This window comes from Brassica napus, chromosome C3 (genome assembly GCF_020379485.1).
Source record: "Brassica napus cultivar Da-Ae chromosome C3, Da-Ae, whole genome shotgun sequence".
NCBI classification, from domain to species: Eukaryota; Viridiplantae; Streptophyta; class Magnoliopsida; order Brassicales; family Brassicaceae; genus Brassica; species Brassica napus.
Genome location: NC_063446.1, coordinates 5636198 through 5690542, shown reverse-complemented (window position 1 = coordinate 5690542; position 54345 = coordinate 5636198). Strand labels below are relative to the sequence as shown.

The 54345-nt window shown below is 34.2% G+C and overlaps 7 protein-coding genes, 1 non-coding gene and 3 pseudogenes across 10 annotated transcripts; 8 read left to right on the top strand and 3 right to left on the bottom strand.

Annotated features, from left to right (window-relative positions):
* The first annotated feature begins 3457 nt into the window (after positions 1-3457).
* Positions 3458-9806, top strand: LOC106386927 (glucomannan 4-beta-mannosyltransferase 2). Its single transcript, XM_048752160.1, has 9 exons — positions 3458-3987; positions 4292-4390; positions 4573-4825; positions 6109-6219; positions 7302-7438; positions 8497-8610; positions 8687-8886; positions 8995-9195; positions 9281-9806. Exons 1-9 carry the CDS (start codon positions 3658-3660, stop codon positions 9438-9440), a joined length of 1605 nt encoding a protein of 534 aa, XP_048608117.1. The 5' UTR covers positions 3458-3657; the 3' UTR covers positions 9441-9806.
* Positions 9807-10407: 601 nt separating this feature from the next.
* Positions 10408-12511, top strand: LOC106386929 (FBD-associated F-box protein At5g22730). Its single transcript, XM_013826751.3, has 3 exons — positions 10408-11757; positions 11829-11981; positions 12050-12511. Exons 1-3 carry the CDS (start codon positions 10753-10755, stop codon positions 12341-12343), a joined length of 1452 nt encoding a protein of 483 aa, XP_013682205.2. The 5' UTR covers positions 10408-10752; the 3' UTR covers positions 12344-12511.
* A 715-nt stretch (positions 12512-13226) lies between these two features.
* On the top strand, positions 13227-15505 carry LOC106383516 (annotated as a pseudogene).
* Positions 15506-17141: 1636 nt separating this feature from the next.
* LOC106383517 (putative F-box/FBD/LRR-repeat protein At5g22670) lies at positions 17142-18802 on the top strand. The gene has a single exon (XM_048752159.1). The coding sequence runs from the start codon at positions 17142-17144 to the stop codon at positions 18153-18155; it is 1014 nt and encodes a 337-aa protein (XP_048608116.1). The 3' UTR covers positions 18156-18802.
* Positions 18803-26552: 7750 nt separating this feature from the next.
* On the top strand, positions 26553-26659 carry LOC125584756. Its single transcript, XR_007321665.1, has one exon. It is a non-coding gene; the product is annotated as a small nucleolar RNA R71 (small nucleolar RNA).
* Positions 26660-30902: 4243 nt separating this feature from the next.
* LOC106383519 (putative F-box/FBD/LRR-repeat protein At5g22670) lies at positions 30903-33070 on the top strand. Its single transcript, XM_048752158.1, has 3 exons — positions 30903-32436; positions 32523-32663; positions 32759-33070. The coding sequence occupies exons 1-3, from the start codon at positions 31456-31458 to the stop codon at positions 33068-33070; spliced, it is 1434 nt and encodes a 477-aa protein (XP_048608115.1). The 5' UTR covers positions 30903-31455.
* Positions 33071-33872: 802 nt separating this feature from the next.
* Positions 33873-35292, top strand: LOC106383520 (annotated as a pseudogene).
* Positions 35293-35758: 466 nt separating this feature from the next.
* Positions 35759-37362, bottom strand: LOC106386931 (histone deacetylase HDT2-like). Its single transcript, XM_013826752.3, has 5 exons — positions 37221-37362; positions 36943-37013; positions 36432-36857; positions 36098-36336; positions 35759-36000 (listed from the first exon to the last, which is right to left on the bottom strand). Exons 1-5 carry the CDS (start codon positions 37231-37233, stop codon positions 35922-35924), a joined length of 828 nt encoding a protein of 275 aa, XP_013682206.2. The 5' UTR covers positions 37234-37362; the 3' UTR covers positions 35759-35921.
* A 4856-nt stretch (positions 37363-42218) lies between these two features.
* LOC125584159 lies at positions 42219-43652 on the bottom strand (annotated as a pseudogene).
* Positions 43653-49593: 5941 nt separating this feature from the next.
* LOC106386074 (UPF0481 protein At3g47200-like) lies at positions 49594-51273 on the top strand. The gene has a single exon (XM_013825968.3). The coding sequence runs from the start codon at positions 49667-49669 to the stop codon at positions 51104-51106; it is 1440 nt and encodes a 479-aa protein (XP_013681422.2). The 5' UTR covers positions 49594-49666; the 3' UTR covers positions 51107-51273.
* Positions 51274-52299: 1026 nt separating this feature from the next.
* Positions 52300-54066, bottom strand: LOC125584158. 3 transcript variants are annotated; one of them, XR_007321157.1, is made up of 4 exons: positions 53813-54066; positions 53578-53682; positions 53171-53344; positions 52300-53072 (listed from the first exon to the last, which is right to left on the bottom strand). XR_007321157.1 is itself a non-coding variant. In XM_048752157.1 (3 exons), the coding sequence occupies exons 1-3, from the start codon at positions 53925-53927 to the stop codon at positions 53184-53186; spliced, it is 381 nt and encodes a 126-aa protein (XP_048608114.1). In that variant the 5' UTR covers positions 53928-54063; the 3' UTR covers positions 53002-53183. The 3 variants fall into 3 exon arrangements, 1 of the variants encoding a protein (XP_048608114.1); XR_007321158.1 differs by having other exon boundaries at positions 52305-52984; XM_048752157.1 differs by having other exon boundaries at positions 53002-53344; positions 53813-54063.
* Positions 54067-54345: the final 279 nt, after the last annotated feature.

The window sequence follows — 54345 nt, the reverse complement described above, 5'->3', positions numbered from 1 at the left end:
CCAGCAGCCGTAATCAATTATATATAGATAGATAACAAAAAAAATCCACGTCATCGTAAACTACTTTACCACTTAAATTATTTGTCGGTCTCTTTAGGCTCTATTATTTATGACTCTAAACTTTGATTTGGGTTTATACAATAATATTATTCTTACTATAGTCAGCTAGCAAATGAAAAATAGATTTGATTCATCCGCCAATTTATTTTTCTAAGTTAATATATGACCAATAATTGTATCCCAATTTTAATTTATAAATAAATAGAATGACGAGAGGTTTGAGATCAAACATTAAAATCGATGTGCCGTTAACCAGTACTACAAAGCTCTGCACACATGAAATTAGCCATGTGTTTACCCGTAACTGAAGAATCGAACCTTACCAAATAAAAAACTAAATCGAAACTAAATCAAATTTCATAAATCAGGTATATTTCTATATATAATGTATTCTATATTTTTCTGAAACTAAAATATCAAAAACAAACGAAAACCGAACCAAAATTAATAAGTATCTCAATTTGAAATATAATTTACAAATCTAAAATATTAAATAAACTTAGTTTTACAGTAACAAATATCATAAACTTATTATTTATAAACTGAACTATCCAAAATGAATTATATGAATACCATTTCCCTAAATTATTTAAAATTATATAAACTACCTGATAATTTATTCAAAAAACTTAAATCACCTGTTTTTTTCCTGGCAAAAAACAATTTATAAATAAAATTTACTCAAATTAACCAAAATAATCTGAAACGCTCGTAACCGAAAGAGACCCAATTTTGTTTTTGATATTAGATGGTTCCCCATTTTGTTGTCCAAACTGAACCAAAAAAACAAAATATCTGAACGAGAATTGAAACAAATTTTATAAATAACCGAACATATCTTATATCTATAGAATTAAAAAATAAAATAAAATAAACCAAAACAATTCCAAAAAAAATAATTATAAAAAAGTTTGAATTTAAAAAAATTATAATTCGAAAACATAAAAAAAATATGTTTTTTATTTAAATAATTATTTGTTATATATATATCAAGAACAAAGATATAAGAGTCTTCTGCCACTTATTGAAAATATATTTTCAAAAATGTCCGTTTAGTGATGGTAAAGATCAATAATGGTACCATGAATGTGGTAAACATGAAATTTCACCTATTATCTATTTAAAGTTAATATTTTCTTTTATTATGTCAAATTGAACTAAGAATAATAAGAAGATATATATATATATATATATATATATATATTATCATATTATTCTGAATTGTTTTTTGCTAATTTTGTATTCTCTGAAAAAATAGAATAATGAAGGATATTGTCATTTTAATTCCAAACCAAAAATGTTTATTAAAAATAAGGGCACTCGCACCGGTTGAAATTCATCAGTCTCTAACAAATTTAAAAATATTAAAAGCTGAAAAAAAAAAGAGAAAGGATAAAAAAAAAGAGCAAGAGTGGTACATGTGGGAAGAGCTTTCATATATTTCTAAAGAATCGGTGAATACATGTGGTATCATTTTACATGTTTTTTTATTTTAATTTTTAAAATTATTAATAGCTAAATTTTGTACAAAAATAATAATAAAAATATTAGTGAGGTACTCTATTTGCTATTTTACCACTAATGATGCCTTAACAATGTGATCTCAGAATTCTATTCATTATTGTTTTTTATAATATAGTTTTCAATCCACCATGATTTTTAAATGCTTCATAAAATTAATATAAATTTATATAAAACAGTTTTTATTATTAACTTCCCGCCCGTAGAGCGGACCGATCCTAGTTATATATATAGGAATTTCTGTTATTCTCAAGAGTCCACATTTACAAATTTGGCAGTGACTATAAAAATACGTATAATTAACATACAGCATCTCCAAAACAAGACCAATAAAAACAATGAATAATCTTTACAAAATATTTTGACTTGTTTGAAGTTTGAATAACCAAATTAATTTTGCATATCAGAACTCGAGCCACACTATACACAAGATAATTTTCGTCATCCACGTTGCGACTGATGTGCTAAACCACATGGAGTTTGCCGACTAAATCAAACATGGCATCATCAAAATTCATCTACATCAAACCGGGATGCAGTACTGGTTAGTAGTAACGATTGATAGAACATACAATACCTTAAAGGTCATCTACAACACAATTAATAGGACGTATGGAAGATATATGGCTATCTCACGGCTCCCGCCAAACCTTACATATAACTATAATCATACTTCTATTTTGTGTACAAGCTAAGAGGTCGCACCATTGAGCATTACGTCTCACTAACCACGCATCAAACGAGTAGAATATGGTTTCAAATTAATTACCTAACAACAATGTACTATGTTTGGATCATTTTGTTAACATCTATTAATAAATGGCATTTCTATAAAGAATATTTTTCGTGTAATGTTATACTCAACAACAATGTACAATGTTTATATGATGATGATTTATTTGAAAAAGGAAATAATAAGATGATATGTAATATATTTTATATTTGTTTAATAAACCGTATTTACTTAAGATTTCGCGTTCATATTATTTTGCAGCTATCTGACCAACATATCATCATCAAACAAATTTACTTTTGAGATTCTCCTATTTTTAACGCATTGCATTTTCTTAGTATCTCCATATTTATTGCACTGGCCGTTTAAAGTTAGAAAACTATGTTAGTGGCATTTTTTCTTTGAAATAGTGGTATATGTTTAGAAGTTTAGTTTTTCTTGTTTTTTCTTTCTAAACCTGTTAAATAAATTTGTAAATGTGAATCAATACAAAAATGGTAATGTTAACTCTCTGTAGTTGCACGTTACTTCTTTACATTTATGGTTTATTTCTCAACTGTATCCATTAAAAATACTGCTTAACTGAGAAAAAAATAAATTTTGTAGATAGTAAGTTGAATAAGCCCCAACAAAAAGAAACGGAGTTAAAAGTAAATCCCTTAATTAAAAGTCCTTAAAAGTTGACTAAACCCAAAATAAATCGTAAAAAAGAAGAAAAAGCTGCAAAACCCAAAATCCCACAAATGGTAAAAAGTTAAAACTTCATCAAACCATTAATCATTGTTAAGAATATCGTTAGGAAAGAAAATAAATTCATTAGAAATCAATCTATCTCCACTTTCTCCGCCCATTGGCAGGCACATATTCTGAAAACACCCAAAAACTGAAAACCAATTCCTCTGTTGGTTCTTCACCAGAGAACTTCTTTAACTGAGAAGGCCATAAACCAATGTCACTTGTGTTTTTTTTTTTTTTTTTTTTGGTCAAAGTCACTTGTGTTTATTTATTTTTAACTTAACATTTACTATTGTCCGTAGAAAATCCCTAAGGAATCAAATCTAAAAAGGAAAAAAATATCCTACAAAAGGAAGAAATTAAATAAAATAATGTGAAAATTCACCATTTATATTCCTGGTTTATCCCTTCTCTTTCTCTCCTCCCTTAACCATCAGTTTCCTTCTGCTCTCTCTTCCCTAAGTTTCCTCTCTCTCTAGATTTATAGAGAGAGAAAAGCCTCTATCCTTCATCTCCCTATCTCCTTCACTTCATAAACCCCATTACCATAACATTCTAGAGAGAGAAAATCCGCCATTGTTTCACTCTAAGAGAGAGAGAGAAGGAAAATGGATGGTGTTTCACCGAAGTTTGTGTTACCGGAGACATTCGACGGCGTGAGGATGGAGATCACAGGCCAGCTAGGCATGATCTGGGAGCTTGTCAAAGCACCAGTCATTGTCCCTCTTCTTCAGCTAGCGGTTTACATCTGCTTGCTCATGTCTGTCATGCTGTTATGCGAGAGGGTTTACATGGGAATAGTCATCGTCCTCGTCAAGCTCTTCTGGAAAAAACCAGACAAACGCTACAAGTTCGTGCCCATTCAAGATGATGAAGAGCTTGGTAGCTCTAATTTCCCAGTGGTCCTCGTCCAAATCCCCATGTTCAACGAACGAGAGGTCTCTTTCGTCTCTCTCTGTTCATTGCTCTGTTTTTTGGAGAATTTTTTTTCCTTACATTCTTTACCCCAAGTTTTAAGATTTCAAGAAAAGTAGCCTCAAGTTTTACAAAATTACTTTTCCCCACGTATTCAGCATATTCCTCCGCCGTTACAAATCCCAAAACGGCGAGAGTTATTTAAATGCTCTATGAATTTTTTGGGGGTTTTTCTGTTTAAATCCATAGTTTAGGGCTTAATCGTAGTAAATAGCTAAATTATAGGGACTAAAAGCGAAAAAGTTCCCCGTGATTTTTGCCTTTCAGGTATACAAGCTATCAATAGGAGCGGCGAGTGGACTATCGTGGCCGTCCGATCGTCTCGTGATTCAAGTCTTGGACGACTCAACAGATCCTACTGTTAAGGTAATTACTTAGTCCACTTTCAGAAAATATAGATTTTAATTATTTTACCCTTTTTAGAAGATTTACTTTCTTAAAATAAAAAGATGTAACAGTAGGAATAACATTTTGTAACAAAACTGGAATATTAATAGTTTTTTTTCTTGATTAAATGTGTGATTTAATGATTTACTTAAAATGCGCAGCAAATGGTGGAGATGGAATGCCAAAGATGGGCAAGTAAAGGAATCAATATAAGGTATCAAATCAGAGAGAACAGAGTTGGTTACAAGGCTGGTGCGTTGAAGGAAGGTCTCAAACGCAGTTATGTCAAACATTGCGAGTATGTTGTCATCTTCGACGCTGATTTTCAGCCCGAACCGGATTTTCTTCGCCGTAGCATTCCATTCCTCGTCCACAATCCCAACATTGCACTCGTCCAGGCTCGGTGGAGATTTGGTAAGACTTATTCAGTTAAACATATTCTATAATATTAAGTTTGATGATTCAGATTGATTGTTACGTATCTTAAGTTTGCTTCGTTAATATATAAGACTGGTAGTTAGTTTATAATAGAAAAATGAATAGAATTGACGTTTGATAATGTTGTGAAGATGTCAGGGTCAACATACTTACTGAACCGGTGTCTTTGTTTATGTATTATGAAACATTTAATGTTGTTTTGATCATTAAATGAAAGCTCGTGGTTTTGGTTTTGTAGCTGCGTTAGTGGTGTCGGTGGTATGTCCTTCATTAGTTTTAAAAATGTTTTTTCTCCTTTTTTTTTCCTTTTTCTTGCATACATTTTTTTTTGTTTATCACTTTTTTGGCTTTTCGAAATGGTATTTTCGTCATTTTCGTACTTTTCTTAGACATTTTATTATTATTGTTTTTTTTTTTGTATTAGACTGATTGACGAAGTAGGGCTAGTTATGTCTGCGTCGGCGGAGTAGCTGCATAGTGTATGGGTTTTTTAGTGGGTTCATTAAAGCCAATCACAACTAGACATCTAAAAACCGTTGCCCCTTGAATAAGTTAAGAGTTATGTACACCGTGTTGCATGGATTAGAGTTATGCACACCGTGTTGCATGGATTATAGATTAGTTGCGCGATTCAGGGTCAACGTATATTAGCAAAAATGCTTAAAATAGACTTTCTTGTACAAAATGTTGCGAACATCATGTCATCTTATCTACTCCGAAACTCCGGATCCGTCGGTGAAAGCGAATCTGTCCGACTCAGTTTAATGAGCCGGGTCGGGTTTTTGGACAAGTAGGAGGCCAATCTTAACTGTTCAGTCTTTAGTAATTGTCGGGACTCTGATGCCTTCCACGTGCTCCTTGCCTTTCTTTAAATGTCATGTGTGGAACCCATTCTTGTCAGCAACACTAGTAAAGTGTTAGTATACAAGAGTAACAAGAGTAACGATTTTACTGTGGACCTGCCTTTTCTTGCCGACACTTGTTTGTGTATTTTATAGAATAGTTTCTGTTTTGTCTTTTATCAAGCATAAGTCCAACTTAGTGAATTTAATAATGAGAAAGCTATGTGAATATGATTGATTATTAACGCTTAAAAACAAAAGAGAAGGACGTTACTTCCTGATAGCGCCACATTTAGACAATTCTCTTATTGAATAATTAATAGTAAATAATAGAGTTTTTGTTTATCCAATTACTATTATTTTTAAACGGGATGATTTTTAAGAGTAATGAATTGATCTTGTTATATATTTCTGCAGTAAATTCCGATGAATGCTTGTTGACGAGGATGCAAGAAATGTCGTTGGACTATCATTTCACTGTTGAGCAAGAAGTCGGTTCAGCAACACATGCTTTCTTCGGTTTCAACGGTAAGAGTAATACTAATATATACCGGGGAAATACCATAGGATAATAATAAAAAAGTTTCTATCACAAATATAGATTTTAAAAATCAAAATGACCAAAATGTTTCATTAAAAAGTTAAATATACATTTATACCCTTAGGTTTAACTAATCCAAACTTTAGGGTTTAGAGTTAAATGGTAGGGATTTGGGTTTGAGGTTTAAAATTTTATAAAATAGAAAATAAATATTAAAAATTTGAAAATAAAAATTTTAAAAATAGTTTCAAAAAGTATTTTCGAATTACAAAAAGAAAATTTGAAAAAAAATAAAATAAAAAATAAAAAAAAATTATAAAAAAGTTCGGATTTGAAAACATATAATCTAAAACTATAAAAAAAATAATTTTTTTTTGAATTTTTTTTTTTTATATATATCTAGTGTATTAGTGTCCTTTTACCTATTAAATGAAATATTTTGATCATTTTTCTCTTTGTGGTTTATTTTTATGACTAAAACTTAAAAATAGTCTATTCATGAGAATTGCCCTATATACTGATGACTGCTGAAAAATTCATTTTAATTTTATATACTGGAAAATTAAATACTATTGTTGATTATTGGTATTGTGATGGAGTTGGTATATTGTCCGACCAATTGAAGCACAGTTTGTGGACCCAAATTTTTTTTTAAAATGATTGTATGATAGTGTACAATTATTACTAAAAAACTGATGAAAAATCTATTATGTCGAATAAAATAATTAATAATGGATTGAGATTGACAGGAGTGGGACTTTGAAACGTGACGCAAGTGGGTGTAATTATACACTTAATACTTCATAGTTATTAATAGTCTTAGTTATCCCTTGTCTGATAAGTAAGATTTGCAAGCTGGAAAAATAATAATTTAATTGCTTGCTTCTTAGATCATGTGTTTAGTTAATTAAGTTGCGTAAGGAGACACATTCATTACATTATGATGACTTGTACTTGAAGCAAATGAAAACGGATATTAAATTTTCTGGACACTACATAGATTTGTGCTTTTCCGTTTGTCTTAATTGTTTTTGTCATAATAATTTATTTTATCAAAAATGTTTTATAGGGACCGCTGGAATATGGAGGATAGCGGCCATAAATGAAGCAGGCGGATGGAAAGATAGGACCACCGTGGAAGATATGGACCTCGCCGTCCGAGCAAGTCTCCGTGGCTGGAAATTTCTCTACCTCGGTGACCTTCAGGTTTTAATTTACTTAAAATTCTGATTTTCCATTAATTAAAATAGAATAATTTAAATCAAAGTACAAAAAGTTGTTGGTGCACTAGATACTTCTCTCATTAAAGACACATACACATGACATCTGATTCACAAGTTATGTTATAATCATATACCCTTTTACGAACTAAATTCTCCTTCCCTTCCTAAAAAACCCTCCCTTCCTGAAAAATATAGTACTCCCTCCGTTTCATATTGTAAGTAGTTTTAGAGAAATATTTTTGTTTCAAAATGTAAGTAGTTTTCGTATTTCTAGGTAACTTTTACATTTATTGAATACAGTGTGACCAATCAAATTAAATAGACTTATTTTTTATTGGTTAAATTATATCTAATCTATTTATTATAAAATACTTTTTAAAAACATAATAATTTTCTTAATCTTCGCGCTTTTAGCCAAAACTACTTATATTATGAAACAGAGGGAGTATGTTCTAGAGAAAACAATTGTTTCAAAAAGATACATATTTTATATTTTCAATGCAATTTTTGTCAACTAATAATGAGAAATTATGAAGTTCAAGAACATTAATTGCATTTCTTAAAAGCTTACTCCATCTGTTTTTAAATATAAGATTTTTTTAGGTAAAACACACTTATTAAGAAAGTTACTTTTTATCTAAAAAGTATCATTAAAATTTTAAATTAAAAACTATTCAACCAATTACAAAATAGAACTATTAAATTTGATTGGTTACACAGTTTTTGATAAACTTAAAACTATATAGAAATATGAGAACATCCTACATATTGAAACATAAAAACTATTTTAAACATCCTATATTTAGGAACAAAGGGAATATTGGTTTAAAAATATAGGAAATATAAAATTACAAAAAACTATGCACTTATAGCTAAATTTTAATATGTTTTATTAAAAGTGTGAAAATTCTAAACATGGATCTTTTAGGAACGGATGAAGTATATTTTAAAGCAAAAAAAAAGAACTAAATATATTTTACTATTACTTGTGAAAATTTGCTATATATAAAAAAAATAATATGAATTATTTTTAAATTTTAGGTGAAAAGTGAGCTACCAAGTACTTTTAGAGCCTTCCGTTTCCAGCAACATAGATGGTCTTGTGGACCTGCAAATCTCTTTAGGAAAATGGTCATGGAGATTGTCAGAAACAAGGTAATAATAAAATTGCTTACTCTTTTTTACATCTGGTAACTCATTCTTTAATCTGACTGTTACTGATCTTCTGCAGAAAGTGAGATTCTGGAAGAAAGTGTATGTGATTTACAGCTTCTTCTTTGTGAGGAAAGTCATTGCACATTGGGTCACATTTTGTTTTTACTGCGTTGTTCTTCCTCTCACCATTCTTGTCCCTGAAGTTAAAGTTCCCATCTGGGGTTCAGTTTATATACCTTCCATCATCACTATTCTAAACTCTGTCGGCACTCCCAGGTAAATTTTAGTTTCTTGTATCTCAAGTCACTATCTAGGGCCCTGCGATTAGGTTACTTGTGCCTCAAGTTACTCGTCCTTGTACTGAATCTTTTCTTTATCCAAAAGGTCGATTCATCTGCTGTTCTATTGGATCCTATTCGAGAATGTGATGTCGCTGCACCGGACAAAAGCCACTCTCATTGGTCTGTTTGAGGCAGGTAGAGCTAACGAATGGGTCGTGACAGCTAAACTTGGAAGCGGTCAAAGCGCTAAAGGGAATACAAAAGGGCTTAAAAAGTTCCCAAGAATCTTCAAATTGCCTGATCGGTATGTGTACTTCTATACTGACAAAGTCTAAGTACAAACTCTATCTAGACACTTGATGATGATTTTGAGTTATTTTGTGTCTCAGATTGAATACGTTGGAGCTTGGATTCGCGGCGTTCTTGTTCGTGTGTGGATGCTATGACTTTGTGCACGGGAAGAACAATTACTTCATCTACTTGTTTCTTCAGACAATGTCCTTCTTCATCAGTGGGCTTGGCTGGATTGGGACTTATGTTCCGAGTTAGTAGTTGCGTTTCAGGGGAGAGGGAAAAAAAAGTTATTAAATTTCAGCAAAAATAAATACAACTTTCATGGGAAATCACAAGGAAAATGGTTTGAGAAGAAGATAGAGACGTCCGTAGCAAGTAGGAAGAAAAGGAAGCTACTTCTATCAAAAAGAAGGAAAAGAGGAGACAGGCTCGAAGGGTTCTTTTTATTTATCATTTTACTGCTTTTTTGAAAAAAAAATATTTAGCGATGGGATTTGTTATTCAGTAATTGTGAGATTTCAATTTTTTTCCTTTTGATTTTTTTTTTTTGTTTTTCTATAAAGTGAGATTTTGTATTATTTTTTTAAGAAGATTATGTGTGAGTTCAAAAATGTTCAATTAGCGCAAGGGTAAAATCCTAAGAGTCATCGATTATCACGACCGTCGTTTGCGTTTAGTCCTTAGGAGTATCTTGTTTGCATCATGGCCGAATCAAAAGCTATTGTGATTTCAATCTGTGATACCTTTTAGTAAGGTACATTTTCAAAAGGAGCAACTCATAACTAAACTAAACAAAAATCCTTTTTTGGTGAATAAGAGACCAACGCAACCCAACACATAGGTTAATGATCTTGGTAGCGCTATCTGCCTCGTATTATTCTAACAAGCTACAAAACCTCTAAAGCTCTAGTGAATGATGATGATGACTCCTTGGTGCTTCTCCTTATAGAGCTTCTAAGATTTTTTGAATTCCATTTCGAGCCGTGGGACCGTTTCATATAGCCGATGCTTTGTTCCTACATAGGTCATTGGAGGGAGAGGCCATTGTCTAGACGACGGTTTTGGTTCCCGCCAACGTAGAAAAATGTTGTTAATCCTGTACAATTATGCACTTGTGAAAACAGGTATAGGTATGAAGATCTCTAAAAACAGTTATTCGAAATAACAGTTTAAAAGTTTTGTAAGTAAAAAACTAGTGATTATACTATGCAGTTTCAAAATTATCTAGTAAATATTAATATCGAGAGTCTTTTACATATATTTGTACATTTTTTCACAAATTATCTTAATTTTTTTATCAATAATTGAAATAAGAAAAAAAGAAGAAAAATTTAAATTGTTTTAACAACTCAATAAAAAAACATGTTTGGGCCAGGCCAGGCCCATCTAAAACCTGAGGACTTGAACTACATCTTCTTCGTCTCTTCCGAAAAAAAAAAAAAAAAAACCCTAAAACGAATCAGGTTCAGGTCATTTCCCAATCGGGTGGTGATTGCGTCAGCACCACAATAGCTAAGGTTGAAGCCGTGAATCGAATCTTCCGGTTCAGTTTCGCAATCGAATCTCAATGGAAGATTTATTTTCGGAAGAGGAACTATTCTGCGACCACATATGGCCTGAAGATTACTTTTTCACAAAACGTTACTCAAGACGTAGAGAAGATACGATTAGCAAGTTACCCGATTCTCTGCTTTCTCAGATACTCTCCCATCTCCCGACAACGAAGGAAGCTGTCCGAACCAGCGTTCTCTCCAAACGGTGGAAAAGTCTCTACCTTTTGATCCCCTCCTTGGTTCTGAACGCTAACGAGTTCCCGAATCACAACTCCTTCGTTAGTTTTATCGATAAGTTTCTAGCTTTCTCTAAAGAACAAAACTCGATCTTGCACAAGCTCAAGCTAAGTGTTAAGAAGAACGTGAACGATCCTCCGTGCGTCACGCGGTGGTTAGACTCTGTGTCTTCGTCCAAACTTAATAACCTCGATGTCGAGTGTCTTGTGAACCGTAAGTTTCTAGAAGCGATTCCGCAGAATCTTTACGTATGCGACACACTAGTATACCTAAGACTCCACCGAGTCTCTTTATGTGAGTTTGTTGACTCTGTGTCTTTACCTTGTCTCAAGACCTTGGTGTTAGAACACAATGTATACGCCAATGATGTGACACTAGAGTCGTTTATCTCGTCTTCCCCTGTTCTTGAGGATCTGAGCATTGTTAGAATGGTACCGGACAACATAAAGTTTTTACGAGTGTGCTCGAAGACGTTGACTAGTCTTCACATAGACTATTTGTTTGGTGAAGACGATGACTTTGACGATGAGGGGTTCACGAGAGAAGGCACAGGGGTTTTCATTGATGCTCCTAGACTAAACTACTTGAAATTTGAAGATGATCTCTCTGATAGTAAAGTCATCACCAATTCAAGGTCCTTAGCCAAGGTCAACATTGTTTTCGTCTTCAGTGAGAATGATACTGCTGATGTAATCGACTTACCAAAGCGAGATATGATCCGTAACTTCTTTACTAGCATCTCAGGTGTTACTGATATGAAGCTCTCTTCTCACATTGTGGAGGTAATGTACATATCACATTGCATCTAGTGTTCCTTCTTGCTCACTCTTTTTTTCCTTTTTTTGGTGAGCAGTTTCTACATTACAACAATGAGTTCGACCCAATGGTACTCCCCCAGTTTTGCAACCTTTCTCGTTTAAAACTGAAGGTTTCTAAGTCATGTCTGAAAATGCTGCCAACCCTTCTTGAGAGATGTCCGAATCTAAACTCACTCGGCTTGGTGCTGGTAATGAGTTTTCACAACTCTAAATACATTTGTTTTCTTTTTTATTCATTCATCTGTGTTTAATATAGGATTTTTATAAATCGAATGGGAAAGCACGGAAGATAAGAGCTTCATCGGTACCTCGGTGTTTGCAGTCGTCACTAGAGAATGTGGAGATAAAACGTTTCAATGGAGAGGCTGCTAGAATGGAAGTAGCAAGGTACTTTGTGGAGAACTCACTGGTGCTTAAAAAGCTTGTTCTGGATATTGGATGCTCCACCATGGAAAAAGGGTTTTACATCACAGAACAGGGGTTTTCCATGTTCAGGGATCTCCTTGCGTTGCCCAGGCCATCTAGCGCGTGTCAAATCATACTTAAATGATTAAGACTCTAGAGTTAGCATTCTCAAGCTGGTTTGTTAGAACTGCATTTGGATTCTTGGTTTTGTATATCTTTTGTTGTTGAAGTTTCTATTATGATGGCTTTGTGGGCTTTTTGGTCACTAGTTATGGATGATGCTTGAGAATTCTATAACTACACAGCTTTTGTTTGTCTTCTCTTAAGCCATCTCTGCACCATCAGCAAGTTTTTAATATCCTTTTTTTCCATATTAAAAATCAAATTAAAGTACTGTAATTTTTTGATATTATTTAAAGAATTAAATTATGGCATTTTTGCCATCTTTTATATATTAATTGAAAAACATTATAACATTTATTTAGCCACGTGTCACCATGAGAATGAAATTCAGAATTCTTAAGAAAATAAGTCGGTTCATCTTAACATATACTACATTTTTAATAAACTAAGTATTAAATTGATAAATAGTGTAAAAAAAATATTATTGCACTTTCCTTAAACAAAAGCTACGGAATTATCTAATATGATTAACGTATATATCACAATTAATGATTATGAATAATAAATATTAAATAAGAATTTTTGTATCTTACCATTTTCTTTAAGTTTATATTATTAAAAAATATTAAACAATCACATTAACCATATAGTAAAAATAATGATTTTTTTTATATGTTATATTTTGAATTTTTAAAATGACTATAAATTATTAAAAATGTTAAATATCTCACATTAAAAATTTTGTGATCAATGATTTAATTTTTTTTTGTAATTACAAGATATAGATGATCATAAAATCGTATGAATATGAAGTTTCATTTAATAGATATTCATATTATATATTAATATAGTTTAAATTAAACTTTATAACATATAAAAATACATAAATATGTTAATTTCTAAATTTGTATTGAAAAAATATTGAAACCTTAATATTTTAATTTTGAAATTTGCATTGAAAAAATCGCACAATAGAAAATATGTGTTTAGCATAGAGTACGAATTCTCGATAATAAATATATTTAAATTAAAATATACTTTATATCTATGTCATTGAAATTTAGTTATATACCATATAAAATAAATGAAATGATTGTTTTGATTTATTTACCAAAAAAATGTCGTAAATGAACGAGAAGTATTGTTTTGATTTATGTGTTTATTCTAATTTAATTATATATATGATAAGTAAATGAACAAAAATAAGTAATGATATATAAAATTATTTTTATATATAACATTCTTCATTAACATATTATTTTAAAAAAATTAAATTATGGTATTTTCACGTATATAAATACAAAGAGGATTCTTCGGAACCAATGTTTAGAAATCCAAACCCTAAAAGAGGAATCAGAGAGGCAACGAGAAAGCTCTGGTGTGGTTAGACCTTTCTTGTTCAACAATCTTATTATGCACTTCTCTATATATATTTGAAACCCTAATATCCATTGAGCAATATTGCTTGTTCTCTAAGTTTCTCCTGCTTTGATTTCTTCTCTCCTCTACTTTTGAATGTATTCATGTTCATTATACTCTGGTACAATTTTGCATATATGCATATATATTCCTCTGTAACTAAATATTAAAATAACTTTTGTCTTAAGCTCTCTAACGTGGAGCGAAACAATGAGCGAGACAGGTGCAACATGTCGCAGAACTAGAGAAGACAGGATAAGCTTCTTACCTGATCACTTGCTGTGTGAGATACTCTCGGATGTTCCTACAAAGACAGCTGTAGTGACTAGTGTTTTGTCCACCAGATGGAGAACTATCTGGCTTTCGACTCCTGTCTTGGATTTGCACACTCATGATTTCCCTAACTTCACTGCCTTCGCTAGCTTCATCTCTAGGTTTCTAGATTTCTCTAGGGGATCATCATGCTTACACAAGCTCAAACTTTGAGTCATGGAACTTTTATTTTGTGAATAGTAATCCCTATTACTTGATAAAAAAGTGGATCAACAATGCAGTTACTCGTAAAGTTCAACATCTAGATATCTTATATCCTTGGTTTTTGGAGAAAATGCCCCCAAGCATCTACACCTGTGAGAGTCTAGTATCATTGAAACTCTCTGATGTGTTATTGGCTGATTCCGAGTATTTTTCTATACCTTGTCTCAAGATTATGCATCTAGTAAACAGCATTTACACTAATGGTGCCTTTCTTGAGAAGCTTATCTCATCTTGCCCGGTTCTTGAAGATTTAACAGTTGTTAAAGACAGAGATGCAGAGTACGACTTTGAGGCTTTACGAGTGCGTTCTCAGTCATTAAAGAGTCTTGTAGTTGATATAGACGGTCACACGTATATGGATAGTGAGAACACTGGGAAAGCTGTTGTGATTGATGCTCCTGGACTTAACTATTTGAGTCTTAAAGATAAACAGTCGACAAGTTTCGTGATAAGCAAGCTAAGTTTATCTGCCAAGGTAAACGTTAATGTCAGTTTTGATATGGACTTTGACACGGATGTGATTGACTCCTCAAAGAGAAGTGTAGTGAGAACATTCTTCACCATGCTATCTACCGTAAGGGACATGACTCTAAGTGAACAACTTTGCATATCATCTCTCTATACTTGAAACACGAACTGCTTCCTCAGTTCCCTTACTTGATCCGGTTCAATGCGGTCTTCTATAACTCTGACTTGGGAAAGTTACCAAACATTCTTCAGAGCTGTCCAAATCTCAAATCCCTTGTCTTGGTGACGAAACTTTACCTTTATAATATTATATATGGTTTTTATTCACATCATCATGACACAGTTATTGAATGATTTATATGCAGGAACTAGAGGAGTTTAAGATGAACGACCTACTTGTTCTCTCATCATCATCGGTTCCAGAATGTTTAAGATCATCCCTAGAGCACGTTGAGATAAAAACACTGATAAGAGGAGCTGTAGCTGAAATGGAACTAGTGAAGTACTTCCTGGAGAATTCTGCGGTGCTCAAGAAGTTGAAGCTGTGTTTGCGTCGTGGGAGAATGAACGAAGAGTCAATCATCTTGATGGAACTCTTGGGATTAAGGAGATGCTCTCCTTCTTGTGAAGTTGTTGTTCAACTTGAAGAGTTAAAAGAGACTTCTCTCAAACTATGAGGCCATACTATAACTTTTGTAACACTTGCAGTTTCAACTTTAAGAACAAGAATTGGATTTTAACTCTGGTTTGAGAATTGGTGATGTTTGTATTTTTCAACATCCTAAATAGTAATTGTCTAGTAGACAGTTAGACTCATAGCATTTCAATTTTTTGGTTCGATTTGGTTTGGTTGGAGGTTATTTATATTCCAGTTTGTTGGTTTTGTGAAGAAAGAACCAGGACTGGATTTTAATATGATTTGGAAAATTGTATATTCAGTTGAGATTTGGTTGGTTCTTTTGATGAAAAATAATATTGGTAAGCAAGCTTTTTATGTCATGTCTGGAAATGCTGCCAACTCTTCTTGAGAGCTGTCCAAATCTAAACTCAATCGTCTTGGTGCTAGTAGTGACTTTAACAGCTCAATACTTCGGTAGTTGTGTTTAGATAGGATTTTTATACTAATGATGAGAAAGCAGCGTAAATAAGAGCTTCATCAGTACCTCGGTGTTTGCTGTCATCACTAGAGTATGTAGGAGATAAAACGTTTCAACAGAGGGCCTGCTAGAATGGAAGTAGCAAGGTACTTTGTAGAGAACTCACTGCAGGTTCTTAAAAAACTTGTTCTGGATATTAGATGCTCCACCGCAGAAAAAGGGTTGTGCATAACAGAAGAAGGGTCTTACATGTTGAGGGATCTTCTTGCATTGCCCAGGCCTTCTACCATGTGTCAAATCCTACTTAAATGATCAGACTCAAGAGTATCCATTTCAAGATGGCTTGTTAGACTGCATTTGGATTCTAGGTTTTGTTTTTTTTTTCTTCTTTCGTTGTTAAAGTTTTTATTTGTGATGTCTTTGTGAACTTTTTGGTCAGTAGTTATGAATGATGCTTGAGAATTCTATAACTACACAATTTTTTTTTTTGTCATTCTCTTAAGCCATCTCTGCACCCTCAGCAAGTTTAACATTCTTGAGTTTACATATTGAAACTATAAAATATCAATGCATTTTTGTCAATTAATAATTATTAATTGTAAACTTCAAAAATATTAATTGCATTTATTCAATTCTTATTGATTTAGTATTATAGAAAATATATAATACAAACTATGTATTTATTACTATTTACTACAATTGAATATGTTTTGTTAATGTGTGAAAATTTAAAAACATGTATTATTTTAAAACAGAAGGAGTAAAATGTTTTGTTAATATATGCGAAAACTGTAAAAGATATATTATTTTGAAATAGAGGGAAGTATTATTTACAGAATTAAATTAAGTACTGTATTTTTGCGCATTTAATATATTCTTGATGTTATCTATGCCAAAAATATCGCGCGAAAACAGATCACGTATATAAATGTAAAGATTTCTTCAGAACCAAACAATATTTAGTAATCCAAACCCTAAAGAAGACGAATCTGCCGAAGCCACTAGTGAATCTGAGAGGCAACGAGAGAGCACCAGTGCGGTTAGACCTACCTTTCTTGTTCAACAATCTTACTCTACACTTCTCTACATAACCCTAATCCATTAAGCAATATTGCTTGTTCTCTAAGTTTCTCGTGCTTTGATTTCTTCACTCCTCTACTTTTGAATGTATTCATGTTCATTTTACTCTAGTGCGATGTTGCCTATGCATATTAACTAAAGATTCAAATAGCTTTTGTGTTAAGCCCTTTCAGTTTCGTACTGTGATGCAGGTCTTGTGTCTGAACCTGAAAGAAAACAATGAGCGAGAGAGGAGTAGCATGTCGTCGCAGGACTGGAGAAGACATGATAAGCTTATTACCTGATCACCTGCTGTGTCAGATACTCTCTGATGTTCCTACAAAGACGGCTGTAGTCACTAGTGTTCTGTCCACCAGATGGAGAACTATCTGGCTTTCGACTCCTGTCTTGGATTTGCACACTCATGATTTCCCTAACGTCACTGCCTTTGCAAGCTTCATCACTTGGTTTCTAGAGTTATCTAAGGGCTCATCATGCTTACACAAGCTCAAACTTGCTTTGGTCTCTGAAAGACCTATTCAAGATATCTCTAGTGAGTCATCATCATGGGACCTTGCTTTTGTGAGAGGTCATCTTGATCCCTATTACTTTATGACACAGTGGATTGACAATGCAGTTACACGTAAAGTTAAACATCTAGATATCTTATATCCTTGGATTTTTGGGATGATGCCACTAAGCATCTACACATGTGTGACTCTAGTATCCTTGAAAATCCAAAACGTGTCATTGGCTGATACTGAGAATGTTTCTCTACCTCGTCTCAAGACCATGCATTTAGAAAACAACATATACGCTACTGATGCTCTTCTTGAGAAGCTTGTCTCATGCCCGGTTCTTGAAGATTTAACAGTTGTTAGAAAAGGAGATACAGTGTACGACTTTGAGGTTTTACGAGTGCGTTCTCAGTCATTAAAGAGTCTCGTAGTTGTTCTTATTGGTAGGGAGTGGTGGTACAAAGCTTGTAGGGTTGCTGTGATTGATGCTCCTGGACTCAAGTATTTGAGTCTTAAAGATAGCAAGTTCACAAGTTATGTAATAAGCAGTTTGAGTTCATCTGCCAAGGTAGACATTGATGTCAGTTTTGATGTGGACAATGATCTGGCTACAGATAGAAGTGTAGTTAGAAGTTTCTTCACCATGCTCTCGAGCGTAAGGAACATGATTATAAGTCAAACAACTTCAGAGGTATACATATATTACATTATGTGTATCAATGGATTGATTCAATGAGAATTTTGAATGAAAAGTTTTTAATGTGTTTTGCAGGGCATATGTGTCTTCTTGAAACATGAACCACTGCCTCAGTTTCCTTACTTGATCAGATTACATGCGGTCTTGTATAACGCTGATTTGGGAAATTTGCCGAACATTCTTGAGAGCTGTCCAAATCTCAAATCCCTTGTCTTGGTGATGAAACTTTTACCTTTTATATTATATGGTTTTATTCATATCATCATCAATTCATGATCGTATAAAACTGATGTTAAAAGTCATCTATATAATATTTATTGAATGATTTTATTTGCAGGAGTTGAGTAATCTTAAGGAGGAGGAACTACTTATTCTCTCAGCATCAGTTCCAAAATGTTTAAGATCGTCCCTGGAGTACGTTGAGATAAAAACACCGATAAGAGGAGTAGTAAGTGAAATCGAACTAGTGAAGTACTTTCTTGAGAATTCGGCGGTGATCAAGAAGTTGAAAATGTGTTTGCGTAGTGGGAGAATGAACGAAGAGTCAAACATTTTCGTACAACTCTTGAAATTTAGGAGATGCTTGATGTGTCGAGTTTTAACCCGATTATCTAACTGCAAGTGCACAGTAAAGTACGCAGTAGTAATGCGGGATCGAATCCACAGGGACCGATGATCACACGTAGAGTTGCAGACAAGTTAATAGCTACAGCGAATCAAGATATATTTTTGATGGTTCTTATTTAATTTTCTTAGGTGTCACAAAACATAAACAAGCATGTAAAAAGATGATTTAAATGATTTGAAAACTATTTTTAAAAACAAACGTTGGGCATTGGGAATTCTCAGGGATTTCTTTTTAATCAAGATACAATTAATGGAAGACACATGGATATATTAAGAACCGTCTAGAACTCAAACACGATATTAGAATTAACCTACTTCTGTAGCGCTAATTCTCTATGTTATAGAAATCTCCACACTAACTTCCGCTGAGTTTCAATTTCTAAACAAGCATTAAGAACAGGTTCAATATGTTCACAAAGCGCAATAACATCAACTTCCGAGGGTTAAGGACACTTTGCTCATCTAAAGTGTTTTCGGAAGTTCAAACAATCACTTTCGGTGCATCAAACAATCTGATATCATGAACTAAGTGATCAATTCAGTTCAAGCAGTAAGAAATCCATTAGATGAAGAACCAAAACGTAATCCCTTAGTCTACACACGTTTTATTAATCAAAACATCAAGAAATCCCCTATGAGAACCCCTAAACCCAACTAGATGACTACTCACACATAACTAAGCAAGAACAACACGATTTTGATGAAGAAAACATGATAAGATTGTATTAAAACAGAGTAAAGGTTCAGAAGATCTTCTCCAAATGGTTTTGAGATGAACTCCTTCACAAATCTTCACAAATCACACAAAACAAGTACAAAACACTCAAATCTTCTCTCTAGAACTTGTAAATCTCCTCCTTGGTCGCCCCTGGTCTTTTCTGAGTCTCAAAGGTCCAGTTCCTTTCTAAATTATTGAGGGGAGTGGGTAAAAAGGAGTGAAAAGCTCGTTTGTGCGTGTGGAGCCCGTAGAGCCTTAGATCGGTCGATCCACATATACCGGATCGGTCGATCTATTGCATGAAAGCATAAGATCGGTCGATCCACATTGACCGGATCGGTCGATCCCACGTCCTGTGCGATCAATACTTCATTCGGTCCATTGTTCGGTCTATCTTGCTTCTGAATAAATCCCGAATGCGTTCTTTTCTTTCAAGCTATCTAGTAACCTGCATATTACACTTAAGAACACCAAAACGCATCAAATAGACCAAAACATTAATTAAAACCGACCATTTAATTGCTCCAAAACGAGTTTAAAACCGCTAAAAACACGGAATATCAACTCCCCCAGACTTGAATCTTTGCTTGTCCTCAAGTAAAGAGGATTAAAATTTGGGAGCTCACTAACCCTCAGTAGACCTTACCTTGTGATTTCGCTAACCACTTAAATCAGAGACTGTCAAGGCATTCATTCCAAATCCCCACCAAGACCGCGCAAACCTTTCCATATTTCAGACCTGCAAGTCTCAGTTTCAAGTAATCAACTCTTTACATTCATTAAAAAGGGCGTGACCTTTCCACCAAAGATATCTCCATCAGGTATAACGGGCTCGGTGTTTGGGAGGCTGTTTTAGTGTTTAATTAGGTGAGGCTCAAGTGTTTGTGGGTATCAGCGATAACAAAAAATGCAAAACATTACGCAAAATCGCTGGAGAAACCGAGTATATTGATAACCACGTTTTCGAACTGCTCAAGTCTCAAATGATCAAAACCCAACAAATCTCAAACTCTAACCCCAAATTTAAACAACGCATCATCTCTGGTATACAAAATAAAAATAAAATGTCTAAACCAAATCTACTGAATGAGATATAAACATGAATTTTTTTTTTTTTCTTCCTTTTTTCTTAGAATCGACCGATTACTTGCAAATGTTTTGTGGTAATCAATCGATTCATATCTGGATCTCTTTTTTTTTTTTTTTTTTTTTTTTATATTTCAGAACGAAAACTTATACAAACCGAAATCGAATATATACACTGCGATGCAATCACACACTTACAACACCCACTTTTTCTATTTACACCTCTAGACACACAGGTCCGTGTCTAACCACCTAAATGTTCCGATCCTACCTAAGCAGTCGGATGAACCATGTCTACCCTAATCTCTCCATTGTTTTTGCACATGTATGCACATATGATCAGTGTGTAAGAATGCATGGAGATGAAATAAAAGGGTAAGGTGTAGGTGTGGTAAAGATAATCCTGAATGTGTATATGGCGTACCGTTTCCTGATGTTGATTCCTGGTCAAAAGAAATTAAATTCATTAATGGTCAAAAATAGTTGAGTCGATTACAATTCACCGAGACTTGATAAAAGATTTAAGGAGAGGTTGTTTGGTCAAGTGGTTCCTCGGTTTGTCTGCGCTAACAGTCCTGAAAAATGGCCAATATGAAATGTAATGCACAACACACAAGGAAATAGTCTAATAATCATCACAGGGTCTGATAAAAATGCGTAGAGAGTTTTTAAAACACAAGCAAATCCGATAAAATAAGAAAATGAAAGAAATAATGCAATATGGTACATAAGTAGCATCCTCCCCCAGACTTACTTCACACCGTCTCGGTGTGAAAATAATTCCAAGAGAGATTACCGATCAGGCGTTGCGGTCAGTGCGCCTCTTCGAGCGCCTCTCCAATGCTCCATCATCATCAGAGTCCTCCGCTGCCTCAGGTCCAGCAGCGGTGTCGTGAGCGCTTGAGTAGTCATCGCTATCTCCAGAAAATCATCTAAAAACACAACCAAAAATCAATTCACACAAGAAAACATAATCACAAAAGAGAAAGAAAATCAAACCATGTGGGTTGCCTCCCACTCAGCGCTTGTTTAAAGTCACGAGCCTGACTATTTTGTTGTCCTTAGGCGAGATCAGGTTCCGATAAAGGAATGTTGGTTCCTTCTTCGGGTTTTGCATCTGTGAAGTAAGGTTTTAGCCTCTGGCCATTGACTGTGAACTTCCTCCCATTCTCTTCCAAGACAACAGCTCCATAAGGTCTAACCTCTGTGATGATGAAAGGTCCGGACCAACGAGACTTAAGCTTTCCAGGAAATAGTTTGAGTCTAGAGTTGAACAGAAGGACTTTGTCTCCAGCAGCGAAGTCTCTCGGGATTATCTTTCTGTCATGCCATGCCTTAGTTCTTTCCTTGTAGATTTTGGTGTTCTCATAGGCGTTCAACCGAATCTCGTCCAGCTCGTTCAACTGAACCATCCTCCTTTCTGCTGCGGTTTTAATGTCGAAGTTCATCAACTTCGTTGCCCAAAAACCACTGTACTCCAATTCCACAGGTAGGTGACAAGACTTTCCATAGACCAGATTAAAAGGAGTGGTGCCCAAGGGAGTCTTGTAGGCGGTTCTATACGCCCATAAGGCGTCATCAAGCTTCACAGCCCAGTCTTTCCTTGTTTTGCCTACAGCCTTCTCCAAAATCCCCTTGATTTCTCGGTTCGATATTTCAACCTGCCCACTTGTCTGAGGATGATAAGGTGTAGCTACCTTATGCTTTACTCCATGTTTCTTCAGCAGTTTATCGAACGTCTTGTTGATGAAGTGAGAGCCTCCATCACTAATAACCACTCTCGGGATCCCGAATCTTGGAAAAATGACTGTCTTGAACATTTTCTTGACAACACTAGAGTCATTTGTCTTGCTGGCTACTGCTTCCACCCACTTGGAGACATAATCAACCGCAACCAAGATGTACTCATTTCCATAAGAAGATGGGAAAGGGCCCATAAAATCAATTCCCCACACATCAAAAACTTCAACTTCAAGGATGAAATTTTGGGGCATCTCATTTCTCTTACTGATGTTGCCCTTCCGCTGACATGCATCACACTTTGAGACAAACTCATGGGCGTCTCTGAAAAGTGTAGGCCACCAGTAACCAGCCTGCAGGACCTTAGAAACCGTCTTGAATGTTGCAAAATGGCCTGCGTATTCTGAACTGTGGCAGTGGAAAAGAATCCCTTGCATCTCATTCTCCAGGACACATCTCCTGAATAAACCATCTGAGCATCTCTTGTAGAGGAAGGGATCATCCCAGTAGTAGTGGTTCACATCTCTCATGAACTTTTCCTCTCATACCCCTTCAGGTTCGGTGGTTCAATTCCAGCACATAGGTAGTTTGCAAAGTCTGCAAACCATGGGAGATCATCCTGAATTTGTCTCATGACACAGCAATCAGCCTGATCCAAATACTCATCCTCCAGCAAGGTGATCACATAGACATTCTCCTCGGGTAATGTATCATCCAGTGGTGTTTCAGCTTCCACTCTCATTCGGGAAAGATGATCTGCCACTCCATTTTCTGCTCCTCTCTTGTCTCTGATCTCAATATCAAACTCCTGTAGGAGTAAGATCCACCTTAAGAGTCTCGGTTTAGCATCTTTTTTCGTCATCAGGTACTTCAAGGCTGCATGATCTGTGTGCACAATTACTTTCGAGCCCACCAAATAGGACCTGAACTTCTCGAAAGCATAAACTACTGCCAGCAACTCCTTCTCAGTGGTAGCATACTTGATTTGAGCATCATCAAGCGTTCGGCTGGCATAATAGATCACATGGAGTTTCTTGTCTTTTCTCTGCCCCAAAACAGCTCCAATCGCGTAATCACTTGCGTCACACATTATTTCAAATGGCAAGTCCCAATCTGGTGGCTGCACAATGGGAGCACTGACTAGAGACTTCTTGAGAATCTGAAACGCAGCGAGGCAGTCAGCATCAAAAACAAACTTCGCTTCTTTGCACAGCAGACGGGTGAGTGGCCTCGCTATCATAGAGAAGTCTTTGATAAACCTCCTGTAGAAACCGGCATGTCCCAGAAAACTCCGAATATCCCTCACTGTCCTGGGAGGCTGTAGGCTGGTCATAACTTCAATCTTTGCTTTGTCAACCTCGATACCCTGCTCTGATATCCTGTGACCCAAAATGATGCCATCTTTCACCATGAAATGGCACTTCTCCCAATTTAGCACCAAGTTCTTCTCCTCACATCTTTCCAGCACCTTGCACAGATTAGCAAGGCAGTCGGTAAATGAAGAACCGTAGACTGAGAAATCGTCCATAAAAACCTCCATAATGTCCTCAATAAGATCAGTAAAGATCGACATCATGCATCTCTGGAAAGTGGCAGGAGCATTGCACAATCCGAAAGGCATTCTCCTGTAGGCAAAAGTACCGTATGGGCAGGTGAATGTTGTCTTCTCTTGGTCGTCTGGATGAATGGGTATCTGAAAGAACCCGGAGTAGCCATCGAGAAAACAGTAGTAGGGGTGGTTGGCTAGTCTTTCCAGCATCTGGTCAATGAAAGGAAGTGGGAAGTGGTCCTTCCTTGTGGCTGAGTTTAGCTTCCTGTAGTCAATGCACATCCTATGCCCTGTGACTGTTCTGGTAGGAATCAGCTCAGCCTTCTCGTTTGTGATGACAGTGATGCCACCCTTCTTAGGAACCACATGAACCGGGCTCACCCAAGTGCTGTCTGAAATTGGGTAGATCACCCCTGCACTCAACAGCTTTAGAATCTCCTTTTTCACAACTTCCATCAGTTTGGGATTCAGTCTTCGCTGGTGCTCTATGGACGTCTTTGACTCATCCTCCAAGTGAATCTTGTGCATGCAAAGATCTGGAGAAATACCTGTAATATCATCCAAAGAGTACCCCAATGCTTTTCTATACTTTCGCAATTTTGAAAGAAGCAAAGCGGTCTCCACATTATTCAGGTTAGCACAAATAATAACAGGATATGTGGAATTCGGTCCCAAGAATGCATACCTCAGCCCAGCTGGGAGGGCTTTAAGTTCCACCTTTGGAGCATTCTCCTCACTCCAATCTGGTTGGGAGGATGACGGTTTGACGGTTTTATCGGTGCCTGAGTCTTCAAGGCTGACATAGGCGACATGCTTCTCAATCGGTGAGGCTGAATCCAAAATCTCAGAAAATCCAACCACTTCTTGGTTCATGAACCCGAACTCACTCTCCCTTTGGGTCAATGCGACTTGTAGAGGATCATCAGTGTGCAACTCTTCATCCATTTCCTCCACCAGTTCAGTCAATGTATCAACCCAGAAAGTCTGTCCATCAATAGTCGGATTTTTCAGCACCTTCTCCACATTGTATCTCATCGCCATGTCTCCTAGACGTAAGTCTATATGCCCATTCTGTACATCAATCATGGCTCCAGCAGTAGCTAAAAACGGTCTGCCCAAAATGAGAGGATCTTTAGGTTCCTCTTCCAGCTCCAGAACTACAAAATCGGTAAGCACATATCCCTTTCCAACACCAACAGGGATGTTCTCTAGTACACCGACTGGTCTTCGCACTGATCGGTCAGCAAGGACCAAGGAGATCCTTGTAGGTTTGTAGTTCGTCATGCCTAGCCTCTCAGAGACAGAGAAAGGCATTAGGCTCACTCCTGAACCCAGATCGCAGAGACTCTTCTCAAAAGTAAGTGATCCAATGCGGCATGGTAGAACAAATGCTCCGGGATCTTCACGCTTTTTAGGCATGACATTTTGTAGAACTGCGCTACACTCCTCATTGAGCATCAACACACCCCGCTCTAGGCTCATCTTATCGGTAAGAATCTCCTTCATGTACCTTTTAAGAGAAGGTACCATCTTCACCGCTTCAACAAATGGCAATCTCACATGTAACTCCCCAACAAGGTTCTTTAGCTTCTCGTACTCACGTTCTTTGATCTTCTGCCTTGGTCTGGATGGGTATGGAGCCTTAGGAACATAAGCAGGAGGCGCCACATACACCTCTTCAGGTTCAGAGGAATTTGGCTTTGTTGACACGGGATCGGTCGATCCAGAAGTACCGGATCGATCGATCTCCTTCCCCTTGGATCGGTCGATCTGTTCTTTAGATCGGTCGATCTCTTTCTCATTCGATCCCTCAATCGTTTTTCCACTCCTAAGTGTTACAGCATTCACAAACTCCTTTGGATTCGTCTCTGACTTCCCTGGTAGAAATCCAGGTGCTGTTCTGCTGCTGGAGGCGGTTTGAGCAACTTGCTTTTCCAAAACTTTCAAATGGGTGTTCAAAGCTTCGAACTTCCCATTAAGCTCTCCATACATGTTATCCACCTTGGTGTTTATCTCTGCAGTGCTATTCTTCTGACCTTCTAGCACCATTTGCAGCATCTTCTTAATTTCGTTATCCTGAGAAGACTGTGACGAAGAGGCATTCCCTTGATTCTGATAGTTGTTGTACTGCTGCCTTTGCTGAAATCCTGAGTTGCCCGAGTTGTTCCCCTGATATTGATTTCTGTTCTGAAATCCTTGGTTGAACACACTCTGGTTCTGATTCTGGTTCTGCCTGTTTCCTGCCTGAGGGTAGGACTGATGTTGTGGATTCTCCACATTGTTGCTCCGGTAAGACAGATTATTTTGCTGATTTTGATTCCACCCAAGGTTCTGATTGTAGCCTCTGTTGTAGTTTCCTTGACCACCAATGTAGTTCACATCAGCCTGCATATCACTTGAATCATCACCAACAGCTTCTTGTGAGGAACGATAGCCTTGCTCCTCCACAAATTTCACAGATTTCTGATCTCTCTTGAGAAGCATCTCAATCTTGGCATTCAACTCATCTATCTTCTTGGATTCATAACCAACACCCTTCTGGCTGGTATCAAACCTTGACTTGCGGTTTGCTTTGCTGGATGACAGGTTGTTCAACAAGGTGTAAGCTTCTTCAACAGTCTTGGTCATGAAATCACCATTACTTGCTGTGTCCATGGCATCTTGACTCTCTTCATGAACTCCATTATAGAAAATGTTCAGCAAGCTCACATCAGTGTAACCATGGTGAGGGCAGTCCTGTGTGTACTCCTTGAAACGCTCCCAAGCCTCATGAAAGCTTTCTGAATCAAGCTGCTGAAAGCTTCCAATTCTGCTTCTCAGATATGTGGACCTTGACTTGGTGAAGAAATGCTGTAGAAAAGCAGCTCTTGTCTCTTCCCATGTAGTAAGAGATCCTGGAGGGATGGACTTTAACCATCTGATAGCTTTATCAGCTAAGGAAAACGGGAACAACCTGCATTTCAAAGCGCCTTGAGGAACTCCATTATGTCTGCTGGTGTCACAGACTCGCTCAAAATGCTCCAAGTGATACATCGGGTCCTCAGACGGGTTTCCATGAAACGGATTTTTCTCCACCAAATTAATGAGACCAGTCTTGATCTCAAAGTCTCTTCTCTCAATGGGAGGTGGGCGAATCCCAGAACGATCGGCATAGAATGCATCTGGTGTATCATAATGTGCAAGCGTCATCCTAGGCATGCCATAGTCTCCAGCCTGTTGTCTTGCAGCTACACCAGCCTGCTGATTATCACCAGCATTGTTGCCTTCTCGTTCATCTACAGGAATTGGATTTTGCGGGTTGTCCTGAAACTGGTCTTCTTGGTGTTCAGCCATTTCAACCTCTTCAGCGGACTCAAGTCTTTTCTTTTTCACTTGTCTCTCTAGGCGGCCGAGCTCTAACTCCAAAGGTATTAAATTCGATGATCCTTTGCTTCTAGTATGAAATCCGCTCATTCACCTGAAAACACAAACAGAAAGAGAAAGACAGAAACATTAGACAAAATAAAGAAAATGCTATAGTCTTAAACTGATCATTAACTCTAGGGTGACCAAATGGTCCCCGGCAACGGCGCCAAAAACTTGATGTGTCGAGTTTTAACCCGATTATCTAACTGCAAGTGCACAGTAAAGTACGCAGTAGTAATGCGGGATCGAATCCACAGGGACCGATGATCACACGTAGAGTTGCAGACAAGTTAATAGCTACAGCGAATCAAGATATATTTTTGATGGTTCTTATTTAATTTTCTTAGGTGTCACAAAACATAAACAAGCATGTAAAAAGATGATTTAAACGATTTGGAAACTATTTTAAAAACAAACGTTGGGCATTGGGAATTCTCAGTGATTTCTTTTTAATCAAGATACAATTAATGGAAGACACAGAGATATATTAAGAACCGTCTAGAACTCAAACACGATATTAGAATTAACCTACTTCCGTAGCGCTAATTCTCTATGTTATAGAAATCTCCACACTAACTTCCGCTGAGTTTCAATTTCTAAACAAGCATTAAGAACAGGTTCAATATGTTCACAAAGCGCAATAACATCAACTTCCGAGGGTTAAGGACACTTTGCTCATCTAAAGTATTTTCGGAAGTTCAAACAATCACTTTCGGTGCATCAAACAATCTGATATCATGAACTAAGTGATCAATTCAGTTCAAGCAGTAAGAAATCCATTAGATGAAGAACCAAAACGTAATCCCTTAGTCTACACACGTTTTATTAATCAAAACATCAAGAAATCCCCTATGAGAACCCCTAAACCCAACTAGATGACTACTCACACATAACTAAGCAAGAACAACACGATTTTGATGAAGAAAACATGATAAGATTGTATTAAAACAGAGTAAAGGTTCAGAAGATCTTCTCCAAATGGTTTTGAGATGAACTCCTTTACAAATCTTCACAAATCACACAAAACAAGTACAAAACACTCAAATCTTCTCTCTAGAACTTGTAAATCTCCTCCTTGGTCGCCCCTGGTCTTTTCTGAGTCTCAAAGGTCCAGTTCCTTTCTAAATTATTGAGGGGAGTGGGTAAAAAGGAGTGAAAAGCTCGTTTGTGCGTGTGGAGCCCGTAGAGCCTTAGATCGGTCGTTCCACATATACCGGATCGGTCGATCTATTGCATGAAAGCATAAGATCGGTCGATCCACATTGACCGGATCGGTCGATCCCACGTCCTGTGCGATCAATACTTCATTCGGTCCATTGTTCGGTCTATCTTGCTTCTGAATAAATCCCGAATGCGTTCTTTTCTTTCAAGCTATCTAGTAACCTGCATATTACACTTAAGAACACCAAAACGCATCAAATAGACCAAAACATTAATTAAAACCGACCATTTAATTGCTCCAAAACGAGTTTAAAACTGCTAAAAACACGGAATATCAATGCTCTCCTTCTTGTGAAGTTGTTGTTGAAAAGTTAGAAGACACTTTTCAAGGATTGGATTTTTTACTCTGGTTTTAGAATTGATGAATGTTTGTATTTTTAAAGACCATTAAATAGAAGTTGCCTGGTAGACAGTAAAGACTCATAGCAGTCGATTTTTTGGTTCGATTCGGTTTGGTTGGAGTTTAATTATATTTCAGATTGTTGGTTTTGTGAAAAAAGAACCAGGACTGGATTTTACTATTTTTTGGCAAATTGTAAAATTGCTTCAGTCGAGATTTGGTCAGGTCTTTGATGAAAAATAATTTTAGTAAGCAAAGCTTTCTATGCCATGTCTGGAAGTGCTGCTAACTCGTCTTGATAGATTTCCAAATCTAAACTCACTCGTCTTGGTGCTGGTAGTGACTTTCACAACTCAAATACTTTGATTTTTTTTATATTCATTTATCTTGGTATGTTGTTTAATATCGGATTTTTATCATCCGGATGATAAAGCAGCGAAAATAAAATCTTCATCGATACCTCGAATGTTTGCTACCACCACTAGAGTATGTAGAGATAAAACGTTTCAACGGAGGGCCTGCTAAAATGGAAGTAGCAAGGTACTTTGTAGAGAACTCACTGGTTCTTAAAAAACTTGTTCTGGATATTAGATGCTCCTACGCAAAAAAAGGGGTTTCACATCACAGAAGAAGGGTTTTACATGTTGAGGGATCTCCTTCGTTGCCCAAGCCATATAGCATGTGTCAAATCCTACTTAAATGATCCGACTCAAGAGTAGCATGATTTTCAAGCTGGTTTGTTAGACTGCATTTGGATTTTTTTTGGTTTTGTTTTTCTTTTGTTATTGAAGTTTCTATTAGGAAGTCCTTGTGAGTTTTTTGGTCAACAGTTATGGATGATGCTTGAGAATTCTATAACTGTACAGCTTTGTTTGTCTTCTTTTAAGCCATCTCTGCACCATCATCAAGTTTAACATTTTTGATTTTCCACATATTATAGATCAAATTAAAGAATTGTACGTATTTGATATTCCTTATGCATGTTTATAAAAATTGTTTCAATATACATTTTTTTGTATCTTCAGTATATTTTTATTAACTAATAATGTTTAATTGTAAACTTCAAAAACATTAGATGCATTTATTGAATTCTTAAGTGTTTAGAACTAGATGTTCTGCCCGCACATGCGGGCATAGTATTCTCATAAACATTTATGTATTTATAACTATTAAATCAAAACCAACACAATAAATTATTAATTATGTTTTTAAAAAGATAAATCAAACATTAAACTTTATATTTATAATAAAAAATATTATTTCAGATAAAAACACAACATATTTAAGAATTATCTTATGTTTTAAAAATATATTTTATTTTTGACAATTTTATTATATTTACTTATAGTCAATGATCAAATATAACATATAAATAAAATATCATTAATATATATTCATTAGTTTTTATCAAAATATATATATGCTTATTGTTGTGTTAAATTTTAAAAATATTCACATATATTTTAGATAATATATTTGTTTGTTTGATTAGCATTTAATTATAAATTGTTTTATATCTAACTATAAATTTTATAATAAAATATTATTTTCAGATAACAAAAAAATACATCTAAGAATTATCTTATGTTTTAAAACATGTTTTTATTTTTGAAAATTTTATTATATTTATTTATAGTCAATTATCTAATATAATATATAAATATAATAGTATTAATAGAAATTTGTTTTTAATTATTTATATTTTAGATAATTCTTATTATTATTAATTTTAGTCACTTATTTATTCAGATATATTTTAAAACAACAGAATACATCTAAGAATTATCTTATGTTTTAAAACATGTTTTTATTTTTGAAACTTTTATTATATTTATTTATAGTCAATTATCTAATATAATATATAAATATAATAGTATTAATAGAAATTCGTTTTTAAGTATTTTTATTTTAGATAATTCTTATTATTATTAATTTTAGTCACTTATTTAATCAGATATATTTTAAATTCATTTTTATTTTCGACTAATTTATATAATTATTCATTAAGGGTATAAACGATATTAACCGTTCTAACTTTTAATATGAGAGTTCCGTGGCAAAAATTTACTTCGCAAATAATAGTATAGATTATAGGAGATAGATAGTTACAAAAACTATGAGGAGTGATATGTTTTGTTAATATATGTGAACATTGTAAAACATATATTATTTTGAAACACATGGAATATCATTTAAAGAATTAAATTATGTACTGTATTTTTGGTATTTAATTAATACATTCTTGATGTTATCTAAGCCCAAATAATCGGACGAAAAGAAGAGATCGATCACCTATATAAATGCTGAGATGATTTTTTGGAACCAAACAATATTTAGAAATCAGAACCCTAGAAGACGAATCTGCTGAAGCAACGAGAGATCTCCAGTGCGGTGAGACCTTTCTTGTTCAACAATCTTACTCTACACTTCTCTAAATATTTTCAGACAATTATGAAAATCCATTAAGCTATATTTCTTGTTCTCTAAGTTTCTCCTGCTTAGTTTTCTACTCTGCTCTACTTTAGAATGTATTCATGCTCACTTTATAACAATGTTGCCTATGCATACTAACTGAAGATTCAAATAGCTTTTGTGTTAACCTTTTAGTTTCGTACTGTGATGCAGATCTTGTGTCTGAACGTGAAGCAAAACAATGAGCGAGAGAGGAGTAACATCAGGTTGCAGAACCGAAGAAGACATGATAAGCTTCTTACCTGATCACTTGCTGTGTCAGATACTCTCTCATGTTCCTACAAAGACAGGTGTTATGACTAGTGTTCTGTCCACCAGATGGAGAACTGTCTGGCTTTCGACACCTCTCTTGGATTTGCACACTGATGATTTCCCTAGCTTCACCGCCTTGGCGAGCTTCATCTCCCGTTTTCTAGATGGCTCATCATGTTTACAGAAGCTCAAACTTGCTTTGGTCTCTGGGAGACCTATTGAAGATATCTCTAATGATTTTTTGAGATTCTCTTTTAACGATAAGAGAATTATTCAAGATATCTCTAATCATCCCGCTTACTTGATGACGCAGTGGATCAACAATGCAGTTACACGTAAAGTTCAACATGTAGATATCTTATATCATTGGATTGTGGACATGATGATGATGCCACTAAGCATCTACACCTGTGAGACTCTAGTATCCTTGAAACTTCATAACGTGACACTGACTGATTCTGAGTATGTTTCTCTACCTCGTCTCAAGATCATGCATTTAGTAGACAACGTTTGCGCTAATGATGCCTTTATTGGGAAGCTTATCTCATCTTGTCCGGTTCTTGAAGAATTAACTGTTGTTAGAAACAGAGATACAAAGTACGACTTTGAGGTTTTACGCGTGCGTTCCCAGTCGTTAAAGAGTCTCGTAGTTGTTCTTATTGGTAGGGAGTGGTGGCACAATGCTTGTAGGGTTGTTGTGATTGATGCTCCTGGACTCAACTATTTGAGTCTTAAAGATAACAAGTTCACAAGTTATGTAATAACCAATTTAAGTTCATCTGCCAAGGTAGACATTGATGTCAGTTTTGATGTGGACATTGATCTGGCTACAGACATAAGTGTAGTTAGAAGTTTCTTAACCATGCTCTCGAGCGTAAGGAACATGACTATAAGTCGAACAACTTTAGAGGTGGAAATGTATTTACATTATGTGTGTGTCAATGGATTTGAATTGAGCATTTTGAATGAAAAGTTTTTTTTTTAATGTGTTTGCAGAGCATATGTCTCTACTTGAAACATGAACCAATGCCTCAGTTTCCTTACTTGATCAGATTAGATGCGGTCTTGTATAACTCTGATTTGGGAAATTTGCCAAACATTCTTCAGATCTGTCCAAATCTCAAATCCCTTGTCTTGGTGATGAAACTTTACCTTTTATATTATATATGGTTTTATTCACATCTATAGATGTTATAAACTCATCTATATTTCTTCAATGGTTTTCTATGCAGGAGTTGAGTAATCTTAAGAAGGAGGAACTACTTATTCTCTCATCATCATCAGTTCCAGTATGTTTAAGATCATCCCTGGAGTACGTTGAGATAAAGACACCGATAAAAGGAGCTCTAGCTGAAATCGAACATGTGAAGTACTTCCTGGAGAATTCGGCTGTGCTCAAGAAGTTTAAGATGTGTTTGCGTAGTGGGAGAATGAACGAAGAGTCAAACATCTTGATGGAACTCTTGGGATCGAGGAGATGTTCTCCTTCTTGTGAAGTTGTTGTTCAACTTGAAGAGTTAGAAGAGACTTCTCTCAAACTATGATGAGATACTACAACCTTTTGTAACACTTGCAGTTTCAGTTTTAAGAACAATTGGATTTTTATCTGGTTTGAGAGTGGTTGAAATTTGTATTTTTCAACATCCTAAGTAGTAGTTACTTTGTAAGCCTTTCTTCCATACTCTGCATAATTGTTTAATAAATCGTTTTTTTCGTAGGTGTAAAAATCTTTAAACCTTAACCAGTAGGCTATGGTCTTTCCAGGTTATTGAAGTTTGGTGTTTTTGTGAGAGCTGTCTTTGGCCAGTAGTTATCGATGATTCTTGAGAATTCTATAACTATACAGCTTTGTTTGTATTTTCTTAAGCCATCTCTGCACCATCATCAAGTTTAACATCCTTGAATTTCCACATATTAAAGATGTACTGCACACTTCTTTAATATTATTTATATAATTAAATTATATACTGTATTTTTGACATTTTATTCTTGATGTTTATCCAATCCAACAACCCTGCGAGAAAAAAAGATTACGTAAATTAATGTAAAGAGAATTCTTCGGACCCAAACAATATATAGAAATCCAAACCCTAGAAGACGTATCTGCTGAAGCCACTATTGAACCTGAGAAGCAACGAGAGATCTCCAGTGCGGTGAGACCTTTCTTGTTCAACAATCTTACTCTAAATAATTTCAGAAAATCATGAAACCCTAAATCCATTAAGCGATATTTCTTGTTCTCTAAATTTTTCCTGCTTAGATTTTTTTGTTTTCTGCTCCAGTTTCAAGGAGATTCAAGTTCACTTTAATCTGGCAGATCTTGTGTCTGAACTTGAAGCAAAATTAATGAGCAAAAGAGGAACATCGGGTTGCAGAACCGAAGAAGACAGGATAAGCTTATTACCTGACCACTTGCTGTGTCAGATACTCTCTGATGTTCCTACAAAGACGGCTGTAGTGACTAGTGTTCTGTCCACCAGATGGAGAACTATCTGGCTTTTCGACTCCTGTCTTGGATTTGCACAATCATGATTTCCCTAACTCCTATGCCTTTGCAAGCTTCATCTCTAGGTTTCTATATTTCTCTAAGGGCTCATCATGCTTACACAAGCTCAAACTTGATTTGCGTTTTGGGAGACCTATTCAAGAGTTACGGAACCTTGAGTTCGTGAGTCGTTATCTTGATCCATCTTACTTGGTCACACAGTGGATCAACAATGCAGTTAAACTTCAACATCTAGATATACTATTCGTACATCCTCGTAGTGTGGACATGATGCCACTAAGCATCTACACCTGTGTGACTCTAGTATCCTTGAAACTCTGTAACGTGCCATTGGCTGCTTCCGAGTACGTTTCTCTACCTCGTCTCAAGATCATGCATTTAGTGGACAACGTTTACGCTAACGATGCCTTTCTTGAGAAGCTTATCTCATCTTGTCCGGTTCTTGAAGATTTAACGGTTGTTAGACACGGAGAAACAGACTACAACCTTGAGGTTTTACGAGTTCATTCTAAGTCATTGAAGAGTCTCGTAGTTGATCTAGATGGTAACTCGTTCAAGTATAGTGATGAAGACACTGGAAAAGCTGTTGTGATTGATGCTCCTAGACTTACCTATTTGAGTCTTGCAGATTATCAGTCGACAAGTTTCGTGATAAGCAAGCTAGGTTTATCTGCCAAGGTAAATGTTAATGTCAGTTTTGATATGGACTTTGACACGGATTTGATTGACCCCTCAAAGAGATGTGTAGTGGGAACATTCATCACCATGCTATCTACCGTAAGGGACATGACTTTAAGTGGAACAACTTTACAGGTGTGTGTGTGTGTGTGAATGGACTTACTAAGCATTTTGAATGTTTACTTGGATGACAAGCTATGTTTTCTTTGTGTGTGTTGCAGGTCATCTCTCTCTACTTGAAACACGAACCGCTTCCTCAGTTTCCTTACTTGATCCGGTTCCATGCGGTCTTTTATAACTCTGACTTGGGAAAGTTGCCAAACATTCTTCAGAGCTATCCAAATCTCAAGTCCCTTGTCTTGGTGATGAAACTTTACCTTTTATATTATATAGTTTTATTCAAATCATCATGACACAATTCTTGAATGATTTATATGGCAGGAACTTGAGGAGTTTAAGGTGATCTCGTCATCTTCAATTCCTGAATGTTTAAGATCATCACTGGAGTGCGTTGAGATAAGAACACCGATAAGAGGAGCTGTAGCTGAAATCGAACTAGTGAAGTACTTCCTGGAGAACTCGGCGGTGCTCAAGAAGTTTAAGATGTGTTTGCGTCGTGGGAGAATGAACGAAGAATCAAACATCTTGATGAAACTATTGAGATTAAGAAGATGCTCTCCTTCTTGTGAAGTTGTTGTTCAACTTGAAGAGTTAAAAGAAGGGAGTTGTGAAAGTATGAAAAGATACTACAACTTTTTCTAACACTTGCAGTGTCAATTTAAGAACAAGAATTGGATTTTACTCTGGTTTGAGAATAGATTATGTTTTGAGACTCAAAGCAATCAAATTTTGGTTTGATTCGAATATATATTTCAGTTTGTTGGTTTTGTGAAGAAGGAATCAGGAATGGATTTTACTCTGGTTTGGAAAAAAAAATATATTGTTTCAGTTGAGATTTGATTGGTTCATTGATTAAAAATAATATTCAATCCAAATTATGAAATTCGAAGGCAACTAATTTCATTAAGAGTAATGTTAATCAATAAAATGATAGTAGAACAGTTTCATGATTCAAAATCGTTTTCTTTTCTCAATCCAGCAATTTTCATACTGAAATTACATTTATAAAATTGCAATTTAGATAAAAATCTGAAGACAACAAAAATTAAAATAAAAACCGGTTTCTTTCCTCCAAAGCTCCCACTTCAAACTTAGGCTTTGCCCTTTCCTTTGCCTTTGCCTTTGCCCTTGTTGTTGTTAGGACCAAATTGCTTGCCAGAGTTGAATTGCCTACACACCATTCATCAAACTATCTTCATCAAATGGTTCAACCAAAAAAAAAGAATGGCTTATCACATCATTAACCTCAAAGACTGAAAAGACTCACTTCTTGTTAGAAGCACCACCGGATGATGATTGACCTCCAGATTTGGGGCTCTGGTTAGCATTCATAGGACTCTTTCCACCCTTTTTAGCTGGGTGTGGTGTAGCTGGTTTTGCTTTCTTCGCTGAGATAGGTGTTTTGGAAGCAGATTCATTCGGCCTCTTTTTGTTGGACACCTCAGGCTTCTTAGGGGTCTCTTCCTCTTCAGAATCATCCTCTGAATCATCCTCGTCAACATCCATCTACAAAATATCATCAGAATAAAGAACTGTTAACAAACTAGTTCTCCTGAATGCGAACATAAACACAAGTCATAGATGGATATAACTCTACTCACTCCTCTCTCAGAGTCTGACTCATCCTCTTCAGAATCACCCTCCTCGTCAGACTCATCATCATCATCCTCCTCGTCAGACTCAGGCTTCGCTTCCACAAGCGTGACCTTTGGTCTTGAGTCAGCCTTGACAACAACATTCGAGCCACCATTGGTAGCAACAGCTGCAGGAACTGCAGCTTCTTCCTCCTCCTCTTCTGAATCAGAGAAGTCCTCCTCTTCTTCCATCATGTTGGGGGATTTGTATCCAACAAAGTGAACACTTCCACTCTCCAAAGAGTGGGAAAGCTCGAACTCCTTTTCAAAGACAAGATCAAAGCTAATCTGAGGAATGTTGCCTTGAGAGAGTGTTCCCAACACAAGCTTCTTCTTGTCAACAGTCACATACAACAAAGCAGTTTCTCCCTTCTTCCCTTTATCAAGTGATGCCTATTACAATAAGAGACAAAAAAAAAAAACAATTAAGAAACTGCACAACTAACTAAATCATGAAACTGAATATGTAATAACAAACCTGGGAAACATGGATGAAGGTTTCAAAATCAGGCTTCACTTTAACTGACTTCCCTGCCAGAACTTCAACTCCTAATAATCACATTCAATAAAATAAAATCAACATGAGTCCAGTTCCACAGATCAATCACTACTCGTTATTAACATATAATTAACAGAACAAATAAGCTAAAGGTATGACCACATGTTGTAAATTAAAAGACAAAGCTAAAACAAACGTGGTTAAGTATGAACAGGTTGTAATTAAAAGACAAAGCTAGATGGAAAGAAGAATCATACCCCAGAATTCCATTGCTGATTATTTGAGAAAGAGAGATTGAATGAAGAGATTGCAGTGGAAGAGTTTTTTGGGGGAAATTTATAATACAGATTACAGAGAGAGGTTTAGGGTTTTTGTGTTGAGCTCATACGGCGCCGTTTCGGTTGCGTAACGCTTGATATATAATTGGAATATTGCGTAATTTTTTTTTTTTAAATCACGTTTTCGAAATTCACATTTTATATAATTATTTACATAGTTTGGTAAAAGATTCTCATAAATTAAAGATTATCTTCCTAATTAGAAGAGAATAAAAAAATATTCAATTCTTTTAATTAGTTGACTAGATCTCGATCCGCGTAACCGCCCGGATTTTTGTTTTCATTTATTTTTATATAAATATTTTGTTTTCAATTCTAAATTAATATATATTATAATATATACTAGATCTCGATCCGCGCAACCGCGCAGGTTTTTGTTTTCTTATATTTTTATATAAATATTTTGTTTTCAATTCTAAATTGGTATATATTATAATATATCTATGTCTATCAATTTTTAAAACATAATAAGTTTATTGTATATTTTTTCATTGAATAGATTGTTTCAAACTTTCACATGTATTTGTATCTTTTTATATATATATATTTTCGGAGTATTATTTCATTATTAAAATCGTAACTATATATATAAAGATTAGTTAAATATTGTTTTATTGTCATATTCAAAGATATTGTAATATTTCACAAATTTAGAAAGTTTTTAAAAAATTAAACTTTTCTATTCATAGATTTATATTATCGAGTAAATTATTAAACATTTAATTTTTGTTTAATTTTTAAAATAAACTATATTGTTTAAAATTTGTTTTCATTGGTTTAAGGTAGTAAATATTCATCATTGTTAGATAATATGTTTTTGTTATTTTAAAAAAAATCTTTATAATTTTTAAAGTTAACATAGAAAAATATTTAAATATTTAGCATATGGAGGTATAGTATTACAATATTAAATTATATATATTTAATTTATAATATCTATAAATTCAATGAATCATCTATTGTTTAAATCTAATTATTAATAGCCTAATAAAAATTTATGCTAGGCCCAAAATTTAAATGATAAGATTAGATATTAAATGTAACATGACTTTCTAAGAATAAGTCCTTCGGGTCCATTTTTTTTAAAAATCGCACATGAATGAATATTATAACTTATGTTTTAATATATAAGATGTGTCTATCAATTTTTAAAACATAATAAGTTTACAATATATTTTTTCATTGAATAGATTATTTCAAACTTTCACATGTATTTGTATCTCCTTATATATATATTTTCGGATTATTATTTCATTATTAAAATCGTAACTATATATATAAAGATTAGTAAAATATTGTTTAATTTATTGTCATATTCAAAAATATTGTAACATTTCACAAATTTAGGAAGTTTTTTAAAAAATAAAATTTTTGCTTCATAGATTTATATTATCGAGTAAATAATTAAACATTTAGTTTTTGTTTAATTTTTAAAATAAACTATGTAGTTTAAAATTTGTTTTCATTGGTTTAAGATAGTAAAAATTAATCATCGACAAATATTTAAATAATTAACATATGAAAATATACTATTACAACATTAAATTATATCTATTTAATTTATACTATATATAAATCCAATGGATCATCTATTGTTTAAATTCAATTATTGATAGCCCAATAAAAATTTCTGGTAGGTCCAAAATTTAAATGATAAGATTAGAGATTAAATGTAACATGATTTTCTAGGAATATGTCCATTAGATCCATTTTTTTTTAAATCACACATTAATCTGAGGTTGCTATTCTGTTTTGTGAAGCAAATATTTGAACGTCTTAAATCCTCTACTTTTTAATGTTATGTCTACAACTCAACCTGCATTGCCATAACGAAGAACACGCTCTATAATTCAGACTCTCTTTTTTTTTTTTTTATCAAATCAGACTCTACTTAAATAAGAGAGCATTATGAAACATACAATGCAAAGTCTTAGAACCAACTTTATGGAAAGCCATGCAGCTTATACAGCAACAAACGAAGAAGGTTACTAGCTTTGGTATTAACTCATGGTAGCTAAAGCTAAGCCTTTTTCGAATCAACCAATTCTTGATTTTGACTGAATTTGGAAGAAAAACAGATGAATCAAAGCATAAAACCTAAACCTAAATCACAACTGCAAACATCAAGCTGAAAGAAGCATTCTCCAAGCCGCATACACTATAAGAATCGAAGAAGAAAAGGAAATGGGATACAGGAGCTTTTTTTTTTGTCATTGATTTAAAACTTGTAAACTCAAACAACCAGAGTTAGACCAAAACCGGTCTGAGCAGTACGAAAGCATCTTTATATATAAAGTTAGTTTTTTCTCTTCTTATGACAATGACAAGTGGCAAGGGGGTTTGATGACATGTGTCTTTCATATATATATTTTTTACATTTTAAGTCATTTTTCTTATAGATTATTGCAATTTATCGAAGTACTTTCTAATTATGCACTATTTACTCTTTTAATATTAATCATCTTTGTATAAAATTTGATAATTTATTTTATTGGTCACTAAAATTCAAGATGAATAAAAAATAAATAATCAAAATAAATAAATAATTTTAAATATTTTCTATTATTTTTGTTATTTTACCATTTTCTATTATTTTATGAGGAGAGGATTCATGATGAGGAAGAAGAGAAGCATGACAAGCAAAGCCAAGATAAACTTATGTATGCAGACTCCCAATCGCAACAGAAGAGGTATGATTCAGGAAGAGGCGGTCGGTATGGATATCGAGGAAGAGGTCGTGGTAGATTTGGATATCAACAAAACGGATATTATAGGCAAGAGAGAGACACATCAAAGGTTGAGTGTTACCAATGTGATAAGATAGATCACTTCGCTCAGAACTGCCCTACAACTTCCACAAATAACCAAACTAATGAGAAAAAACTAGAATACAATGCATAATCTAAACATACAACTTCCACAACCAAAAGAAAAAGCCAAATACTATAGTAACACTAACTCAATAAAAGTTTGGAGCCGGAAAAAGATCAACAAAGAAAACTAACTTATCTCATCTTACCAATAATATCATGGATAGAACAAGCAGATGTTAGAAAAGATAAAAAGATATTCCTTCTGTTCCAAAATATTTGATGTTTTGAGTGTATGCACAAGAATTAAGGTATACACATTTTTTTTAAAAAAACACTAAAAATATAAACCAAAATTAATTCATTCAATCCTTAAAAATAAATATAAAACATCACTGGTCACACAGTTTTCAATAAAATTTAAATTAATATAAAAGATCAAAACATCATCTATTTTGAAACATCATAACCTTTCTAAAACATCATCTATTTTGAAACAGAGAGAATAAAATATAAGACAAAGCATTCCTCCGTGCTCAAAGGAGCGTGATCAAGCACCAACCCAAAAAGGTTAGAGAAAGAATAATCATCAGGAGACCAGAGTCACCACGAAACAAGAAGACACATGCCTCAAGCACCGGAATCACAACCACCAGCTAAAAGGTAAGAAGCACCTCACAAACTAAACAAGCACATACAAGACGTTCATGCCAGCGAAGAACCACAAAGCTCAAGTATAAGAGACCAAAGCTCCAAAGACTAACTCCGCACACCTACACCAAGAAAAGCAAGAGAAGAAAAGAAACAACCTGAGGGAGGAAGAATGGAAGCCTACCACCGAAAAACAAGAGCTCAAACTTTGGACTAGAAATAACTTTCCAAGCACACAAAGCATACACAGAAGAAAACACTATCCAAACCTGGAGTAGCAAATATGACGAAAAAAGAGCCACCAGAGAAGCGAGCAGCAATGAAAGGTGCAACAAAATGAGAGAACAAAGATAGAAAAGGAGACGAAACAAAATCATCAAACCGTGGAGCCATTCCCGAGCTATGAAAAAGAGCATAGAAGTCAGATCAGCAAAAACCAGATCTTGAAAACCAAGATGAGCAGAGACTATCGACAGCAAGTCAACAAGAGGAAGACAACATCAAAGACAACTGAACTCTGACCCAACCCAACGAGATGTAGTTCCTAAAATTAGCCAAAATCTAAAAAAGAAGAGGACTAAGATTGACCAAAACAACCTACAACACAGTGAAAAACAACCGCACAATTGAGAATTCGTAAGCATGATCTATAACAAATACCAGATAATATCACAAGAGATGAATGTGAGGAAAAACAAGAACACAAAAGTGAGTCTTTTCTCAGTGATGGCGAGAAACACCGCACACCGGAAAGGTAAGCGAATTACATAGATGGGGACGGCTCAAGGTCAAAATATGGAGAGTGGGCAAAAAATATTTTAAAAGAGTAATGTTCAAAAATGTGACAAATTAAAATACAATTCTGACGCTAAAACCATCAATCTTAAAATTAACAAATGCCTAAATGCAAAGTTATTAAAATTCAATATAATTTACATTAGAAGCTCACTTCACCACACAAGTATTATTATACACACAACAACACATTATTGAAAAACAAACACATAATATATTAACATATTACCTAATACTACATAACACATTAAAACATCAAATAATTCTCTTTACAAATAAGACTGACCACTTAATTACATCATCCAAAAAATCATATTTAACAGCAATAAAACAATATTTCGCGCGAAGCGCAGACACCCTTCTAGTAAAGAAATAAAGCGTACACCAGTGGGTGACTACTTAAAACCCACAAGTTGGGTGAAAACAGGAACTTTCATAACAGGCATAAATCCTCTGATAAGGGAACAGTAATTTGTTGTCATTGTTCCATATATTGTGTCTGGGTGGAAAATCAAATAATATATTGAAGAACATGGGCCGTAATAATTTCCAACGCATTCAACGATTCTACCGATTAAACTAAATATAGCGCGTAAGAACAATTTCATCCATTTGAATCTCATAAGAGTTCTTATGATTAAATTAGTAGTTAATAAGGTGATTTGAGAAGTTTTTCTTCCTCCAATGATAGAATTTCATAGGGATTCTTAAATATTTTTTTTTCTTCAAGATTTTCTTGATTCATCCATTGTACATAATAAATCAAGATTTCGTCTGGAAACTTCCAGAAGAAAGAAAAGCTCAGTGCTTGGCGTCTTCGTCTTCTTCTTCGCAGAACTTGGAGTACTTGTTAGAATCCATCACAACTTCTCTACCTCGCCTGCATCACTCAGCTCCACCTTTATGATCCATCCATCTTCATACGGGCTCGTGTTCACCTGTTAATTCCAATAAAACAATCTCAGATAAAAGACCACACAATCAAGAATTTATAAGTTCATGACGTTGAACAATCATATCAGCAACCTGTAGATTAACCATAATCTGTATTAGTTTACCAGTAAATCAAGATTCTAAAAGTTTATGTCTTTCACATCAGCTAACACTTTCCAATACACATTACCCAGGAATTCAAGAAGACAATTACATCGTACAAAACGTCACAGAATCAAACCACTAAGCAATGAATGTCACCAAGGAATCATTTTTTTTAGTCATTTGTATCAAATGAAACAAGTAACCAAGCAAAAAAAAGACTCCCAAACCATTTTAATAAGACAATCTCAATGCAGTTGCATTGATTACGGTTCAAAAGAGTACTCACCAGTCCAGGGGACTCGGACAGAACCTCATTAACTTCCACCACCTTACCAGAGACTAGAAAATTGATATCACTGGTAGCTTTCACACTCTCAACCACTATAAACACAAATATAACAAAACAAGTAACGTTAGATGGCAAAAGATTCAAACTTTCAAAAAGAAATGGTCTTAGAACATCGTTTCAGACAGAACATAGTTCAACAACAAAACGTCAAAACAACTCATACATCAGGGTACTCATCGTACAAACCCTTTGATCAGATATCACGAACAACCCAAAGATCAATTCTTTCGATAAAAAAACAATCTCAGATTCAATCATCTGATAGAGAAACCGAATAGATCGTCAAACATAAGAGGAACGAAACAGCAGGAGATAGAGAGATTCTCACCTGACGCAAACCCTCGTTGGGCAACGGAGATCCTTAGGTGAGAAGCAACCCTAGAAGCCCACAACCCGATATCGCGTCGAGTATCTCCTGCATCCCGACGATCTGACGGCTCACCTTCCTCCGAGTTTCTCTGATCGTCTGATCCAAACTGGGAACAGAGTCGAGTTTCAGAAGCAGAGACATCAGGGTCTCGTTCATCCTCAGCTGTTCCTCCTCGTCGGTTCTGATGGCGTCTACGGACTCCTTCCATTGGATCATGCTTTGTGCACGGTTGAGAGAGAGACATACAAAACGAGACGAAGGAGAAGGAGAAGGAGAGAGAGAGACATAATCGAGGTCCAATACCAAAGTGACACATAAGGGTTCTTACAAATTCTAAAAATGTCCAATTAAGAGGCGGTTCTACTCTTTTTATCCTTTTTCATTTTTTTTTTTGGTTTTTTTTTTAAAACCTTGGCTAGGAGCCTCCCAACGAGATGGTCTAATATAATAAACGTTTTTAATGGTTACTAGACTTTGATCCGTGCGGACGCACGGATGTTTTCATTCATTTTAATATTTTTTAAGATTTTTTAATTTTTTTTCTATATTATAGATTGTATATACTTTATGCACTTATCATTGAAATATTTGTTTAATATGAACTTTTCAACAACATAATTTTATACCAGAAATTTACAAATTTACAGTAATTTTATATTTTGTCTTATAGAGTTTATGATTATAATAGTTTATATAAATATTTGTATTGTTAGATTGCATTCGAATAGAAGTTATACCAAATATTCACTAAGCAACATACTTGTAATCAATTTTCTTTTCATAATATAAATTTATACCAGAAATTTACAGTAATTTTATATATTGTCTTATAGAGTTTATGATTATAGTAATTTATATTACTATTTGTATTGTTAGATTGCATTCAAATAGAAGTTATAAAAAATATTCGCTAAGTAACTTACTTGTAATTAATTTTCTTTTCATAACAACATTACATATAGTGATATTAATTCATTTTTTACATCATCCATATCTTACATTTTTAGTTCTTAGTACAAATTTGTGCTGATAAAATGGATAAATTTAATGTAGGTGTCAAACAAATGGACTATATATCTCAAGATAATAAAAAATACTAAACCCAAAATTAGTACTAAAACAGATTAGTCTAGAAAAAATAAAAATAAACAAACACATCTAACCTTTTTGAGTTTGATGAATTTCTACCGGTGAATCAAAGTTTAGCTTCTTCATCTTCCCTCTTCGTATTTTTCTACTCCATCACTGTTTGTCAAAGATCAAACTCCACCATTAAAAAACAACAGTCATGATAGATCTCCTTCGTATGAGGTGTTATGTTTCCACGAATGAAATTTTTTACTTGAATGTACCATCCAATTTTATATGATTTATTTTTGAAAAGAGTAAAAATTCTTTTGTTAGACATGATTTGTTTGTTTTTCAGAATAAAAATAGTTTCACATAATATATGGTATATATACATGGTTTGTGCGATTGTGAAATATGGAAATAATCAGCACAAAATATTATCAACAGTGTAATTTGCAAGTTTTATAAAAAGAATTTAAATCAATATCAATTATGATATTTTCAAAATTAATCATATTTCCTCTGTTAGGATTATATATTTAGATTTGAAAACATAGTTTAAAAAATCGATTATGATTGGTTTAGTCCATAGAATATTTATTTTTTTGTATCCTATTAAAATTAAAAGATTATCTCGGAATAAATAGGAATATCAAAATATATATATTTTAAAGGAAATATAATTTCTTTAAATATTGCCATTTTTTTTTCCCATTTATGTGATATTATATAGAAAATAAATATTCTGGTTGTTCATTTATAGATTGTATGTAAGAGATCAAATTTTTTTTGATTAATGTGATAGCAAAAAGAAGGATATTGTTAAGCTAAGTTATAAGTAAAGAGGTTGATTTTTACAAATATTTTATGGAACTGATTAAGATTTCATATATCTTCAATTGAATACTTACTAACATTCCGCATAAATATGTCTCACGATTTCCTTTTATAAAAATATAGTTAATTTCAGGTATTTTTTTTACGCAATATAATTTTTGTTGACTTAATTAAAGTTGTGTGTATATTACTATATTATGTATTTTCCCAAAGATTCTTTGGTTTGGTTTGTACCAAAGACGTATGACAATTGAGTGTATACACAAAACTAAAGACGTACCGACATAATTTTATGCACTCGATTTTAATACACTCGGTTGATTAATAGATGTCAACCTTTTTGATGCAGACAAATGAAATTGTAGCCATGTTAAAAAAAAAATTAAATTCTAGCCGCAACAGAAAATTAAACAGAGTAAACAAATGCTAACTAGGTGTGTCGAATGGAATATTCGCAGGTCTAGATAACACAATTGAAAGATTAGAGTTGATTCATAAGGATGTTTTTGTAATTTACAAAGATTTGGGCTGATTTGAAAATAATCAGAAATGTGAGGCACCTAAAATGCAAATACGGAGAAGCCAGCCATAGTAATGGATCGAGCTTTCTCTTCGCTGTATATGGAGTTGATGACGCCGGCGGCCATGACGATTAAGGCCACGATGGAGAAAAGGAGCAGAGACACAAAATAGAGAGGCAGTGGACTTCAGACGCGTCACACAACAAAGAGGCAGAGCTGAAGAGTACTGGAGGGCATGGAGGAAGAGCCACGGTGGGTAAGAGAGCACGGTCGCAGAGCACAGTGATTTAACGGAGCACCGGAGTTGCGATTTGGAGAAGAAGGAGCCAATAGTTTGATCATTCAATTTAAGTAATTGGTTAAGAATTAAATAAAACGACTGTGTATTAGATCAGTGGCATAACATTGTAATTATTGAGAAAAACTCAGGGTTAAGTCTAATTTGTACTTCTGTTTTAATAGTTTAGATACATCTTTTTCTTAAACCAAATGCCTCTTCATATGGATCACTTGATTTCCAAATTTATATGTTAAATTATACGAAAGAATCCGTATATTCAAAAAAACATATGGAAAAAAACACAAGTTAAGAATGTGTTTCCGCAAATATTTCTAATCTAATGTTTCCACATCACAATACGTCAATACCTAACACAAGAACCCGAATAATATTATTTCGTGGAATGGCCGACGTTATCTATTTGAAAACTATATCTTTTATATACTAAATCACCACCTATCAAATAAAAATCTGATACATGTCATTTGTTTTACAAATTTAAGAAAAAAATAATAACAAAAGAATTTAAATGACAACAATTTGTTTCGTTAGTTTTGCTGATTTATCTTTTAACTGCTTTTATTTTTTTTGTAAATTAAAAATCCCTAATATTTCTCATACCTACACCCATGATCTCATTCTCACGATTTTGGAACGGTTAATATTTATTTTTAGTTAAAGATTTAACTCACAATACCAGTAACTTAATCCAACTCTACTTGCTTTCAGAAACTTTGATTCCTAAATTCTTTGTAACAGCCCCTAATTCTCTCTAAAGAGCGTATTAATACTATTGACTCTACAATACTTGATCCATATTGACATACTTTCCGAAGAAACGAGTCCTAGAAGAAAACAAAAATCTGTAGTGGACAGGTGGTTGTGCGTACTCCAAAGTTTGCTGATGAATGTTAGATTGGTAACTTTAAAAATGCCGAAACTCTTTATGTTCAATCATAAATTTCTTTTTTTTTTTTTTTTGAACTTCAATCATAAATTTCTTTTTTTCTTAAACTTTTTACTCTTCTAATTTACATATAGCATTTTTTTTTCGCTTTTATAGAAATAGGCAAAAGCTACATCTGGCATGGTGAAATAAATAAACGTTAACAAAACAAGTACATCAATTTTTCAAAATTGATTAAAAAGTTCTCAATTTGCTTGAATATGCTTATTTTGAATGGTGATGATAAAAAGTTTTGGCTTTTTAGTTTATATAGCTTACACAATCGAAATAACTCAGAATGTTTGTGGTTAATCAAATAATAGATGTGTGTTAATGGTTTGTTTATGTGTATTCATCTCTTTCAGATAAATCAAGTTATATTATACAAGTTATATAAAACTGAAATTTGGTATTTTTGTAACAAAACAATATTTCCATGCGCAGCATGGGCGCATGGGGCCAAAACTAGTTAACTATAGAATTAATTGATGTAGGCTTCGATGTCTATACACCTTTTGGCAAAACTAAAACTCCACTTGCTACAAGTTGTTACGTTGTTTAATCTTTTGCCATTTCATGGACTTTAGTTAATCGAATATCCAATGGGTTTTGTCTAATCACTAAGAACTGTAACTTAAACCCGAATCAAAACCGAAACCAAAAATATACAGACAAGTCGGCAGATGACAAGTGCATGGCTCCTTTCACACTCACCAACTACCACACAGTGCGTCTTAAACTATTTTTTATGTCTTGTTCAAAAAATATCAATGCATGGTATATTTAACAATCTAATGAAGTGATTTTAAAAGTTAATACTTCTATTTATAGGTTTGACGTCTTTTAAAAAAATTTTTATAAGCTCTCAATTTAGCAATATATTCAAAATTAAAAATTTTAAACCATAATTTATATATATTTTATTAAAAGAAAAAATAATTTTATATTTAACTCAAATTAATTTTATTCAACCGCTTCATTTGCACATGCTTTAGACATATATGCTACCACAATTTTTTTGATCTTTCTTTCTAGAGATGGGCACTTTACCCGATACCCGAAGCCGCATCCGAATCCGACCCGAAAAATCCGAACTGAAATCCAAACCGAAGTAGCAAAATACCCGAACGGATATTAAGTTAGGAGAAATTGGATATCCGAATCCGAACGGGTAATATCCAAACCCGAATGGATATCCGAAGATAACCGAACATATGTATACTTACCTTTATATTTCTAGTTCACATCTCTCATTTTATTTAAAATATTTATATTAATGTTACACATACTTCAAAATCATATAGTATATCTATAATTATGGAGAAAATGATTTGATATTCATTTAAAATGTATATCAATTTTTTTTTTGTATTAACAAAAAGTACATCCAAAATTTAAAAACAATAGCCAAATTAATATATATTTGTTTTTGAGATGTTATCTCCAAATCTATTAATCATTCATTCTATAAAAAATAAAAATAAATCAGTTAAGTGAAATCTATATTTTTAAATACAAGAAACTTAAAAATGAATTTTTTTTTTCTTTTAAAATCTTAATATCCGAAATCCGATCCGAAATAACCGAACCCGAACTAAAAATATCCGAACCCGACCTGAAGTACAAAATTACCCGAACGGATTCTATATCCCTATAGAAATACCCGAAAATCCGAAGTACCCGATCCGAATCCGAATGGATATCCGAACGCCCACCCCTATTTCTTTCTCCAACCTACCACCCCACTCCACTACTGGGTTCTACATATCTGCCTCTTTTGTTAAAGTTTTTTTTGATCTTTCTTTCTCCAACCTACCACCCCACTCCACTACTGGGTTCTACATATCTGCCTCTTTTGTTAAAGTTTTTTTTGGGGTCTAATCTTAGCCGTTAATCTTATATCATCTTCTGTAGTAATATCAATTAACATGATAATGGAGTTTTATATACATCTTGTTCTTCTCCTAAACAAGTGAACCTTACTAGCTACGGTGGAGGTCTACCATAGACGTATGATATTAGGTAGGACATCGCAGTAATAATTACCATCAACAGAGAAGGCCATTCCTATCAGTTACCACCAACAGACTATTCTTAAGGCACCATGTTCTTGGAACAGCGGCTATATGGGAAGCATCATACTCATATGAGTTAAGAACTTAGCTTTCCATGCCCTTGGTAAAAAACAAAACCCTTAGATTTCCTTCAAATGTTAGCTCTAACCAGCCCGGATGCCACCGGCACACACAAAAAAGGAAACGAACTCCACGCGCAAGGCGGACGCACGTAGCTAATGAAAAAGTGAAAACACACATGCCACTTAATGAAAAAAAATTAGAAAAAAATTAGAATTTAAAAAAGTATAATTCAAAAACATAAAAAAACAATATTGTTTTTTTTATTTTTTTTTATTTTTTATTTATTTAAATAATAATTTATTATATATATAGAGAACAAGGATATAAGAATCTTTTGTCACTTAATGAAAAATGTATTTTTGAATGGTAAAGATAAAAAGTGGTACTATGAAAATGATAAACATGTAATTTTCCCATTTAAAAACTAATGTAATAATAATCATTTTAATAGTTTGAGACTATATTGTGGTCTTGCATTAATCGTTAAATATTTTGTTTTACCGGTGAACTAGACCATCGAACACAGGACAAAAAAAGTAATTTTATTAACGAGAGAGTCATGGATCCTTCAAGCCAAGCCAATGAAGAAGAAGAAGCAGCTTCTATGCTCTTAGAGAATGTGATCCCACCAATTCTTCTGAAGAAATCAGCAGGTGATGATTCTTGTTGCATCTTTAGGCTCCCTCACACTCTTAGGCGAGTCAACGACACAGCTTATGCACCCAAGATCGTCTCAATAGGACCTTATCACCGTTCGGATGATAAAGAGCATGAACATCTCAAGATGATCGAGGAGCACAAGAAACTTTATCTGGAGTTCTTCGTGTCAAAGACCATGAAGAAGGGCGTCAATCTAAGTCACTTAGTCGAGGCTGTCTCGGAACTGGAACCTGTCATAAGAGATTCTTATTCCGAGAATCTTGACCTTAGTAAAGAAAAGCTGACCAAGGTGATGATTCTTGATGGTTGTTTCATTCTTATGTTGTTCCTTGTGGTTTCAAAAAAGATCAAATACAGAAAACCCAACGACCCAATTTTCAAGCTGAGATGGATACTGCCGACTCTTCGGAGTGATCTTCTCCTTCTGGAAAACCAGGTTCCTCTCTTTCTTCTTAATAAGATTTTAGAGATATCAAAGTTAGCTCCATCCACAAGCTTAAACGAGATGGCCTTCACATTCTTCAACCTTTCGTTAAGAAAACCACAAGCCTTCTGGGACAAGCATAAGAATATTCAGGCACATCATCTTCTTGATCTCATTCGTAAGACCTTCATACCCATCCGGTCTCCACCAACCACCCAAAGGCAATGCTGCATCGATATTTCCAGTTGTCCTTGGGAAAAATCAACACTTCAAAACACTTGTTTAACTAAGATATGTCGTTCAAAAGAGAGTAATGGAGCCCAAACAACACCACCTCCTAGCCCTTTTCTTGGCCTAATTGTCTCAGCCAAGAAACTTCGACTTCGAGGAATAAAGTTCAAGCGGAGGAAGAACGTAGACACACCATTAGACATAAGTTTCAAGAACGGTTTGCTTGAGATACCATTACTAGTCTTTGATGATTTTATAAGCACTGTTTTAATCAACTGCATCGCCTTCGAGCAGTTTAATATGAAATGCTCAACGGAGATTACAAGCTATGTAATTTTCATGGGTTGCTTGGTAAACATAGAAGAGGATGCAACCTTCTTAGTCGAGAAAGGGATCATAGAGAACTATTTCGGGACGGGTGAACAAGTTTCTTTATTCTTCAAGAACATCGGGAAAGACATCTCTATCAGCATATCTAAAAGCTATTTGTCAAAGGTATTTGAGAGAGTGAACAAGTACACTTCACAAGGATACCATGTACATTGGGCAGGGTTCAAGTACACACATTTCAACACTCCATGGGCATTTTTATCATCTTGTGCTGCTTTGCTGCTGCTTCTACTTACCATAATTCAAGCCTTCTTTGCAACCTATGCTTATTTTCGTCCTCCCAAGAACAATTGATGAATGTACGTGTGGCCCTAGTCTCTTTTTCAAGTGGTACACAAATCTTTTGTGTTTTACCTTTTGTTTGAGAAATTTTATCATCCCAGTTGTTAATTATACGGTATAATTTACTGCCTCGGCCTTCTTAAATTGTGTTGCACTAGAGACTAAAGTAGTTAATTCGATGCATATTCTTCAAACCACTTAACTACCAAATTCGTGAGTCAGTTGGATATTTCTCATGGAATTTTGATGAAAATATATCTCTGAAAATTCTCATTGAACTTTTTATCTTTGAATAAAAATAGGATTTGGTTGGAGTCTTATTAGAGTAAAAACCGTATAGTGAATGAATCGTTAGACTGTAGCGGTAAAAAATTTAGTCGTATAATTTTTGTTGTAGATGAGTTAGATGTAGTTGTAAATTTGTTGTTGTTGACATTTTTGCAGAATTATTTAATGTAGTTCAATTGGTTGTATCCATAAGTTTTCGGTAGTAAATATTTTTTAATAAAATATCTGATGTATATAAATAATCATTTTATAAGTTAATTTATATTAATAAACAAATTAGAAATTTTTTGCCTATTCAAAAAAAATAATAATAAAAAAGTTAGAAATTATCAAAGTTTATTATACTTTACAAAAATAACTGAATGTAATATGTAAATAACTTTTGTTATTCAAAAAAGTCAATAATTTAAAAATCACTCAAAAGCAAATAAAATTATTTATAACTTTTAAAAATTATATTAAAGTTAATATTTAAATAATAATAAGATTTATCTATGATTATATAATTTATTTGATATTATAGATGTTTTTTTACATATTTTAGAACCTAAATAATAAATATGTAAGTTTTTTCCTAAAGTATATAAGAAAGAAATGTCTTTATTGTTTTTCCTATAGCTTTAAATATTAAATTCTTTCTTTGACTTTTAATTTTAATCTACAAACTTTAAAAATACCAATCATGCTTTACATCTATTTCTAAAGTTAGAGCCACGCAAAAATGCTTTTAAAATCTCTATTTATTAAAAAAAATATAACTATATATACATTTATAGCAAAAATTATGTAGACAAAATTTTACAAAACAAAAAAGTTAAGTTACATCCAACCAATCTCTCTAGGTTTTAACTTTTAAAAATAAAGGTAAATCATGATTGGTAAAATTTGATGATTAAAAATAAATAAAATTAAAAAAGAATAAAACCCAACTTGTCTTAAATAACAATTAAAATATTATCTTAACCAACTTGTTTTTGAATTATATTCAAACAAAAAAAGTATTTGCAACATTGTGTTACTTATGGGAGTTATATCACGTTACACGGAGGTTCATTTTCTAGACTTATTTTAGACTGAATCAGATGTATAAGCAAAACACCTTGCAAAGGCCTCTGCGTACGAGTTGTTTCTGGCTATCTGAATAGTAATCAATTTTGACGACAAACTTTGCTAATGCACCCTGCTCTGAGACTTGATTTTCCCCATGACCCCTTTAATTTCTCTCACCAAACATGATAATCTCTTGTCTGGAAAACATATTTTTTAAGAGGAAAGTCTTTGATTTTGTGGAAGTTATCTGCTCAGAAAAAGCTCCACCAAGCATTCTCGATATATTTTTTCTAGATAACTGTTACGGATAGAATATACATAGATATCATGATTATCGGGGTGAACGTAGATCCTGATATTTTTGAATTTATGGATATCTTATTCGCACCCACCCATAACCGTGAGAAGTACATGCATATCAAATTCACTCAACAAAGATCACCATTAAACCTAGCACTAACAATAAGGTGTTTAATTTTTTTTTTTTTTTTTCAGATTAAAAAAAAAAAATTAAAAACAAACCAATCACGCACCGTCACGTGTCAATGGAACCTGCGAAACAGTGCAAACATTGATGTTTAATCTAGCATTTTTAGCACACCTTTTTTCTCTTTTATGGTAGGCCCCACCATTAAGCACTCTATTATTTGATCAAAAAAAAAAGCTCTAAAAAAAATTGAGAAAAAAGAAAGAATAATAAATAAAAAATTGGCGCAAAATAAGCTAATTTATTCTTACGAATTATTATCATTTAGTCCGAATCGCTGTCGTCTCCCAAGATAAAATCATCTACAACGTTATATTCAGGCTTCGGTGGTCCGCAAGGCCGCTTCTCGTCGGCCTTTTTCTCAGGCGGCTCAGCCGCAGGCGGCTTTGGCGCTAGAGTAGATCCTTCACCTGAAATTTCACCAACTGCAAGATGGCAACACTTAATTTTTGTTACTCTTGCCAATACATAAAGGAAGATGCCTTTTTATAGCATGCTAATTAATATCGCATATTCGCATTTGAATGTAAAACAACAGTGTCCCATGAAGCTACATTGTCACTCATAGGATTCGATTGAATTGACAACATAAATATTTGTTACTCTTGCCAAAGATGCATACTCGCATTTGAAAGTAAAACTACTGTAATTGACTCACGCTCTGGATCTTTAAGCGGATGTTCATTTCCAGATAAACTTGTATCCAGACTTGCAAAGCTTTCCTCTTTGTCTAATGTCTTTTCCCCTCTAGGTTTCCTTTCAACTACGTGTGTGCAAGAAAACACTTGGGTTACTTACAGTGTAATATTTTTTTGACGTTAATTATGTCAATATGCTGTACAAACGCTTCGTTATAAACACATTTAGCAAAAAATAAAATAAAATAGAATCACCTCCTGTGGTTTCGTACAACAAACACCGGAGTAGGTATATAAGAATAAGAATTGCTCCGAAGATGAAAGCTCCGATGATGAAGGATCCTACGACTATTTCCCGCATCATAATCATCTTCTGTTTTGTGGTTTTTGGTGAGACCGATAACTTGTTTTTTTATACAATATTTTGATCAACTGTGACGTTAAATGGTAAACCATAAACTATATATATAAGAAGTAAAGCATCAACGCAGATGCAAGTGGGAACAGAAAAGCTACGAAAATTTAAAAGGGCATAAAGATTTTTTTTTTTTTTTTTTTGTCCTAAAAATATATAAATCAATGGCGGATCTCTGCATGTCGATAGAACCCACAAACATAGCAAAACGACTTTGGAGACCGTTTTTGAAAATTTAAGTGGGGTCCACAAATTAATTTTCTGCAGAAACCATTCTAACCACTCTAAGAAACAGCTTCATGGCATAACGTGGTCTATGGAAGGGGTAGTCTATTTTTATTGATATGACTTATATGAGCTGGTGAACATGCAG

Excerpts from the sequence above, each read along its gene's own strand:
- LOC106386927 (XM_048752160.1), top strand. The coding sequence starts at position 3,658 with ATGGATGGTGTTTCACCGAAGTTTGTGTTACCGGAGACATTCGACGGC. Across the intron at positions 4,391-4,572 it reads CAACAGATCCTACTGTTAAG|CAAATGGTGGAGATGGAATG; the intron begins GTAATTACTTAG and ends TAAAATGCGCAG. Across the intron at positions 8,887-8,994 it reads AACTCTGTCGGCACTCCCAG|GTCGATTCATCTGCTGTTCT; the intron begins GTAAATTTTAGT and ends TTTATCCAAAAG.
- LOC106386929 (XM_013826751.3), top strand. The coding sequence starts at position 10,753 with ATGGAAGATTTATTTTCGGAAGAGGAACTATTCTGCGACCACATATGG. Across the intron at positions 11,758-11,828 it reads TCTCTTCTCACATTGTGGAG|TTTCTACATTACAACAATGA; the intron begins GTAATGTACATA and ends TTTGGTGAGCAG. Across the intron at positions 11,982-12,049 it reads ACTCACTCGGCTTGGTGCTG|GATTTTTATAAATCGAATGG; the intron begins GTAATGAGTTTT and ends TGTTTAATATAG.
- LOC106383517 (XM_048752159.1), top strand. The coding sequence starts at position 17,142 with ATGAGCGAGAGAGGAGTAGCATGTCGTCGCAGGACTGGAGAAGACATG.
- LOC106383519 (XM_048752158.1), top strand. The coding sequence starts at position 31,456 with ATGAGCGAGAGAGGAGTAACATCAGGTTGCAGAACCGAAGAAGACATG. Across the intron at positions 32,437-32,522 it reads TAAGTCGAACAACTTTAGAG|AGCATATGTCTCTACTTGAA; the intron begins GTGGAAATGTAT and ends ATGTGTTTGCAG. Across the intron at positions 32,664-32,758 it reads ATCTCAAATCCCTTGTCTTG|GAGTTGAGTAATCTTAAGAA; the intron begins GTGATGAAACTT and ends TTTTCTATGCAG.
- LOC106386931 (XM_013826752.3), bottom strand. Across the intron at positions 36,858-36,942 it reads CCTTCATCCATGTTTCCCAG|GCATCACTTGATAAAGGGAA; the intron begins GTTTGTTATTAC and ends TTATTGTAATAG. Across the intron at positions 36,001-36,097 it reads GGTGGTGCTTCTAACAAGAA|GCAATTCAACTCTGGCAAGC; the intron begins GTGAGTCTTTTC and ends AATGGTGTGTAG.
- LOC106386074 (XM_013825968.3), top strand. The coding sequence starts at position 49,667 with ATGGATCCTTCAAGCCAAGCCAATGAAGAAGAAGAAGCAGCTTCTATG.
- LOC125584158 (XM_048752157.1), bottom strand. The coding sequence starts at position 53,927 with ATGATTATGATGCGGGAAATAGTCGTAGGATCCTTCATCATCGGAGCT. Across the intron at positions 53,683-53,812 it reads GTTGTACGAAACCACAGGAG|TTGAAAGGAAACCTAGAGGG; the intron begins GTGATTCTATTT and ends GCACACACGTAG. Across the intron at positions 53,345-53,577 it reads TCCGCTTAAAGATCCAGAGC|TTGGTGAAATTTCAGGTGAA; the intron begins GTGAGTCAATTA and ends GCCATCTTGCAG.